General features: G+C 42.3%; 1 long non-coding RNA gene across 1 annotated transcript; it reads left to right on the forward strand.

The window, feature by feature from the left end:
- The first annotated feature begins 7,685 nt into the window (after positions 1–7,685).
- Positions 7,686–23,485, forward strand: LOC142058376 (uncharacterized). The gene is made up of 3 exons (XR_012660943.1): positions 7,686–7,914; positions 20,471–21,075; positions 22,927–23,485. It is a non-coding gene; the product is annotated as an uncharacterized LOC142058376 (long non-coding RNA).
- The last annotated feature ends 29,941 nt before the right edge of the window (positions 23,486–53,426 follow it).

Here is a 53,426-nt window from a genome sequence, read left to right on the forward strand (position 1 = left end):
CCCAGCTACACATCTTTTCAAAACCAAAGCAGAGCATTTCATGAAAAGCGCTGTTATCTTTTAACTGCCTAAGTTAATTTTGCTTTCTGAGGCTCTCCCAAAGTCTCAGCTCTCAGGAGAGTATGTCAGGAAGAATTTTCGGTTCTTCCTGTGGCAGGTGCTTTTGGTAGAGATTTTCTCTTTTTCTCTTGTGGAAAATAAGAAGCTCATTTCTGTATGGTGTAATTTGGGTCGTAGGGGTTGTGGTGGGAGGGAAAGAACTCCAAAGGAAATAACACCCTCTTAATAATAAGCATTAGCCAAATAGGCTCAGCTACCACTGGTACAAAGAATCTCAGCTGGTTAAACTGCCTACATTTTTCTCTTAAGTAAACAGTAGAATAGCCAAGTAGAAATCATTCCCCAGATGTTACAAGTGCTCTGAAATCTGTTTGAAACTATCTAAATACTTTACACTTATAAATTCATATCTTGATCCCAGAAGAGGATCCAGTGCGCTCACCATGGACTAATAAACATTTAGAAAAGTTAAATTACTTAGAGATATTTAAGTATCATACAAATATGTGTAAAGTGGAGACACTCCCCAGCATAAAACCCCACCTGGAGAGCTCTTTGTCTGTTTAATTGCATTTTGGTTCACCCATTTAATAAAGAGGATTATTTTTTAACCTCTTGAGTTCCAAACAGAACTTTGGGTTCTGTTGTAAGAATGGAGGAAGAGAAATCTTAAACCAGGGGCATTTAGTCACCTGCAGAGTGAGAGAGAGAGAAAAGGAAAATGGACTTACTGCCGTCCAGACCAGTTTGTAGAGGAATTCAAACAAATTGCTTTAAATCAATTTCTGCATCGTATTAGTGGTCTGAAATGATGCAAAATGGTGTTGGAAACCAGCCTCCTTTTGCAGCATGGAGAAATCCTCTCCCTGAGTCCTTGTTATTCTTAAAGTCATCTGTTTTCCCTTCATTTATTCTTTCATGTTGAGCTCTGCCTGCTGACCAGTGAAACATGAACAGGAAGTGGGAAGGAGCAAGCTTTGCCTCTCTGCTGCCAGTGTGCTTCATACGTTTGTGAAGAAGCAGACCCACATTGTAAAACCAACTGAAAGCCAAGGAGGTACCTCTCTAAAAAATGTAATGGACTGTACTGAAAGCCTAACTTTGACTGATGTGAGGTTTGGGACTTTATCCAGGTAAGAATTCATGCAGCAATGAGCACAGATAAGGCAGATGACCCAGAGTAGGGCCAAACTGTTTACCAGCAGATGTGTTTTTGAAAATCTTCCTTAACTGGTCATGGCAGCGGAAAATACCCTGCTGTTAAACGCATCTGCAATCCACTGCGCTCCCAATCCACCTACAAAAATTCTGACCTTTAAAGAAATGATGGAGAAGCTGGTGATTTTTTCCATGGCATTGAAGCTCAGTCTATTTTAGGCTCCAAGGCAATTGCAGCCCTTTTTGCTCCCTATTTCACATCACTTTTAAGTCTTGTTCTGGCCACTATGAACCCTTCAGCACTTCTCCCTGTGCAATCACTCGAGTCAAGATCTGTGATTTGTGATTTGCAGATGACATGTACATTTCTTGGCTGATGGCTGTTAAAGCAGTTTGCAAACCTAAGGCAATAAACTGCAGGGATGCAGTTGGAGCTCTGTGTTGCCACACTAAATTGCCATTCTCATGCAAATGAATAAGAAGTTTCTCATTATTAAGACGGAAAATAAACTGTTGTACATTTCCAAGGTTGTGAATTTCTGCATTAATAATTAATGAAATCTTTTTTGTCAATTTCCATTATATACCTTCTGTAGATGGGAATATCATATTTAACTAGTCTGTGTATCAAAAGCGGTGATGCAACTTGCTGTGTAGGAAAAAGAAAAAACCAAACGGTTTCTGCATTCACCAAATGTAAGTCCTTTAATCCCTTAGGTATGGAAATCTATTACTGAGCTGTAGAACACAATAACAGTTCCTAAAGTGTTAACACAATTATTTATACATTTCTGATCATCTTTCATTTAAATATTTATAAAATACATACTGGGAAGTGTGTACCTTTTAGAAAGCTCCCTTTCTATGTCATTTTCTTAAAATATTCGCTTCTGTTCCTCTTAAAAGATACCTAAAAAGAAAACCTGCTGGATTTTGTTTTAAGTGACACTATAAATGTACAAACAAAATGTAATCTTAAACAGAAAATAATATGATTACCATCAGAGGGATTACTGCGGTTCATTGTTCAGAAAGCAGGAAACACAAAATGATTGTTTCAAATACTCAGTCTTAGCTTGCAAAAACCCAAATGTATTGAAGTGCTTCAGTCTTAATGTGCAGCCTAAAGTCTACATATTGTATAAATTCCTAATCCTGTCAAAATGCAAGTCTGAAGATTAGCAGAATGTATAATAAATGTGTCTATGTCATTACACATAAAAATAGTATTGCTAAATCAAGTGTGGCCCTTTATAAATGTAAAAAAGCCCAACTTAAGCAGATTTGTGCTTTATAATTCTACAGCTCTGAGGAGAAAAAAGCAAGATTGACAAAAACAGATTCCCCATTTCTCTGATATAAATCAGTTTGTCTGCACACACACACACAAAAAAAGCCATTGGCATAGATTTCTTTAGCAAATAACTTAATATTTATTGAGATTTCTTGTACATTTAATTATTAATGTCAGCAGTGTTACAGTATTTCTTTGAGGTTGCTATTACTGCCCCTGTACCTGTTGGGTTTTTTCCCTCCTTCATATGATTTCCTCTACAACCATGAAAGCATAACACTTACCAATTATTTTGTGTGACAGAGCCAAAAAGACTTATGCTTTCGTTGTCTGTCGCTAGGTCTCTTATTTGTCAGCATTTCAGGGCTTGACTGACTGTTGTCCTAGAAAATATTGTTTAGTATAATCATTTTATAGTTGGTGCATTTGGTACATTAATGATAAACGTTCACAGAACTAGCATTTCTTAACATATTAAAATGAATCTTGTAGATACGTTCAGTGAAGCCAGAAGAAAATATAAACCACATATGCAGTTCTTTGTTCAGCAGTAGATATAACCTAGACACGGTAGTGCTACCCTTATAAGGTGTGGTGACTGGGACTGTTAAGGTAGAATATTACAGGCACCTTACTATACAAAGGATCTTGTTTTATATTAATCCTTTTCCCTAATGAGCTATAATAACAGAGAAAGGTCAAATTACAAACCTGCTCTGTTGTACGTATTATAAATATGAGGAATGTTAGGCATCATATATGAACCCGCACCTTTCACTGAGTCGTGACACTTTTGTGTGGTCTAAAATGGGAAATAAGTCAATAATCATCTTGGTGGTGGAAAAATTATTTTCAGTCTTTTTCTTCCCACACCTTTTAAATAAACCAGTCAACCAGAGAACTCAGAATGACTGAAGTCAGTAGAAAGCTGCAAGATGCAGCACTATTGAACTCGGTAGTAAAACTCTCACTGACTTCAATAGAGGCAAATTTCTCCCCAACATTTTCAAAGGTGCCTGGAGGGTGTGCGTCACCAACTTAAGGAATTTTAAGGAGGTATTTCACACTGCTTGAAAATCATATCTTTCAGACATGTCTTATCCAGACGCTGAGATGTAAAAATAGCTGGTATAACGAGCATTAAAATAGGGCAGCTCCTATTCCTTGATAATGAAAATAGCTCTGATGCACCTTTTGTGATCAGCTGGCACGTTGTACCAGTCTGGCACGTTCTTAAGTGTACTGATCCAGATTCTGAAGGTCTTATGTGCACAGCAACCCTGCAGTCATTGAGGGCAGCGGGAGCTCTGCTGGAGTTGAGCCCTCAGGACTAGGCATAGAATTTCCTCTTAGGCTCATTATTTCTTTCACTTGAAGAACTAAAAATGACCGAAAGAACTAACTGTATCATTTATAGCAGGAAATGAAATGTCCTGGTAATCTAAGTCTTCAGCTAGATCAGGAGCATCTCTAGCATTGAGTATCTTGGACAGGGACTATTAACACATTTATTGGGCAGGTCTCTGTCTGGGGCTGACACATATAGGCACTGGGAGAGGAAGTACTGAAGACAGAGTTTAAAAGCACAGCACTGTAATCTCTGTCATTATTTTCTCATTATAAATTCACTAGGAGATTCTCAGGAGTCAGGTCTCTCCCTTTGTGCATGCGAAGGAGCTTCTTCCTAATGCTTGTTGTTTGGGCAAGGAGCACATCTGCCTCTCATCTGCTGTCTGGGAACAGAGGCACTACCCATCCCAACACCCTCCCTCACACACACCTCTCCGAAGATCCCCAGACCCTTCATGCGCAGAGCAGCACTACTCCAGCAGTTCAGTGGACAGAAGGAGGGCGATCCCTAACTTGTAGAGATCCATTTTCAGCCCTTCTTCCACCCCGCTGCTGTACCAGAGAGGCAGTGGATACTGTACTGCACCAGTTCATGGAAGGAAGCGAAGCGGTGTAGATTGCCTCCTACAGTGCAGAGGGAGGCAAAGAGTAGGGTGTAGGACTGCGGTGGTGGGTAGCACAGTACTAGTCCATAATTCGTTATCGCAGGAATTCCTTGTGTTTCAAGCTGCAGTCAGGCTGTGGGAGCTGCATGGTGCTCATGAACAGTGTTCATCGAGAAAAGAAAGCCACGTGCGGTATCAACCTCTGCGCCGGGTCGGCTTCAGGCAGCTCCTTCTTTTTGTACCTCCAGTGAACAAGCTGTCAGGGCACTTAAATGACCTTATGAGAGAGATCCAGATCTTCAGGCAAATATATCATCTATGGTCTATCAGGGGAACAGGCAGAAGAACCCCCAGCCCTCCAATTTCTGTTCCTTTAAGGAAGTCTGTGGAAGAGGGTTTGATGGCTTCCTGAGCTCTGTGCTAAATCAAGGGAGACAGCTTTTTTGCCTGTACAATTTCTTTGGAAAATGGCAACCAAAACAAAATCTTCTATGGGAAAGGAAGAATGTGGATGAGCTTTCTACCTGGGTAAGGGTAATAATCAAAAAGTTTTGTTCCAATATTCTCGAAACTAAAAATTCCAGTGTTGGAAAGCTTTTTTTCTAAAAGTAGGACCTTTGCCAGTGACCCGGTGCCTCCTGGCATATGGGATTCAGAGCTTTAATATAAGAATACACATATATTATAAGCAAAGAAAACAGTTAAATCATTAAAAGGTGACAAATGCTTTGGCTTATCTACAGTTTTCTACAGTTCAAGCGTCTTCATTAATGACCACTGAAGCCAACAAAAATATTCCCTCTTGGGGTATATGTTCATATGTTCTGGATATGAATCTGAATATTTTTCTTTTGTTATAGGAAATGCTGCCATGTCACTAGTACCTCTGACGAGCAGAGTATAATAAGCAACAGATTCACTGGGAAAATATTTCCTATCTGTTAGAAAAAGTTGACAGTTTTCAAATAGATGATGCATGATTTAGGTTTGTTGGTGAGTTATGTACACTGGGTTTCACGTTAAATCTATCACTGAATACACATTTATCTTGGTAACAAGAGTGCATCATTTAATAGAGCTGTTAATATTCCCTCTCAGGGTATATAGTGGTAAACGTACTTTTTTTTTTTTTTTTTAATCTACAGTGCATCTTTAAGTGTGTTGTATTCGTTACAATATTCATTAAATGAGGAAATGAATAGCAATCAGAGAAAGCATGATGGATGAAGAAGGAACTGTAGCACTGAAGAATGATCTGGGGAATAGCTCTGATATGGTGATTGTTTTCTTCCAGCATGCTCTTCAGTGTTGCCTTTTACCCCAGAAAAGCTTTCAGATCACAGCTGCTTCTATATTGATGAGTATGGGGAACACGACAAACTCTAGCTGTGAATGTTCGATCAATCTTTGTATAGGTAAAATTGCCACTCTCCAGCTGATTTTAGTTTGTGGCAGGAAAGCCGTAACAGAAATCCACCCCTGTGCAATTAATAGTTTAAACCAAATAGACATCCTTGCTGCACGGGATACTTATGCCTAAATTTTGTAGGATATAACTATACTTCTTGAATAAGTTATGCAGAAACTGGTTCAAGTTTACTTTCTGTTATCCGGGGGCCATAGCTGCTTCTTGCCTTCTTCAAATGTAGTCTATTTAATCTCCTGTAGTGTGGGAAATTATGTTCAAAATCTCTGTGATCCTCTGTCCCTGGTAAGTTATGCAAGTAGTGACAAGTATACACCATAAAGTCTTGAGATTATATCTGTAATGTGTGGCTACAGACTGTTGATCAAGAGAGCCTGGAAGAAAAACATTATTTTCAGGTGTGAAAAACCATCACCTTTATCAAATAATTTCTCCTGCATCCCTCCCAAGGCATTGTAGCCTATTTAAACTTGGGAGGTTAAGTTTGTAGCATTCATTATGACTGAAAATCTAGTTCACACAATCATGATATTCTCTTTATTAAGTGTTACTGTTAAACAATATTAAAATAAACACAATGTGGTTGGCCTTTTGAAAGGTTCACGGGATATTTATTTCTTTGCCTTGTCTCTTAATTGTGTCTGCTTTTTAAGATTCTGATATGCAAGCTAATGTTGCTGCCGTGTGCCTTATTTGCCACATATTATCTGATTTATCTATGTATAACTTACAATTTACAGTTCTGTCTGGTGCGTATAATTGAAATGCTTAGGGGTAATGTAAACGTCGTTTGACAGAACTATGGCTTGAATCTTTGGTTGGTAGGTTTTCCTGAACCTCAAAACAAATCAGAAATAAATTCTGGCAGATAGCCTGGCAGTTTTACTGTACCTAGCAAAAATATGTTCTGTAACACTCTTCACCCATGTCATTATATGAATTATTAGATAGAACAAGAACAAGTTTCAGAAAGTCTAGCAAGAGATATTCCTGTATCGAGATACCCGTACCAAAAGTGGCTGTTTTACCCACTAGTCCTCTTCCAACCTGATCTCCTTTATTTAGTACCTTCGGCCCCAGTTCATCTCTACCCCTTAACAAATACTTAGTCTCCATCCTTCAGAATAACTGTTCTTTCGTTAAGAATTTGCAACATCTGCTGTCGTGGCATGTAAAGCATTGGGCAGGGTATTGATCCAGCCATGCTTGCTTGCTAACGGTGGGTTAGGAATCCTAAAGGGGCCCTTCAGTTAAACTTCGGGGAGACTCCTCAGGTAATCCCAAGTGCAGGAATTTCCACCTGCATGGGATATGTGTGCAATATGGGAAAGCTTTCCTACTACCCGTGGCCACAGAGTGAGAAGCACTTCACATGTAGGTGCCGGGATTTTTACTGGAGGAAGGCAGGTTCCTGCTGCATCCATGCAACCTTGCTGACCAGCAGAGATGGCGGTTACATGAAGAAAATTCTCTCTGCATCCCTCCAAAATGGGTAATTCTGAACACGTGTTCAGAAATGTTTTCCCATCCTCTTGCTAGGGGGCGGGTTGGCTCTGTTTCACTGTAGGCTGCAGCTACTGGGCCCAGTGCAGTCCTGAATTATCATCAGACAAGCAACTGTTACTGGTACAAGATCATTTACTTGGACAGAAAAATCTTCAGGAAGTGCCGTGGTCATTGTGCAAATTGCATTCTTCTGTCCAGCCAGCCGGGAAATAAGCTGGGCAGGAGCTGAGCAGCAGTTCAGGCAGGCACCATGACTCCACTTTTGGGTGATAGTTTCTATGTTTAGAAGGCAGTTTGTTAATCATTATTCCTTTCCTCTCCGCATGCAGGTTCTTTGCAAGGCACTGAGATATCAAGGCTTGGATTTTCAGAGGCCCTGATTTCAGCAAGAGCCGCACTTCTGAAGTTCAAGCCCCAGACTCGTTACGACAGACTAATCCAATGGAGGGGAAAAAAAAACCAAAACAAACCTGCAGAATGCGGGAGTCAGATCTTTCTGTGGAAAAAATGAAGAGGTCTGTGTCATTTGCTCCTCCACTCCATTGGTCACAAAGCCTGTTCTGGGTAGAGAGATGGAGATATGCTGACTTTTCTTTTCAGTAGAAGTGGGAGATGGATTTGAAACCTGAGCATCGAAAGGCTTTTATTTTTTTTTTATTATTATTTTTTTAGGAATGTCAAGTGCTTGGGGGAGAAGCAGACAGTCAGCAACATCAAAACCTGATGTGATTCTCCTGAAAGGCACTCTGATGCACTGGAAATGCCACATCTCCACTCCTGGGACCCAGTGCAATTATCTGGGGAAAACAGAATAATTTCCAAACTATTGACTTGCCAGTAGGGCTAGGTCAATGTGGCCTGATGCTTTTCAGCAAAAGGCTCCCAGTAGTCTTTAGAAAACTGACAAGTCATAGAGCTGTTTGCTGCTGCTCGTGAGCTCGGAGGGTATGGGACATCAGCTGTTGTGGAAGAAAGGGTTGTAGTTGACTTGAAAGTGAGTGGAAGTAGACTCTCCTTTGCTTGCAGAACTTCTCTGCTGAGGCGTGACAGCTATGGCAAAACCATTTACTGCCATCAGGAGGCAGCTATGAGAGACGAATATGAAATGTGCTGTTCCTTATCCAGGAAACATACAGAGTTTCCCGATGACCGATTTATTATTTTCACGCTGTCCAGCAATATGGAAGGGTGCATCAGGGATCTGCCTTTCTCTGCTCTGAATAACTTAAGTCAGGCTGCAACATGTGAAATGATCGAGCTGACCAGAATTTACAGCTCTAGGAGGAGCTTCTTCTTTCTGTTGGGTTTGTGAGTGATGACAATAAGAGTTACCACATGAACATGACGTAAAATATATGTGCTCATTTCTTTCTCATTTTTCATTTTCGTACTGTTTTATGACTCTGTTCAGCTCTAGCATTGTCGAGCTCTCTTAGGCAAGAGTCTCTACACTGATTAGGTATCATCTTTAAAAATTAGACAGATCGTGTGAGCCATGCTCTTTCATTTTTTACTCTGATCTCCACATTGTAAGTCCCGCATGGCTTTCAGAGAGGCCTGTCTTGTTTAATGTGGACTTTGTTGGGCTGTAATTTATTTTACTTAATTATTTATGGCTACATTATGTATATTAGCTGCACTTGTCTAAATAACAAGGGTTGCAGTGGAAGACTGCCTGTTCAGCTGATTAATTCCTGTTACTTTCTACATTTCTTAAGGTGATTTTGTGATGAGTTTAGATTGCTGTTTATTGTTCCTGGGCTTGTGTCTAGCAGGGACACTCTGGGACAACAGTAAGAACAGGCACAGGCAGAACTTAAATAAATGGACACATAATGCTGCATCTGTTTTGCACCTAAGGATGATTTCAGAAGGATAGGGAAATGTTCGATAACTGAATGGATAAAAGATCACTCCAAGGTAATGTTCTAGTAAAACGTGCATTTAAATCAAGCGCTTGCCATCACAGTTTTGAGACTCTTGCCATTTTTTGGATTCTGTTTTTCATTCATAAAAATACAACAGTGTATAACGTAGTAAATGGAAACATACCCAGAGAAGAGAAATAGATTGGAAGGTTGGTTTCTTGTCTGACACATTCTTTTGTCTGCTTCCTACTGCTTGCTAACAGCTCACAGCCGTGGCAGGCAGCTAGCAGACCAAGTGCAGGCTAGCCATTTTAATATTTATCATTAGGGAAAATACCCTGAGCACACTTTTAATATGGGTTCCTTGGACATAAGGGCATCCATGGCTCTATAAAATGTAAATACATTCTTAATTACCTCAAGTGTCCCTCCTGCCCAAGTGGCTCTTTTACGTGAAACACGTCTCACTGGTAACGAGCACAAATATTGCTAATGGACTGTGAAGAGCATAATGTGTAATCTTTTTTTTTTGTCCTGGGTACCACGCTGGCAATGTGTAGGGTTCGCTTGTTGTTCAGTTCAGGAAAGTTCTCAGGTTTTTTTTTCTCCCTAGTAAGGGAGCTCTTCCTAAATGAGGACCACCACAGTTTTATTCTGGCTGGTCCTATATTTCTTACAGTCTGTCTTGGGCTCTCAGTGTCTATAAGAGGAGAAAACAGCAGTTTGAAATGTGTTACATCTTCCGTTTCTTCCCCAAAGGAAATATTTTCCCAGAAATCCCTTTCCTTTTCCTGCTCCCCAGTTCTGTCTCAGGAACAAGCTCCATCCCTGCTCTTCAGCTTCTCTTGGCAGGACTGTCTCGCACTTCTCCGTGAAGCTCTGAGCTTGTTCATTCAGTTCTCACACTTTAAGGTGGATGCTACATCTTGAAAACTTCTAGCAGGAGAAGCCCAAACTCTGAGATGCCGGGAAGGAAATCACTGGATTTGGAACAGAGCCTGAATGAGGCCTGTGGTGGGGATACTGCCATGAAAGGAGCTGTAAGGAGTGAGAAATGGAGTCTGCAAAATTTTTTTCAGAGCAATGGGAGACTGCTTAGAGGCTGGAGAGTGAAAGATATATCATGGTCAGGGAAAAGAAAGGAGCCACAGTGCCTGATCTGAGAGTTGTAGATGGAGAGAAATTGGAAAAAAAAGACATTCTCTACCCCGCAGTGCTACAGACTGACTTAGAAAGCGTGCGCTGACACTTTAGAGTTGTGCAAGGCTTTCTTGAAAATCTGCATGAGGGTAAATGATGAAAAGCTCTGAAACCTGCTTGTTCTTGAGAGGCTGCTATCTAGGCCTGGCTCTGCTGCATTGCTGCCTGCAAAAATAGGCCATAGAATTTTAAGCCTTGTTGCCTTAGACTAAACAAAGCATGAATAAACGTAGGCTTGGAACGGGAAGGGTGCATCTGTCTGAGCAGTAGTGTTGGCTCTGGAACAGCCTCCAGTTGGGGCAGTGAGGGTAAGTACAGTTAATACATTTAAGGTGCAGCTTCAGTTCTTTGAGAGGGATTGTATGATGACTGCAATGACCCACTTAGAAAGGTCTTTGTGACCTTCTGTTTATCGATAGAGTAAGGGTACTGCCACTACTGGTAACTGTGGGAAGATGCGCTCGATAGCTGTGAAACCCACAAGTGGTGCAACCACAAGCAGCATGGAAATGTCTATGTGTAAGTGAAATTATGCATGCTGCTACCAAGAATTTGAGGGGAGTTGGAGATGTGAAGGTGTCTGGGCCTCATTCGTTGCTGCTGACATACCTTGATGTACCCCGTTCACTATGTGCTCTGTCAGAAGGATGTGGTTTCTGATAAATCACCACCCTTTTCTCCTTTTTCATTCCTGGCTCAGAAATCAGGCTGGAAAGTGGGCAGAGCAAGAGGGGGAAATGAATGAATCACAGAGTCAGTTGCTGAAGACTTTCTAAGCAGTTCTTCTGACACTTTCTCTCAAGCTCAAGAAGAGGAATATCATGGGAGAAATAACTTTACTCTATGATAGTCTTACAGTGACCCTTTTAATAAAAGAGGATTATGTCACCCTGTAGACTATGTTAGCCTAGACAGTGACCTTGTCTCCCCTGTTAGGGTCTCTTTCGCCTGTGGCAGCAGTGCTGTGGTTTGAAGTTCTGCGGTGCTTCTCCTGGGGTGTGGTGGGTGCGACTGGGTCACGCTGCTGTAGCCATGGCACTGGATGTGGATAGATGACTGTGGCAGTAGAAAAGAGTCAAAGCAAAGACAAAAGACCCGGGCAGGGAAAAACAGAGCATAAACTGGGGCAGAAAAGGAGCTGATCTAGAGAACTTGCAGAGTCCTTTGGTGCAGAGTTCATCCAGGGCTGGAGAACGTGAAGTGTTTCAAAGGGGAAGTAGATTTACTCTTTCTGCTGGTACGCTATAACCAGATACGTATCTCGTTTACTCTTCCCTCTTCTACCCCTCTCTGCAGATGTATAATCTCAGTAGTAGGAAGTTCATCATGCTCCACAAAATTAACACATCTGTAATTTATATGCCTTTTAACTTCTAGTTACATTTCGTAACAGAAGAGCCGAGGGTCCCAGCAAATCATTTATGGTACCAGAAAGCTCTGGGAGAAGATTGCTTACTTCCTAATTCAGTCTGACCCAAAGAAGTGAGAGAAATAACTCAGGCCTAAGTTGTTTCCTCTGGAGTGTTTTATACTGGAGTGGCCCACAGCAATAAGTGCTTAAGTGGCATAAGGGAATAGAGGAAGAGTATATAACCAGAGATGATATCTTTTCTAATAGCATTTTTAAGAATTAAAGAATATGACTTAGAAAATAGGATAACTGAAGCACAATGAGCTAGAAAAGGAGCTTTCTCGTTAGGGGACAGACTAATGAAAGACTAAAGTTATCAGCCATGATTTTTACTTAAAAGTGATTTTTTTACTTTCCTCAAACTTTTTTTTTGAGATTCACTAGCCTTTTCATGCTTCACATAAACTCAGAAACAGTCACCTTGTCACGTTTGACATGGGTATATACCACTCTGAGTTTAAAAATATATTTAAAAAATTGTATAGTGTGTAATGCACATCTAGTAAAGCCATATGGGGCAATTATCTCCCCTTGGACTGTGAATCTTGGGAAAGCATAAAGCAGTTCTTCAAGGCTCTCTGTATCTGGTATCATGTAAAATACCTGGAGGAACATTTGTGTCGTTACACAGATTCATTTTTCTAAACATAGAGAAATTTCTATAACAATTTTGGAAATGTGCTTTAGCACGTAGAATCATTATTGTAGGAAAACTTGATCTGTTGATTTTACTTCCATGGTGGACTCTTTACAGTCTGTATCATTTCCACTCCACTTCACTGATGGTGGAAAAGCTTTTTTCATGGTTTATTTAGCAGAAAGTCATTTTGATTAGCAAGATGAGTAATACTTTACAGCTGTTTGCAATTACTGCATCTGTTCTATCAGTGGATTCAAATATTGGAGGCTATATTGGCAGAAACGTGAAATGCAATAGAAATGGGTACAAGAAGGGACACACAGGCGCACATGCACGCTTCATGGATCTAGTCATGTTAAGAGAAATCAAACAGCATGTTAGTCTCAAATCTGTGCCACAAACTCAGAGCTGGTTTTAATAAATTTGAAAAGCAGAACTTCCCGTTTGCAGGTGTAGAGGTTTAGTAGAGGTTTTGCCCCAGACAACTTGGTATAAAAGCTACACACTAATTCTGCTCTGCTGAAATATAGTAAAAGTTTTGCCATTCACTCCAAAGAAGATCAAAACCCGACCCCACATAGATGGAAAAGCAGAACAAAGTATCTGAGAACATCTGGAGACTATGTACAGTCTATATACAAAAGGCTTTATGTCTGGAAGCTTAAAATAAGGGATAGGTTTTTTAATGCTTCTGACTTTATTCCTCCAAATACACAGCTCTCTTCTATGTTCTATCTTCTAAAGAAGGGCTTGCTTTATTTCAAAACTTCTGGTAAATTTTTGTGTTATACTTTCCCAAGTAAATCACTTTGCCATTCTTTTATTACACTTTAGTGGGAGTTTCATGCAGGGGAGAAGTAAAAGGGATACCAGGGAAGCTGGATGAAATAATACCCCTGTCATGGTCTACCACAGTGGGGCATGTCCTTCATTTAGTTGAAAAGGGGAAATGTTTTTATGTCTGGGTCACACTATGTTTATAAGTAAGCCCAGTAATTATTGCAGAAATAAAATTGAGTGGCAAACATCCAGTGTACTGTGGTACTCCCACCTCATGATTTTCTCATGGGAGCATAACATTTCTTTCCTGATTTTAATGTTTCTTTGTACTCCACAGACTACTTGAAACAAATCACTTTGGTCCAAGACTCTGTGATTGTTCTTTGTATGCAAACATCTCAGGTCGGGCAGGATCAGGCTTCTTGGCTCTGTGAAATTTCTGTGCTCTTAGTGATGTAGATGTTGCTGGGGGTTCTGAACTGATGTTTTATTTACCGGGATAAATAAGGGCCATGAGACAAAATCAGAGCTCCACTGGAGAATGTGAAGTTTGCCACCGGCTGTGGGGTGGAGGCTTTGCCCTGGGCACGGCTGAGGTGATCCTGTAGCAGCACTGGAGTCCAGCTCTGGGAACAGGCTCTGCTCACCCCCCCAAGCCCTGAGAGGCACTGCCTCTGACCCTCCCAGGTCAGCTGTCACCCCAAACTGTCTTCTTTTTCTCCAGACCGCCAGCACGCTCTCTCTTGCCAAATGCTGGTTGGTTGTATAAATGATGACTGTATTTCCTTTAGGGACCCTGGAAACAAAGGTGTTTATAAGAGTTTTGATTCCGCACTAAAACTGGGTTGGGATGGCTCTTCTATGTTATTAAGTACACATACTGTCTCCATCCTTGGATATGGTAATAATATTTTTGCCTCAGCCTTACCTTTAGAAAGATTGATGTTGTTTACAGTGCTTTCTATGGGTTTGTGTTATATCAGAGTCCTGACATTCATCAGCGAAATTTATGTGATGTATTAGCTTGTCCATTTCTTTAGGTTAGACAGAAATGAAGGGGGCAGATTTTGATATATCTCTATACATGAGACATCTTAATGCCACATTTCTTTCACCCATTACAGACTACTGAAGATAAGTGCATTCTTATAGCCAGGATTAACACCAATCCCTGTAAAGGATCTCACTGAAATTTGGTCTTTCTCATTTATAGGTGGAACCGTCTTTCTAGAATACTCTTCCCACATCTGAAGCAACAGCTACAAACTATAGAGAAATGAGTCTGCATTGTTTTCAAAGCAGAAAACTATGCGAGTGGTCACTGTAGTTCTCCCAAATACTTTGTGAAGTTATTAATGTGTCAGGACTTTGTGTCAGTCTCTCACTGCATATTTACAGATGATGGCAGAAACTTGTTCTCATCACAGAGAGTCACCTGAAGAGCTAAACTATTCCTCCTTACTTCCCCCAAACAGAATCACAGAATCATTAAGGTTGGAAAAGACCTCTAGGATCATCGAGTCCAACCATCAACACAACACCCCCAGGCCTCCTAAACCATGCCCTGAAGTGCCATGTCTGCATGTCTTTCAAATTCCTCCAGGGATGGAAACTTCTCTGGGCAGCCTGTGCCAATGCCTGACCACTCTCTTGGTAAAGAAATTCTTCCTAATATCCAATCTGAACCTCCCCTGATGCAGCTTGAAGCCGTTTCCTCTAACGAACTCTACTTATTGCGTTCCAGCCTTTAGCATATAGCTGTAATCGCTTGAGTATTTTGAAAGCTGCATAAATGAGAATAGATGAAAAAGAAGATGATTCATGATTATCAAATGAAAGAGAAGTACTGTCTGGGAGAATCAGACTGACTATTAACAGAATCGAGAAGGACAGACTAAATTACGAGATTTTATTTAGAGTAGATTGTAATGTGCCAAACTATTCTAAAAATCTGGCTGAAAATAGAGAGGTACCACTATAGTGGCAAAATTTAGATTCAGGTGCATTCGCAATCACGAACAGCAGCACCTACGCTGTACTGTTAAAGAGTCTTTTCCAGCTCAGCTTGATAGGCATGCTGATGCAAGTTTGACAAAGAAAACGTAATTCAATTTTGCCAGTGATGGAGATTTTAACACTTGCTTGAAATAAGTGATAACCTGGCACAAGAGGGTTAAAGGATTACTGCACAGTATTTCATGACTAATAACAAAACCTGTTTAAAAGCTCCGAGAACCATGTTTGAAGTACAGTGAAGAAGCATTGCTTTAATGAATTTCACAACAACTATAATCATTGTTTTTTCACTCATACCGTACTATTTTCTGTTCTCCACAACGAGAAACAGGAAAGATGACCGGATAACTTGTTTGTCCTCACTAATACTGTTCACACACAGGACGGGGAACAGGTGGTGAGAAGGATCTGCGTATAGCTGAGAAGGCCATAACTGAGATGATCAGAAATCTGCCATGGAGGCAAGTCTAAGAATGTCTAGATAGAATCCAGGGCAATACTTTTTCTTTCTTGCCCCTCAACTTGTTTTTATATCTACTTATATTCCCTCTTTCTTGCTGCTTTGTGACAGTAAAGGGATGTAACTGCCCTTTACTCATCTCATGTCATGTGTCACATATCGCCCTGCTTAGGAGCAAACCTCATGCGGGAGCACCGTCCAGCACATGTTCTCCTGTGAACCCTCCAGCATTTTAGCTGCCTTCGCAGTGCCAGGGTCAGACAGAAAAGAGGACTCAGAGGTCCCTAAGAGGGTGCAGTCATTTCCTGCCGCAGAGAGAAGGAATGTTAAAATGCTCTGAGCTCAGGCTGGGCTCAGGCTGCCCTTAGGGTTCGGTAGGGATGCCAGGGCTGTCCCACCAGTGCAGCGTACAGGCACCCACAGAGCACACTGGAAGGGCTTCTTGTAACATATATATGTGGCCACCTCAGCTGAGCTAATGTGCTTGGAGGAGTTTTACCTTTTGCCTATCAAGGCTCAAACCAGGTCACAGGCTGACACCAAGATGTGTCACCAGTATAATTTCTACTAGTGCTACCTACTACTGTAGCAAGTACTCAGTAAACTGCCCTGTGGTTTCAGCTGCCCCAGCAATTTCAGCCACTTATGCCCAGCATTGGAGAAGAGCAAGCAACCTCTGTGCTCCCCAGACGACTGGCAGCGTGGGGATTTGCAAATGTGCACTGGCCTTCAGCAGCAGCCGAAAAGAGATGGGGACTGCGCGGGTGGTGGAGCGAAGGGGCAGCACACCGTCTTGCTCTCAGCATGCCTGTTGCACGGTGGTGAATCCCTTAATGTCATATATTCCCGCGGGAATGTAAATAGATCTGGGAAAGTCAAAATGCAGGGGAACCTAACCTGCACTCACCATCGCTTCTTTCTGAATTCGGCATTACAGCTGGAGGCTGAGGCTCTGTGTTAGGAAGGGGGCAGAAAAGGTCTCACACTTGCCCTATCTAGACGCCTGCATAGGGTGGGAACAGGCCTCGTGCAAGATAGAACTCCCCCACCCAAGGTTAAGAAGTAATATCTCATGTTTCGTCTAGATTTTCTCCCTCTACTTTCTGCTTTGATTTTTTAATTTTCTTTCCTGCTGTTCTTGTAGATCTGGATGTCTGTGAAATAATATTCCGGCCAGTTCTGGGGAGCTGTACATGTTTGCTAATTAGTTCAGAGGTTGTGCTCTGAAAATAACAAAGTTTTATCAGTGTCAGGCAATGTGATTTTTACCATTTTGGAGATAGAGAAGTCATATCTATCTGCTCTGCTAGACAGCACTTGTGCCACATTGAACAGCTACAAAGGCACACTTTTTTACTAGAACTGCGATACGACATTATGATTAAAACTGAAACACATCAGGAATCATCAGATTTTGTTATATAAATATTAAATAGGATTTTTTTAAAAATAACCAAACCAGTCACATCTTAAGTGCTTAAAATGGGGCATCTGATTTTGAAGTGCTGAATGTTGATTAAAAAAAAGAAAGGGGAAAACATTTTTACACTGAGAAGTGGATTGGGTGCCCTCTCCAACATTAATTTTCAATTTTACATGCAAAGCAGATTAATATTTATTTCTGAGTGGGGTCTGCCTGTACCGTGTACGTTCTTCGTGCAATTTTGAGGTCATTCTTGTAATTCAGTATTTTCCATTCTGTCACACATTCATTTTTTTCATTTCTTGGTTGTTTTTTTTTACCAGTACATAAGTGAACACTTCTGAGCTGCACACCACAGGAGACATACAGTTCCAAAAAAGGGCAGAGACAGATGGAAAAAGCAGAGTTTCAACCTTTACAGATGAGAATGTGTGTCCATTTAATAATAATAAAAAACCCACCCAACTCAAAAATATTTTCAGAAAATTGAAGTCCCAACAATAGACTGCAGAAGCTATGGGGCAGCAGAGAATTAGTCTATGATCAGCAACAAAAGTAATGGGCCAAGAACCTCTGCTGCCACTTGATAGCTGTGTACACACAGAGGACCAGTTCAAGGCTTAGGTTTCTTTGACCTCTTCTTCATGATAAAAGAAATCACTGCATAATGGTAAAAACTATAAACTGGAATAAAACAGAGAAAAGAGTAAGAGGGAACAAGAAGGGAAAAAGAAAGACTGGGGAGATTAGGAAACTTAACTGTCTCTTCCACTAGAAAGATGTTTGGACAAATACAGATGACATTTCTATTGTCCCAGCTACCTATTTGCATTTCTCCCTTCCCTTTGCCCAGTAAATATAAACCTGAAGAGAGATGCCCTGACTTTGGTGTCTGTACCCTTCCTGTTCTGGGGTCGGTGCTGGTTGAGGCTATATTGTACCTGTTTCCCATAATTAAAATAGCACTGCCTTGAACTGGATTTGTTAGCTCAGAACACGAGAAAGAAGTGTGACTGGAAGAAAGGAGTCACTATTCTGTCTCTTGGCCTCTTCGCTATTGCCCGCTCCTGCTTCTCCATCCCCAGCGGCATGAAAGTCTCACCCAGCCTCAGTGACCTCCAGTGACAGGCTGCAGACCCCAGTGGTTTTCCCACTGCTGGGAGTTTTTCAAACCGGTGTCCCTCCAGACACATGGACCTACTTCAAGAAGACACAAAATGCTCACTGCCATCAGCCTGTAGAAGAAGAGCCAGCCCTGCAGCCCCAGTGTTTGCTGGGGCTTTGCCTCATCATGTGAACCATTGGAGTGGGCTCGCTGGCCAGGAGCTTCTACTGTCGTTTCTAAGAGACCTGTAATATCAGAGATGTCAGAGCTTGGAAGAGAATCAGTGCTCCCCTGGCCTGAGTCCTAAGGCCAAACTGTCAGCAAACAGCTGGGAGCAAGTTGAGGTTTTTTTAAGTAGAGGCATCTCTATGGGAACTGCTAGAAAGTTTTTCCTTGTGTCCAGTTCAACCACTTTGGATTTCCTGGGAATATGTTTCTTAAGAAGATCATAGAAAAGACCTATCCAGAACTATTTCTTGTCCATCAAACCAAAGGAGTGGATGTATTTTTCTCTTCCTTACCACTTCCCATCTCTCAGTAGATTTTTCCCTTACAATCTCCTGGTAGATCTCCTTTCCCTCACTGTGGCCTTTCCAGCAGGATCCCCTACAGTTTATCACCCAGAAAATGCTCTTCCTTCCGTAAGTCTCAGCTTGCCCTTTTCCTTTGCCACAATTCACTGTAACTCTCCTTATTAATGTAAAATAAAAAAGACCTAACTTGCATTACATGCTCACAGGAAGGCCTGCAAATTCTCTAAAAAACACAGAGTTGAAAAAAAGATGGGAAACAAAGAAAAGAATTGAAATGAGTTGCTTAAAAGGTTTGTGAAAGTGTGAAAAGACTTACTTTGGTTGTCCAATATTTGTCATTCGTTTAATCAATTAATTTACTTCTCACAGCCAAAACACTGCCATTAAAAAGGCTTACTCAGATGCTTTACCCTGTTCATATTGATTCATTTTCAGTGAAAATATCAATATCTTTGTATAGATCTAGACCTTAAAGTTACTTGATTATTGATTGAGAAACAGTTGCTCAGTCTGAGCAGGCATATTTCTGCTGTGTTCAACAATAATAAGAAACCAAGCTTTTGCATGGATAGACATTGTGTAGGACCATCTTTAGTCAGTGTATTACTTGTCAGAGGGGAGCAGAAGTCTACCAAAACGACTTTTCTGTGGCCTAGTGTGGTCAACACTTCCCATTTCATTCATCAACTATTGAAAACTAAATTAGAGAACTGTGTACCCTTTTCAGTAATTGTTTCTTCCTGTCACTCTGAAGGCAGAATGAACTTTCCTCATGAAAACCGTAATAGTAAATAATACATACAAATCATGTTGCTTTTCTGGCAGCCTCCAAGCATATTTGTGAAGCATGGGGAGTATTATACATTGAGATGTAACTGATTTAAACATCTGGTGGTTTTGGTGACCTGTGAGTTCTGCTGGAACAACTGGCCTTTGTAATCAGGAATTGGAGATGAACAGGGTTGGAGTTTCATCTCACATTCTGTAGCTAATTTCTTGGATTGTAGGAAAACTTGGTGTTTTGACGTTAACCAGAGAAAAAGAGGAGTAAAAAAGAAAACAGGAAAGGTTTTCTAATGACCATGATTGTAAGTGAGGAGCACAATGCTGGAGCCTAAGATTTTCTTGGGGTAAGAGGAAAACCTGCTGCTGTGAGTGCAGATGAGGTTGTTCTGTGCAGATGCCGAACAAAGGTATAAGTGAAGTCACCCAGTGCCTTTGTAGGACTTTCTAAATCTTAGCCTTTGGCGCTTCACCGCCGTGGGCTAAATGGCAGGTCGCAAACACTACGTGTGACAGCCAGAGCTGGCTCAAGCCTCCTCAGGGAGGGTAGCAAACCTGAATGGTGTCACCCCAAGAATGAGGGGTTGGGGCCAAGGTGGGAGCCCAGCCCTGCATCCCATAGCAAGGGGAGGAGGGTGAAGAAGGCGCAGAGCAGGGCTCTGCCCTCCAGCAGTATCTCCAACACCACACAGCTGAGCTTTTTTTTTTTCTTTGGTGGCAGCAGCACAATCCTGTATATCCAAGTGTCTCCTTTAGGGCAGTCGGGTACTGGCAAGGAGCAGTTTTAGTGTGTGACCACGGGTTTGCCAGTGTGGTGCCACAGGTGGTTGCCGTTTCTGTCCATGCCTGCAGGTGAGCTTGTGGCCAAAGCCTTAGAAATACAGAAGCAATCATCCTAAATCAGCCGTGTCTTATCTCTGACGTGGGCCAAGAGCAGATGTTTCAAAAGAGGTAAGAGGTCATAGCACAAACAATACAGAAGAGTCTGCCCATCATGATAGGAGTGGGAAATAAAAATCTGTAATTTGCGGGTACTAAATGTCAGTTCTGGAATTATTTCAGTTTGAATTATTAAGAAGTATGCTCTGTTCTTTTTATTATTTTTTTTTATTTTCCAAATAATTTATAAAAGACCACAATTGGTTGACTCAAAATGTGCAAACGCAGTTAATGGTTATGATACCACATTTACAAAATACCGTATCTGACATTAATCAGACTTTACAGTCTGTTCGTCAAGGTATCATTTTCAGTAGTTCTCTAGGTCAGATGGACCAGTTTGAAAACGCTCGGAGTTCTACAAGACTTCACTGCATCCAGGAAAACAGCAATGGAAAGTCGGGCTAGAAGAATGGAGTGATACGAACTGGTCATCGGTTGTATTGGTGATGACAACGTCAAGGTCAGTCTGTGTGTCTATCAAGATCCTTTGAGTCGGCTGGAGAACCCAGTCACTGGTAAGTAAAGGCCATATCAGCCTTATATGTTTTAGATCCTTGATTCTGCAAAAAATAAACGGGGTAATAAATGGAAGGCCCTTGATCTCACATGTAAACAAGAGCTTCTCACATGTAAACAAGAGCTGTCCAGTGTACAACTGGCTCAGATGAAGTCCTGAGCTGATGATGTTTCCAGAAGGAAAAAATACCGTCAGCATGGCTTTTCCCTGGATGCCCTGCAGTTTTAGGGGTTTGACAATATCGTGTTCAAAGGCATGACAATATGAATTTAGCGAAGAAAAATGTAGTTTAATAATGTTTAAAATAATTTGTTTGCCCTGCAGCGTATATAACTATTAAAGATAGTAACATAAAAAGAAAAACGTGCAAATAGGAGAGATTTATTCTGCTTTTACATATTCTACATCTCTTTATGAAAAACAGAACATTTAAAATGGAAAAGCTGCAGAGTTCTGAGGCTTATTGTGTCCACAGGACCTAATTTTGCATGAAATTATAATGTTTGCTGTTCAGTTGTTAGGGTGCTAATAAGGAATAAATCCTACTATGACAAAGTAAAGGCATCTGTGTAAAACTGGCATGTGATCAGAGTCACACCGGGTTACTCTCTACTGCAAATCGGCCAAGAAGATAGTAGATCATCCCTTTTCATATGTAAGGAGTGATAACTGGGCTACATTAAGAAATATTCCTTAAGACATAACCCGTATATATGAGCCTATTTACAGTATATCTTCAGAGCAAATCCTCCATTTTAAATGCCAGAATGAGAAACAGATAAATTTGTGCTTCAATTTGTTTTGGTTTTGTAATGTCGATTTTCTATTGACTTTAATTACATGTCATTGAATTCTGGGTTGCAAATCACTCTCTCTGTTCTATGTATGTTTGAAGGGTGCAAAGCATTCTTTTAGAAAGATCACATTCTTCCCCTGACTCTAGTCTTCACATGCACTTCTGCCTGCACGTGCCTCTTTCCCCCCTGGAGTTCACATGCGGAATGATGTGGTACTCTGGCCAGCCTGTGTTCAGCAAAAACATTACAAATACGACCTGTACGTGGGCATCTTACGTGGGTTTGGGGCAGATGCAAATGTCATTGACAGGGCACACACATTCTTTTTAATCATGCCGGGGAGCAACGCTCATTTTAATGAAGACCGTGCGCTTTATTTTACCCTATGCCATACATCAAAGAAGTCGTCTCCATGAGCATGTAGAGCACAGGAAGTAATTGGGTTTAGAGCAGTGAGAGGAAACTGCCTCAGCAAAATCTTCTCAGTCTTGACGACTTCTTTCTGTTGCTGGTGTCTCTGGAGAGTACATCGTTTTCTGTCTTTGCATGCAAAGATGAGAAAAACTGATTGGAGTCTTTAAAAGGAGGAACTAACTGCTAATGCTTATATTAGTGAACTCTCAGTTATTCAGAGCTGGGAGGTAGATGCAGAGCACAAAGACAGCTTCTTGCACAGACTCATTTTTCCATAATACTCTAAGAAGAGCAGACCTGAGGTGAATGGAAAGTTTAAATCAACTTACATTTTTCAACACTTGCCAGTTTGACAAAGATGGCCCGTTTCTGAAAGGAAACTGATTTCTTTATCATAGGCTTAAAAATCAGTTCGGTGTCTCCTTCTTGTGTAACATCCATGTACTCTGGTGACTCCCTGCGTTACCTAAAGAATAATTTAAGGAAAATCTATCCATGGAACAATCAATTTGATTTATTTATTTTTGCTTGGTCTTTATTTTGAAAATTCACTGAATGTATTAAATTCCCATATGGTTCTCTTTCTTTCACTGTCAATATGTTGATGACCCTGTGTCTTTCTTGGCTCTGCTCAACAGGTGAAGCAGAAGTGTCCGTATCACGACATTTTTCAGTACTGATCCAGAAGTGAGAAAGCCCTGCATGAATCACTATATTCTCCTAAAATCCTGCAGCAAGTAGAGTATATTAAAAAAAAAAAAATCACAAGTTTCTAAACACAGATTTTGCATACAACGAAATGGCAGGGCTATCTTCCATATATCTGGAAGGTGGTGTCTGCTTGGAAGCAGGATATTCTTAGGACCTGATTTCCAGATAAACTATGCATGGAAAACGTGAGTCTGTTGAGCATCTAACTTTTGTGTGACTTAGAATGATTATTTCTGTGTGCAGGTACCTGATGTTGCAACTGATAGTGTTCTAAGGCTGTATATAAATGACGAGCAAAGTTATGTGTCTGTACATAAACCTTTAACATGGTTTCTGTTCGTCGCTATGATGAAAATGTTTTGGCTAATGTGGTGGTTTTTGCCTCAGATAACTTTGTTATTGTTTTGGATATTTAAAAGCTCATTATTAAAACTTAAAGGTCCAATAACTGAACTGAGTAAAATAGCACAGGTCTCTGACTTCAGTAGAGAGAGCCTGATTTACACCAGCTGAGAATCTGATTGTTGCTTTTGAGCTATTGTAATTGCTTAAGTGAAACAGCCAAAGTAATTGGTGCAAACTAATACAACTGATGGAAGAAGATTCAGTGTTTGTCGATACCAACTATGCTATGGAGAACCCAATCAATGAATTAGTCTATCAATTAATTAGTCTAGGCAGAAAATTACTCCCTGTGTCGTTAGTCCATGAAAAGATCAATAAAGTCAAATGTCTAGTTTAATGTTTCTCACATAATGATTATATTATGAGAAGAAGAATAAAACCAATGTTTATACTGTTTCATTTACAGTTTTCAAGTGTGCAATTAGCAAAAAGATACCCAGATAGTCCTGTTGGAAAGATAAAAAGCACGAATTTCAGGATTTTAATACCGTAAAGTTATTTGTCCTCCTGTCTGTTTAAGCTGCACCTTCAAGGGAAGGATATTCCTACAAGGAAACGATAGCGTGGCCTAAGCGTTCACGTATGCGGAGCCACCATTTTGTCAGTGCTTCTCCGTGGGAAATTGTGGCAAGAATGCCTGGCTTTTAGGCCAAATCCTTTACTTTGGCAGGGGCTAGACTGAGCCACCTCTCTGGGATGACTTTGGCAGTTCACAGCTGTTGTGTCAGCATCAGAAACACACTGGGCGGAAAACTGAGAACTCAACCTTTTTCTGTTTTAATTGGCTGTAGTCTTATTATTTCTGCTCAGTGTGGCCTGGTCACCCACACTTTGAATTTTGCATATTTATAATTGACTTTACAGCAAAAATAAGCAAATACGTCTTCTGTTACAATCTGGTAAAGTCCCTAATTATGAAGCCTTTAAAGCCTGGCTGTTTGCCCTATGAAAGAGAAGTAGCCATTCTTGCTTTCATGCACACACCCATTTGGTGGTTATGAATTTTAAAAGTATGCATAGCACTATGGAAAAAAGAAGAGTTTTGGATATCACCTGTATAAAATGCAAGACATGAAAATCATGTGGAAACCGAAGTCACAGGTAATTAATCAGGCTTGGAGGCTGATGAAAGCAGATTTCGCAAAGGTGGACGAAAAAAAGTCCAAATTACCTGAAAATAAGATTTTACTGGAAGGAAAAATGTGTTGCGGTAATCCTGCGATAATCTGCTGTAATGAATACTAAACATACAGCAAATATCAAAATAAGGGTATCTACAGTCAGTGAATAATTACTGCTTTGAGATGATCTAGGCTTTGGCGAACATGTAGATTACTTTTAATGTTGGACATAAGCTTTTACGTTTTTAGTCCGTTTCTAGACTTTCTATCCGTACTGTCTTTAAAAGCTTAGTCTTTTGCTGAACAATAATGTGTTACTTCATGTTTCATATTCCAGTATCAATTTTTCTATTAAAAACAGATTAAATTTTAAATAACTAGCGATATGTTCAATAAAAGCTAGCTGGATGAAAAATTAATGTCTGCAGGCCTCCTGTTTTGCAGGGATTATCTGAACTAGCCAGAATAAAATTTAAATGTGCTTGCTTTTCTCAGTTTCAGTGTTTTCTACCTAAAACTTGTACATTGTACATGCTTTAAGGTATCAAAAATGAAATAATGGCTCGCTTCAGTGTGGAGAATTGTCACTTCCAAGCTGTTGCACAGGGAGTCATAGGAGATACGTGCCCAGGTCACTTTGTGTCCTCCAGAATATCTAGCTTTGAAGCAGAGGATCCCACCCGTATTGCCGCTGTGCTAACGTCGCGGTTGTGTTGCCTCTTTGCAGGAGGTGCCTGGAGCCTGCGGAACAGCTGCCCAGCAGATGAAGAATTGGCGATGGAGCAGATGTATTTCACCTATTTTCCATATGGACAACCATTCAGGGGTAGAGGAAGTAAACGTCACACAGACAATCCTTTCTTCCAAAATTCACAATGCTAATGTCATGTTCCTAAAATACAGCCTTGTCTCAAGGATTGACTGAATCAGAATAAGCCATTAAACTTCTCCTACTTACCTGGCCCACTTCCCAAGATGAATGTCCCTGAAAGGCCTCTTTTCAATGCAGACCCAACAGGGCATGCATGGCATGGGTTTCCTGCAAGTGAATATCTGCAGGTTAAGAAAAAGCCTTGACTGGTTTTAGGTGGTTTCAATATCCCACAAGAGTTGCTGTAAAAATATACTAAGGCTGCAACTTTTGGGGGCATGAAGGAATTGGCTCCTGCAAGTGAAAATTTGCACAACACTGTCAGCAGGACATTTTTAATGTGGATGTGTAAGATGTGCAGATCAGCCTCTTACAGTGGTCCTCTGTGAGAGTAACCAGTATTCATCGCTGCCAGATCTTTAATTCACAGTGTCACTAATCCTGATGTGGATTACCTGGATAAACTTTTAACTGGGTATTAAACCCCCTAAAGATAGATGAAGTAAAGACACAGCTGCATTGATTGTTTCTGCCGCTGGTGGTAGGTGACACCAGTCTTTACAGGGACACTTCTGGAGACACCAACACACATGCCTAAAGATAAGAGGCTATTTAAAAAATAATTTATCAACAATCAAGTGAGAAAGAGATAGTTTTTTCCAGGGTGTGGATCAGAGTGAGAAACGAACCAAATATACTTTAAAGCCAGCCAGGAAGGCGGGCAATCTGGCTGCAATCTGATCACCGCCAGCACATACACACATCTATTTGGCTTTTCAGAAGACAGAAATTCTCCTCATCTGTGGTTAAAGAGGTACCTTGAGAACTCATGCAGCACATTAACAGAAATCTAGTTTTCTCTATTAATGGTTGTTTTGCTTGGGTGGGAGACTTCCACTGCATAGAGCAACAGAGTGTGGCTCCACCAGACCTGAGCAAGTACGGAGGTGGTTTAGGGTGCAGTGCAAAGTGGTTTAGCTTCTTCGGGCTTTTGCATTTAAAGTCAGCCTGCAGCAGCCTCAAGGTTGGCAGCTGCGGGCAGATGTGTGTGATGCAAACACTGGCCATTGGCCCAGCTGCTTACCTGGGTCAGGATGACTGGCTGGTGTCACTGTGATGGGATTGCACTGGAAGAGACAGGGGTCCCACGCGTTGTCCTCCAAACGTTTCCGATCACTTTTCAGATTAACATAGCACTCGAGTCCCATTTATGGACAGGGACACCCTGCGCTTGGCACTGAGCACGAGAGGCTGTGCTCCAGAGTTTACACCTATCTGCCAGCACGTGGAGGGGGAGAGGAAATGCACTCAGCGCTGGTGGAACAAGAGAGAGCCCGATAGCCTGTAGTCTTAAACACACCACCTCTCTAAATATCTCTCTCAAATACGCAAAGGAGAGTTGTTTTTTTTTTAAGGAGGAATTTGAAGATCAGTGAAGTAACTTTGCTGCTGTTTGCAGAGAACCTTTCTGCAGCCTGAGTTACCAGCAGGGAGAAACCATGGAAGTGCTTGTTTAAAAATACCGCACAGAGTAATAATACCACAGACAGAGTAATTTCCTTGGTATTTATAATATTTTACTGGCGGGGGGGGGGGATTATGCTTGTGTTTAAATTTAAAAGGATTTAGAGAGTACAAAAATCAACAAGCACAACATAGTGTTTTTTCCCTTTAAATAATTTGCTCATTCAAGCTAAATGTGGAGAGAGAAACCCTTGGTGCTATTAACCGATCTCGTGTAATATCGTTATAATAAAGAACTGGAAAAAAATAAGTATGACAGAAGAATCAGGCCCCACGGGATTTACCCCAGGTGGCACCAAACCCCGCGGTCCCCGCAGCCAGGTCCCCACCAGGCAGGGGTCTGCATGCGTTCGGGTCCGCCTGGGAGCTGGCGAGGGGGCAGAGCCGGCTGCCGTGCGGGCAGCTGCCCTGCTGCCTGCCTGGCTGCGTGGGCAGCCACGTCTGGCCCAGGGGGAGCAGGGGGTGAATGACGCCTTCCAGATCCGACTGGGAGCAAAGAGGGCTAGTGCACACCAGCTGATACGGCTGGCACGGCTTTTCTCACTAGTATTGAGTAAATCCCCAAAGGCTGCGGATGCCAATGAGCGACTAAAGGTTCTAGTGCTCATCAGAGTCGTATTATCCCAATGATCCATGTCTGTTGGTTCAGCAAAATGGAGGCTAGAAATGTCATGAGAATAGGATCTCTCCAGAGAGCAGAGTAATTCTGCTTCCAGTCCCCTGGGGCAGCAGCAAGAACCGAGGTGAATAAAAATGGGAAATAGCGTTCACAAGGGTAGAAATTTCTCTCTGTGATCACAGAAGCTTTGCACAGAGTGTCATTCTTAACTTTGAATGTGTAAAGCATTTGCCTTACATTCGGTTTGGTTCTGGTTTGTATTTTGGACTGAGCTCTTTCCCCTACTCTAGTTCTTGCAAAAATAACAAGCTCTAAAGCTTGTCCAGCGTGCTTCAGCAAACCGAGCAGTAACACTCACTGCACTGGACCATGACCATATGTACGTGCAAGGCTGTCTTTTTATATTCCATTTCCACGGTCAGACGGTGTCACAATGTCTTTGATACAAATGATTTCATTGACTTAATAGCTGATTGTATGCCACAGAAGTTTGCAATAACCTCGGAGGTCATTTTTAGTAACGCTGTTTTGCAGAGCCCAGCCAGTGCTCTCAACCTCCGCAGCTATCCGTGTGGTTTCAGCTGTACCACCATCCTCTTCGTGCCCTAGATAGCCCCATAGCCTGCTGGGTGGGAGAAGCTTCACAAGGGAGTGCCCGCACAACCCCATGAAGGCAGGCAGCTTTCACGCAGGGCAGTGGGTACCTTTGCATTGCTTTGTGCAACTGGAGTTTTCGCATATTGTATTTCATCTTTTTCCTCGTTCCTGATGCCCAGATAAAGCAAGCACGATCTAACAGCTGCCACAGAAGCAATCCTCATGACCTATCTAGATAGGCAAAGAAGTGAACCCACTTTGTCCAGAGGCCTACGTATTCCAAACCTGATGTCTAATCTACTAAATCAGCTCCCTGAGTAGCCTATTACTGTAGGGAAAAATAGGCGATTTAATCGCTGATTTTTCATGTATTTCCTTGAATTAAGCTCTGTCTAGAACTTGGCAGTACTCATTGGGGAGGCATGGAAAGGAAATTTCTGTAAGGGGGAAAAGTTTGCTTTTAACTGGTCTGAAAATAGTCTGGTTAAAACTGTGTTTAGTGACTCATGCAAAAGAGTCTTGAAGAGTCAATTAGACACGCACAAACTAACGAACTGCAAAAAAAGGTTTTCCCTCCATTAAATGCCTCTCTGTAATCATCAATAGTCTTAAAAAGTGTAATGATTTCTTATCAGTGCTTGAATGAACCGTAAAACTACCTTTTGAAATATTGACATTTCCACAATTTTGAACACAAGAATATTTTCCCTTCTATATAGAAGCTGAAGGGCATTGTCTTGCAGTATGTTTTATTCCTGCTGGAGAACATACAGCATAATGCAAATAAGTACTCAATAGCCTGCATTTTTCCCCTAACAGGTTACATGAGGCTCCTCTGTTTCACATGCTTTAGCGTTTGAATTGTGGGTTAATCAAGGCATTCTCTGTGTGGGGTGTTTTGTGTGAGTAGAGAGATCACTATCTTGGTCTTTGAAACTGAAAGCAGAAACATTTCAGAAATGGTTTATGGTTGCATTTGTGGGGATGGTTTAGCAACATCACATCGAAGGAATGCTCTTCACCTGGGCAAATCATGGTAGCTCCGTTAATATCAATGAATTGCAGTGATCTACGTAGCCAAATGTCTGGCCCCTGCGACACACAGTATCACAAAGGAAACCATCATAAAAATAGAGAAAGCCACAGATAAAAACTGTGGTATGTATGTGATACTGAACTTTCTTATTCTACAGTGGATTATAAGCATGGTTTATTCCAGAACTAATATCTATAGCTAATTGCAGAAAAGTCAGTGGAACAATTTTTCCATCAGAAAATGCACTTCCGTCATATCTGAAACTCTGCAGAATGCCGGACTGACACCCCCAACAGCCCCTATCAGTCAGAAAGGAATATGGGGGTGGCAGAAACTCATGATTTGTCAAGCAGATTGGTATTTATGAAATAGAGTGTTTCAATTTTTGCTTTTGAAAGTACCCGTGTGTATGGTTTATTTATTTCTGTATTGTATTCTAGATGACGAGACAATTTAAAAATGTAAAATGTCAAAAGAAAGCATTTGAAGTGATTTGAGATGTCTTTCTTTTTCCAAAAATTTGCTTTCATTTTGGAAGGAAAGCAGATTTTGAAGCTTCCAAGTCCTCTCTCTGCAGTAGCTTTTTCCCTCTCCAGTCTGCTCTGCTAATGACACCACGTTGGCTCCCTGCGCGCTCTGGGTTTTTTAAGGAAGAAGGCATAATTAACAGATCTCCATTGAACAAAAGTCCCTAGTGATAGAAGCAAAGGAAGCTATGGCTGGGCAAAGCGCCGTCCATCCCTGGTGCCTCACGGTGGCTGTTTGGGAGAGCCAGGGCAGTAGGAATTTCCTGCCACCCTCACTACGTGGTCCTGCCCTCATGCTGCAGCCCATGGGCCCCTGGAAGGTGCCGCTGCAGCTGTCTGTGGAGCCACCTTGTAAAGTGAGTAACTGAAATGGCTGGATCTGAAGTCACCTTTCCTTTTGTGGCCTAGCACTGACAACGCTGTACCTCGCTCCACAGCAAGTCCCGCAGGGCTAAGGTAGAGTTTCTGGTGTTGCCACCTTTGTTGAACTTGCCCTACTATTAAAACCATTTTTGAGGAAAAAAGCCGGTGCAGGCACGCCTGTGTTTCTTATCCCAATCTGGACTGAGGAAATCTGCCAGTTATCCAGAATACTCATTTAACTGTAGACATACCTTTATCTCTAGTCTGCCTATAACTACATGACAGGAAAATGCAAATCCTTCACTATGCCACAGTTTAACAGCAGGACTCACCGACGCCTTACAATATTTATTAGGTCTTTTATTTATTGTCAGTTGCCTCCTTTTAAATATGGCACGGACACACACCGACACCTACACTGTATTTTACTTATAACAGTAGGTGTGGATCATTTTCATAAACTAGTAAAAAGGATTTTAAAAGGTGCCTGTCAGCTGCAAAGCTTTTTATTATCCAGTGTCAGCCACTGGAAATTATGTACAAACTAAAGTCAATGGAACAAAAGTTAATTATCTAGTACGGCTATTGTTATTATGTAGAGGAGCCAGCTCCTATTGATTAATGAGTCAGTGCCATGTTTGCTCACAGGAATATTAATATCTTGTGCACAAGAGAAGTCATTAAAATGAGCAAGGAAGACCTTGACTTTAAACTTAAAGTGCACATTGCTCTAGTTATCTGAATGATTTTGTCAGGTATAGCATCATAGTTATAAATTATTGAAACAAGTAGTTATTGTAAAGACAGTTCACATAGCCTGTTTTAAATTAAACAAGTCGATACACTTTTCCCATTATGTTCTGCACTGTTACAATTAGGAGACTTTAGGTGGGCAGAAAAAGAGTTAGGAAATAGGATAAGACTCTGGTGCGTGAGCCTTTGCCTCACCTAACCCCTCACAGCATGAGAAGACTGAGAATAACACCGCGTCCATGCCGAGCTGACGGAAAGTGTGGGTGTAGCGGGCAAGTGCGGGATGGGTCAGGAGAGATCTCTCATAGACTGACCGCATAGCGTTGCAGATGGCCTGATAATAATTAGCAAGTAGGTATTAAGGCATATTTCAGAATCCAAGTCCAACACTTTACCTCTTCTAATGTTCCCAAAGCCACCACATTATGCCCTGAAAAACCTACATTACTATTTTATGAAAATGTATGTTATGGCATTATGAATATAATAACACTTTACTGGCAATACAATTACACTTGCTTTTAGATCATGTTAAGACCTGAAACTTAGAAAGCCAACGTGGAGCTACAAAGTCGAGGTCCAGCATTCATTTACGCTAATGCTGTGTTACATCACCCTGACAGAGTACAGGGATATTTAAGTGGGAGTATATTTTATGGCATCCCATTTACATACTATTACTTATCAAGAGCAAGCCAAAAGCAGTCCTGGTATAAATGAGAATCAGGTGTCGTGTAACTTACCAGGAGAAAATACAAAAAAGGAATATAGTTTAATTATATTACAGTATAAGTAGGACTAGGCAAAAAGGTTAAAACTTGAAATTATTGGAATTATTAAGCAGTATTTTGAGGACTTGTTTGTTTGCTTGTTTTAAATATATTGTACGTAGTGCATGCTCCTCTAAAGATTCAGACATAAGCTTGAGTCTACTCATTGTGTCTCCTTAACTGTAATGAATTACTCCCATACTTCATGGTAAGCGTGTGTTTTGGGGTCTTGCCAGAGAGTATTGATCCTTCCTTAAACCTTAAATCCTTAAACCCCATGTTTGGTAATATGGATCTGTGGGACCAAACCTGTATCATCTTTCCTATGAGGCTCTGCCAACCTCAGTGAACAGTAAACCTCTGTCTTTCATCCACATAACTCACTTCCAGGGCCAACTGTTACCTTGCTTGCCTTGTTGTGACGGCAGAATAAGAGGCGAATCTCCAGAAGAGGCTGATCAATTAGAAACTGGCCAGAGGATAACAACAGATACAGGCAGTGGTCTGGAAAACATAATTTACTGTGGAAGAGAGACGGTGAGGGGGTGTAACAGACTCCAACAAATATGACAAGATTATGGCAAGGAAGGAGGGAATAATCTGTGCTTTGTGTTCAATTCACATAAATAATCTGTTCTCAAGGGTAGAAGGACCAAAGGGTAATCAGTTTAAATTATAGCAAGGAAGATGTCAATTAAGAATAATTGGAGGTGGACTGCGTGGCGAGGTTGGGGCGGTGCGGGGGTGGGATTCATCCCCTTTTTCCTTTTGTGTTCCTTCATTTTGAAGCTTTTTCCTCATGCTGGTCCCACAACAGAGGATGTTGAATGGGTTGTAGGAGGAATATAGTCTGTCTAGAGAGTTGCAAGGTGGAGGGAATTTGGCCTCTTCATCCCAGTTCCCTCTCTGTTCCAGCAACCTCTTTAGCGGGGCCCGGGGCAACGTACAACGTTGCTGCTGCTGTGCCACGAGTCTGGATGTGGCTGACCCAGAGAGCCTTGCAGGATACAAGAATTCAGCAGTGGAACATGCAGGTGAGAGCAGGAGTGATTTTTTTTTAACCATTTGGAGTCTCAACCAAACGTCGACAGAATTTCGAGTAAGGCAGCAAAGCTGCGTCTGGCCGAGAGGATACCCGGCAGTGCAAGAAAACTCCCAGCTGCAAACAGTGGAAAATTGAGAACATCTCAAAGTAGAAATTACAGAAATCTTCTATAATGGAGCCTAAATCCAGAGTATTTGTATTCCTGCTGGTCTGGACCATGCTGGCACGGAGAGCTAGCTCTTCATCCTGGGTCTAGGATGTGTGAGCACGTGTGCGTGTACACAACACCCAGGAGAGCCCCGCTCTTCACGGGCCCCAGGCTGGGCCGGACCTGAGTTCACTGAATGAGACAGTAGTCTCAAGGAGCAAATTCTGCTCTTAATTAGTCTGGCCCACCTTCTTGATGTCAGTTTTTTCTAGCATTTCCCTGGCTGTTGATGAGCTGCCATCCAAAGAATCGCAAAACAAGTGTTTCAATGCCAGTCACAATGCCATAAAAAATGACGGCTTCTCGGAGGACACCTTTAATGTTCTTCAACTGCATTACAGATTTGATAATCCAGTGAATAAATATTTTGGGTCAAATTTAGTCTATTTCTAGCTCTTTTAGTCATGGGTGGGCTTTTGTTCCCACACTGCTAACTTGCAAGGAGAAAAATAAATCAGGACAGACCTAATGATTTCAATTATGCATCTTATATTTTTGCAATTTTTTTTAATCCGTTAAATTTGCACTGAGATGTTTTCAGGTTAATAGATTACCTCTGAACCCCAAGGAAATCAAGCTTCCTGTGCCTGCCTGTCATTTACTAGAGTGGTTACTTATCTGTCAATATTTCTTCCTTTTTTTCAAGTCCCAGGCCTACTTGATCTTGTCCATTTGGCACTGCTGGAGGAATAACAAGTTTCTTCCCGTCATGCACCGTTCTGGGATACATCATGACAGAGAAATCTCAAAGCCCAGGTCAATTATAACAGAAGATGTGTAGCACCTCTGCCCCCACAGCGTCTTCTGGGGATCCACTTGGCAAAATGATATAAAACTATTTCCGAAGACTTCCCATGATCTGGCGCTGCTTAGAACTAAGGCACCGGCAAAATGTAAGGAAATATGCGTATGCACCGCTGCTCGCCTTCCCCCTTGTTTGCCAGAGAGTCACCTAACCTTACGTGTGTGGGGAGGGGGCTGGGGCTGAGGCTGGCAGATTCCTCTCCGTTCGGTAATTACTTTTTAATTAGAATTCATTGGATGCAGATGGATTCCTTCCGTACTTTCTCCCACTGATGGTTTTAATATTCCCCTGTCAGGTATTATGAGGCAGTAGCTGACAGTGAGTTACATGAAGTAATCCTGTAGCTGGTAGCGACTTACATAAAGTAACCAACTTAACCATTTGTCTTAGATAAAATATGATCTCCGTCCTCACTTCTTTCCGTGGAGTCTGTCACCGGCGTGTTGATGTAGTGTTTGTTTACTCTCATTCCTGCAGGAGGAAATATCATAGTTCATGTATCAAATTACTGTAACTGACTGGAGCATTTTTATTTAAAATAATGTACAGTGATATGTTTTCATAGTGTCGTTGATGGATTTTCAGGACTTCTAATTTTTACAAGTATATAATCTGAATATCATCTGAGCGTGCAGCTGTAAAATCTGTGGTAATATCTGATCTCATTATAAAAATCAGCACTTAAGAACGGAATAGAGTAACTAAATCTGAAACTGACTGGATATTTGCGGTATTTTGATAGAAATAAGAAAGAATTCCAGTTTTTTTCTTTCTGCTGCAGGGCCTCTAAACACAATCTGACATGTGATGTATTTTTGAAGTCAAAGTTAATAATTCTCTTTACATAAAAAATAAATACCCCCTATTGAATACACGCTCTAAAATTAGAATTGCATATTTCTAAGTAATATACCTAAGGAAAGTGATTTATTCTAATGCAATAATGGCATAGATTTACAAAGCTTGAGTGATACAATGTTTCTCGTTATGGTTGTAAAATATTTGTTGCCACTGTGGGATTTTCTAGATCATTATTTTAAAAAAGGAAAAACCCACTTTGACAGATGAACTGGGGCCATTCTGAGCAAATCACAGATACTTCATATAACAAGGCCTCCAAAGAGGGGAGCACAGACTTATTACTATGGCAACCCAGATCAAAACACTATTTTAGTGGAGAGTTTCCAGTTTTACAATGCAATGATGATTGTTTATAGTACCATTGAAACCAGATTCAGCAAAGGTTCAAGAAATGAGCTGACAAGAGGAAAATCATTATAGATAAACTGGGGATACTTGAATGACATATTGTGGAATCTGCTATTATTTGATCAAATGATGAAATTGTTACACAAACACAGATAAATAATGGTAGATGATACAGGCTGACAGGCCATATTTTGTTAGTTTTTATTATATTCTCTATCTGGGAGATAATTATTGGCTCAAAGTTGCAAAACACAAAAGCAGATTTAATAATAGAAATTACTTGAAAAATCCCTGTCTATTAATTCTTCCTAATAATTTATAGGATCTAAATTTTACAAATGCTTTCCTTCCCAAATCATTTAGTAACACCTCCATGATAACAATCATCACCTACACTTGGCGTTTAGACAGCACCTCTGGTGGGGTGCTTTTTTTCTGAAAGTGCATCAGATGGCACATGGGCTGGATAATACATGCTTAATCCCATAATAACTTTGATATCAGCTAATCAGTGCTTAAAGACTGCTAATCCTACAGCAATGAACCTCTTCAAACCTCTCTCATATCTACAGTGGCAGGACAAGGGGATTTTTTTCTGTGGCAATAGCCTAGGAGCAGCTCTGGGCTCCCTCCAGCTGGTTTCTGCCTCATATCTGCTGGCCCAGGGAAGTGAGTTGTTTATTAACCTCCTTCCTTGCTGTAATGGTGCTACTGGTTTCAGTGTAGGAGCCACAGGAGTCTGGGGACACTGGTCTGTTTTCTGCTTAGGGTTATTTCTCAGCACAAGAGTCACGGATGAGGTTATTTGTTCTGGCTTCCTGCCAAGTTCATGCCATCCTTCACCTCAAGATCTTGAGCAAATCATGACCATTCCCCTTACCAACCTTCTTGTTTGCCCCACTTCTCCTCAACTTTATCACGTTAATGCTTAAAAATCTGAGCTCACCTGTCCATGTAACTGGGGCATTGTGGTTAAAGCCTCTGTTCCCACAGCATGAACAGAGAAGGCTCCTAGTGACGTCTTTAGAGGCTGTAGAAGCAGCCTCTGCGCAGGCAGAGAAGAGACAGAAAAGTTCCCAGTCTGAGAACCCAAGTTGGAAAGAAAGAAAGGTGGATGAAGACTGACCCCAGCAAATTTCCGATACCTGGAAAAAGCCTGATCATGCCTGAGCTCATCCCAGAGGTCTTCCCTCTGCGGGAAGACGCTTACTTTGATGTTTCTCTCGGTGGGACTGGCTGATGGGACAGCTCTGAGAGCAGCAGGGCCCTAGGACCGCCTGGGACGTGGTCTTACCTCTCCATCCCCAGAAGTTTTCTCTATGGGATCCTCAAGGTGAAAGTGTCTGTGAGCTCAGGGCAGTTTTATTCCCTGAAAGAAATGAGAGATTTACTTACAGAAGCCTTTAAACATTGGACTGAAAGTATAAGGTGGATGAAATGTTTTCAGAGGGGTGATTTACTATGTAGTTTGTAGATTATTGTGGGTGGAGAGAATTTGGCTCTTCATGGAAGTTTGAAGCAAAATTTTGCCTTACATTTGGTATTTCAGATGATGCAGGGAAAACATTTTCTGGTGTAGTCATACTTGGACCAGAATACAAAACACATCCTTTAGTAAACTGTGAAGCTTTAACTTGTTCAAATGACACTTACCCAAGAAATCATTTTGAACTTGGAAGCATTAGAGAGGTCACATTTTTACACAGCCGATCTGCTGCTGAACTATCTTTTTTTAGGCGTTAAGAACACCCAGGCTTTTTTTCAACACCAGATATCATGCCTCATCCGTGAATTACATTTTCCTGAGTTTATTATGACCATTTCAAGGAAAATTAAGCCACTCCATTAACATCTGAGACAGGGGTACCCTTCAAAAATCCAATCCAGCAGAGCAGTTGATGGTATTTATTGTGCTTCCCTAATGCACTTGTATTTCCTCTGCCATGAGAGGACTATTTAGACATCATCATACAAGCATCAGGAGTGTGTTCCTTGTCTCAAGTCCTAAGAGATGAGACTGGCACATACTTAATCATGGAGCAATTATAATCTAAAAGACTTCCCCGAATTCAGATTGAAGTCCCGCGTAAGTATAAGGAAGCAGCGAGTGTTTTCCACTGACTCCAGTATGCCCGTACACTCTTGCCCTTTCCACCTAACCTCACAAATGTCTGTCTTCAGCCAAGAAACAGTAACAAAGACGCCAGCATCTGTTCTGTTCGGCCAAGTACAGTACTGATCTTAAAGGGTCTCAGAAATAATAATTCTGATGACAGTTTATAAAATACGTCTCCTGCCTTCACCAGTCACGTAGCGTGGGGCATGGATGAAGGCTGCTGGGCTGAGATTCAACTGGTGAGGACTGTGCTAGTCACCTGGAGGTCATAAGAAGCATCTGACAGAAATGGCCAAGGTAACAAGGTAACTGCAGGTCCCTCGTTGCCCCTTGGTTTCGGCACGGTTGCATTTATTCTCGAATGTCCCCATTTAACATGAGTCTCCAGGAGTTCCTGTAACAATAATGGCAAAGAACATATCTTCCCTTTATTCATCCTTGCTCACCAATATTTGCTTCTGGTTATCCACCTTAGCTGGTGGCCCTGTGCGGTGGGTGTCCTGTGTGGCCAATGGTAGGCAACATCTGAAGACTGTGGTCACCTCTTTCCTCAATGTTACTTCTGATAGTGCGTCCCATACCTCTGCTCTACAGAGGTTATGGGTTATGCTGAGGTTAAGGATACCAGAGAGATGGTTTCTGTCTTCCTGAGAGAATTCTTGATGGCTGAAATAGCCGAGACAGTAAAGATACCAGTCTTCTCATTTAATAATATGCTATACACTAGCACAGACTCTTTTTTACCTCAGGCCCTGCTCAGTCTGACACTTCCATTCTCTTGGTCTTCAAGCTCCCTATGAGATCACTGTCTGAGGCCTCTGGTGGGTGTGGGATGGTAAAAATGATCTGAGCCTGATTTTTTCCAAATCAGTTTAAAAAAATCTGAAAATATGAGTGGAGCTCATCATTTTCATGTTAAATAGGCACAATGTTCAAGGGGAAAAAAAAAGCATCCAACACCTCAGTGATGACCATTGCATAAAACCCCTCATAGGCTGGGCAAAGAAGCAATATGAAAATGGTGAATATGAAAATAAGTGTATGAGAGAGAAACAGAATAACCCTCTGGCTCAGAAATTTCTCTATTCTCCTCTTGGTCATTTTCTTCAGCTCTATCTCTCAACAACGACTTGTAGCAGTCAGAATGTCTTTAGCATTTTATCTCCGGCCCACAGAGCAAATAAGACCTTCGTTTAACAGCAGCTTTGAGATACAAAATAACTTATAAATTTGAAATGCAAAACAGCTCCTAAATTTCAGAGAGCTGCCAAGTGAAAATGCCTCCGTGAGGCACAACGGTGGCTCTGGGGAAGACTGTCTCCAAGGAAGAGCAGCACAGAGCAAGGCTTGCGTGGGTCTCTGCTCTCCATCGCTCACATATGTGTTAGTTAAGAAATAATTGCATAACTTGATCATCTCCCTGCTTAGAAGTCAGCACAACTTTAGTCCTACCCAGTTCCCCTGCCACAGGATAAATCCTCTCCATCTATCTCATCTACCAGCTTTGTGTAAGTGCTCCATCCAGCTCTCTGTTCTGTTTTTATCAACAAGCACTGTCAGGTTAAAAAGTGGATGACTTACTTCCCCAAGCGATCTGAAGAATTCAGTACCACAGAAACATGTTTAATGCTGGATAACCATCCAGCTTTCCCAAGTGGATTTTTAATGGCTGGGGCTGCCTTCCATAGTGCGCCGACCAGAAGGAGCTGTGATTAAGCCCCACACTCCATGATTTCCATCCAAAATTTTCCGCTCGGTGGTGACGAAATCTTCTGTAGTTTTCACTAAACTCTCCTCCAATTTCCCACTGGCTTTTAGTATGTGCGGATAATTCAGAATAAAGCCCCTTGTCACAGTAATATGTATTCTAGCGTAGCACGGAGGAGCTGTTTCGCTGTAAAAAGCCATATTGTGAAGCTGTATTATGCTTTACCTGTCACCATGCCAGGAACCATTTAACAAGGAAGGAAAACAGGGAGAGTGCATGTGTTGCCAGCTATTCAATTTAGGCCATTTACTATTAAACCGTGGAAAGGTGCTGGAGTTTAAATGCACCTTCTTTTTCTTCTGTTACGGGTAACAAAAAGCTGAAAGGTTTTGCACTGTTGACCTACTGTTCAGTGCTGCTAATTTGGACCTGGACTATCTCACTAGGTCTTTATGGTTCACTGGTCTTTTCTGAGCCTCAAGGGGGTTTTTTGTTTGTTTGTTTTCAAAAGGTTTATACCACCCCAGAAAGTGAGGGTTTGGCCGAGTGACCAGTTTCGGTTTCTGTGAGAAAGGGTGGCTCAGACTGCCTGAGTCTACCGATTGCCTGGGTGAGCGGGGACAAGGCTGAGACTCATGCGGAAGCTAGGCACAACCTCTTAGGTTCAAGTATCTTGCCATTGTAATGCCTTCATCACCCTGCCAGCCCAAAGCCCTGAGGTTCCTACTGGTGCTCCCCATGCAACAAGCGGTGCCTTTGGACAGCGCAAACACTCACCAACAGAGAAATGCTGGAAAATAAAGGGTAGTCTAACTCTTCCCTTTTGGGAGATGCCCGACAGTGTCACCCTTCAGTTCTGCTCCCTGCCGCAGGGGCTGTCTGTGCAGTTCACGTGAAGCACTGGTTCGGTGGCAGCCGCGGAGCTGGGTCTGCAGGACATTGTCCTCCCTTTAGGTAAGTGGCAAAAACAGCAGGCTGCAGGGTACATAGTCGGGCCATCTGGTGAATCAAACTTTCTCTTCCTTTCCAGAAAGGGGAGAGGCTTCAGTGGAAAGGTCCGGGCACGCCTTCTGCGCAGCCCCGCTGCGGACAGCCCGCGGTCTGCAGAAGGGCAGAGGTCTGCCTTCGAGTTCCCACGGGCGGAAGAGGGGACAGGCTCACAATTCCTGCCTTTCAGCAAGAAGAGCCGGTGTAAAGCACCAGCCGGTAAGTCCTAGTAAGTAGCTGTGTAGTTAAGCTGTGACATTATGGGTATTTTCAGTTTGTACGACTCAATGCTTTTATTGTTTGGTTTCTATATGGTTGCTCTGGGCTGTTGTTGGAGTGCTGGCACGTACTGGCACAGCGTGCTTTTGGAATAAAAATTCGTATCGTGGATGCAGAGTAGTGAAAGAGCAGCTCGTGGAGAGGACCTCTGCCAGGCTTTGTCTTCTTGAAGCACGGAGCTGTGCCTCACTTCAAAATGTCCTGGAGCCTGACCTAAGTACTGCGCTGAAATCCCAGAGAGACAAATGATTGTCGCAAAAAAAATGAGGTTGATGAGCGTTGTGCAACAGCCTTGTTATAACGTGATCTACTGCAATCAGGTGTGTTATTCTGTCACTTGAGCGCGTGTCAGCGTAATACAGTTTGAATCCAGGGCACAAGGGGATAGAGGTGCCCTCCATTTACAGTTGTTTCCGTGTAGGAACCTTGAGCTACAGGGAGGAAAACCTGAGCTAGGCAAGGTATTATACTCTGAGCAAGACCCCATGAGGACCTTATAGTGCTTAAAATGTGGGTGAACTTTGCAAAGCGTGGCTATGCAGCAACTCTAGGCCTTTCTGCAGAGGCTTCGTTGGGGATCGGGGGAGAATAACGCTGTTCTGAACCTCACGAGCTGCGAGAGAAGATGGCAAGGCTGGTGCTGATGGCTGCCCCTGTAAGGGCACCTCAAGCCACAGATTTGACTGATCCTTCCTTCCTCTTTAAGTGTTTTGAAAATACTATTTCAAAGTGGAAACAGAGGGCACAACAGATGCAATGAGCAGACCTGTCACCCCTCCTTCCCCAACAATGGTGCTGTCTGGCTGACCCTGGCCTCTATTTTATTGGTCCCCTCTTGACTGGCCTCTAAGTCTCCCCACCTGGTGCTCCAGTGCTAATTGGTGCAATTAGCCTCTCCCTCCCTGGGCTAATTGCTAATGACTGTCTCACCATCCTCATGGGGACCAGAAGAAACTTGCACAAGGGGGAGGGCTGCAACCACCGAGACACCAAGGGGAGCTGGGACAGGCTGGTTTGCTGCTCTCCATTCCCCTCACGTTCACTCGCACGAAGCACGTAACTCTTTCTCTGAACAACATATAGCATTTCTCTGGATCGTACTACCGATAAAGTAACAGGGCTCTTCAGCACCAGGGAGCCAGTCCTAGGATCTGTAGGGCCCTTCGCGGCATTCGAGCGCTTGGGCTGCTAATATGCACAAGGTAAAACTCCTTAGCTGTCTGCCCAAGGTCTTTGTAAGACACATTTTATGCAAACACCTGTCTGGAGAATATTGCTGGAAGTTGCTCAGAGGCTTGTGGCAGTAGAAAAGTTAATATCCAGATTGTTTAAAAGGAGCTGGGAACAAAAGCCCTGTTGGCTCTTCAAAAGAATAGTGTGCTCTCTATACAAAAAATACCTGCTCTTGAAACTGCTACATGTTTAATATTAATACAAGTATTTATTTGTGACTGTATTTGAAATGGCTTCAGATGGCAGGTTGTCCTCTGTTGTCCTCAGCAGATAGGGAGCCTTGGTGAGAAGAATCTGATTAAAATTAGAGAATGGATTTATAAAAGGAAATATTGAAACGGTCTTTTCATACTGGGACCTGGCAGTATTTAATAGTACCATTGCTTTTTAAAAAATACATTAATTAGATGTATAAATTGCACTCATAATAAATAGCTTTCTCATCACCTGGCATTAATGTAACCGGGACGAGCATCTGATAGCTGACTGAAGCTGACCACCAGACCTGCAACCACATGTGCAGCATCCCCAGCTCTCAGCAGAGGGCTCGGGGCTGTAAACTGAACTCTTGGGACGCAGGCAAGATCTGCACACTGGTGCCAGGGTAGCTGCGGGGCTTCTGTCACTGTAGTTGTTGGGATCTTATGAGACACAGTGAGCTGCCTCCAAAGAGTGCTTGTTGCACATGCAGGTGCAAGGTGGCAATCTACGAGCAAACCTGCCACAGCAGAGCTCAGTTATTTTCTCTCCAGTGTAAGTAACATTTATGCAGTGAAGTGCCAGAGTCCAGATTTAAAGACAACTCTATGGCCAGACTCAGGGGGAAGAAGAGGAGTAGATAACAATCATCTTCCTATGGGTAAATCATGTGTTAGTTAACCTGGCTGAAACCGGTGGGTGGGGATTGAGGGGATGTGCTCAGGGATATGACTTTCCAAATACACAGATCCATACAAGGGCTGGGGAGCTTTCCTCTGTGTGTGTGTAGCTCTTGCCATGTTGACGAGTGAACCCAGCTGAGCAGAAGAACAGAATCAGCTCAGTGGAAGATCAAGCTAAACCCGAGTGGGCACCAGAGCCGGTGTCATGTACTCAAAGAGCTTTGCCTGCATGGAAATGATTTTGTGTTGGTTTGACCTACAATATAACACCCTGCCCCACGGCTTAGCCGGGGAAAGGGGGGAGTAGAGAGGGAGTCCCTGAGAGTTTGAACTTGTCAACCTCAAGATCAAACCTCTGTAGGCAGTGCCACGCAGGACTGTAAACAGGTACTCTGTTATTGTGTAGATACTCAGCATATCACTTGGCAGGCAAATGGAAAGCTGTTTGGGGCAGAAACATTGGGTTTGTTGGTTTAAATTCTCAAAAAATACTGCCTAACATAACCTCTTTACATTCAGGTAAGAAAAGCTATGGGAATTAGACAGAAAAGAAATTACTTTGATTTTATGGACTGAGCCTGAAAGAAAAAATGCCTGTGGTTGGGGGCAGCATGAAGGTATTTGCTGTTGTTAAGACCACATATATGAATGGGCAGAAGCCAAGCCTCTGTCAAGCCTGATACGTGGCTAGTGTTTTCCAAGAGGTATTGCATTTTCCTAATGAAATGACCTCTTTGAGATGAGGCGGTGTTTATTTCCAGCTATATGATGTCTTGCACTATCCCAGTGTCTTCAATGTTCTTCAGGTTTGAGCTCAGTTTTTCCAAGCTGTGTTCATCTTGTAAAGTTATGCATATATCCAGGCACGGGGATGTACATCAAGATATAAATTGTGGATAGACACTGACATTTAGGAAAAAAATCAGACCAGGAAAACATCTGCCATGAACAAAGGTTTAAGGAACTATTCTTATCTCATGAAGTAGATGGATGGATGGTGCAGGGCACTTCACTAGCTTTCCTGTGAACTTTACACTGTGCTGCTTGTGTGGGGAAGGCTTTGTGGTGAGGGGGGCAGAGGTTGGCGCAAACAACCTGAAGCAAGAGGGAGGTAGGTTGGGCCACTGAAGCACTCAGTGCCCTTGAGTAAGTGGCTTGACTTGCCCGTTCCTTAGGGTGACCTTGGACAAGGCTCTTAAATTCCTTTTCTTCAGTCAACCCAGCTGGCAAATTTGTTTGGGGGTGAAGAAACACCAAAATGACACTGAAAAGCAAGCTGTGCCCCTGCATTGCCCTTTCCAGGGTAAACAAATCATACCCCAACATCCCCCCCAGCCCGCCATCGGGGGTTTTCAGCGTGTCCTTTGTGGAGCCCCGTGGAAAAGCCTGGATGCAACATGAACTACACAAATGGTACAGTTGCATATTCAGATATAGTATAATGTTTGTTCATCTCTCAAAATGTGTGTACAGTACTGACCACTGTATTATCTGTGTGCTTTCCGCTAATTAGCAATGCAAATATGGAAAGATTCTCCTCCTTCCCTCCTTTTCCATAAGCAGCCAAAAATGCTTTACTTTTTTCCTCCGTTACCTCTTCCATGATAAAAAAAAAAAAAAGATGCTAGGCATAATAAACCAGTGTATTCAGCATCTAGTGGAAAGATAATATTATAAGTGTGAAAGATGGTTTTCCTGAAAAAGGACAGTTTTATTCATTGGCTAACAGAAAGCATTAGTTTTACAGTTCAGGGTAGAAACTGCCATAATTCTGGTCGTATTGTTTCTTCTGGCAGGGAATAAACTCTCTCTCTTTTTTTATACCTAGAGGTGAGTTTTTACTCTTTCTCTTTGAATTACACTGGTGGTCATCAGAGTGGTGGTGGAACAAGAGTGTGATGTTGCTGGAGTACTTCAGATGTAGTTGCTCAAAGCACTGCCACTATAATTCAAAGTGAAGAGAGTAAAACTTACAGCAGGCGCTCCAAAATGGAGGACACCGAGGTCTTTGTTTACTGTCCTCGTCCTCCTTCCCTTTGGGCAAGAGCCAGCATCTGACATCTGCGTTGCTAGGTACATGGAGTCACCCAGCCAGTTACGCACCGCTGCAGCACGCGAGCCGGCGGCACGCACAGGACGAGCCAGGGGAGTGGTGAGGAGAGGACCAGGCAAGGAGAGGCGCCCCCGGTGCCGTCTGGGGACGCACAGAGGCACCGGCCGGCGCAGGGTGCAGGGACTGCTCCCTGCTAATGATAGCTCTCATCAAGACCAGCGGTCTGATTTAGGAAATAAAAAAGGTTCGAAGGCACCTGGTATAAACGAAGAGTTGCACAGCTGTAGTCAGCAGTGCTTCACTGCCAGAAAGCTAGTTGAGGTGAAAAGAAAAAGTGAGTTTCCGTGGGTTTTTTTCACCCCTTACCTCAAGTTTTGCACCTTCTGCAAAATATTTAAGCAGACTTATCTTTTTATAAACCTTACCGTAAGTCACAAAACTGCACTGTGCCTATATTCATAGCAGGATGTATATGATGGATCTGGGTCAAAATCAGGGATAAAACCCCCCAGTTTTCAAGAAATGTGAACATTTGCTATACGGTCATTTGCCACTCCCCTTTGTGTTTGGCTCTGGAAGGGATTCTGTGGAGGGTCATACGATTTATTCTGACCATTCCAAAATACACCATTATTCCAGAAAATTACTCAGTCCTTTTTCTTTATCCACCAGATAAAGTGTGGACATCCTCCCCGCGGAGCTGAATGCATGCACTTGGGATAGAGATATCCCAACACGTAAAAAAGGTGACCTGATCATGCACAGAGCTCTTTCGAACAGCTGAGCACAGCACCCCCTTCTACCACTTCTCTTGAAATGCAACCAGATCCAATTGCTGGCCTAAGCCATGCTGTGGGACACCTGAGCGGAGACAGGAGAAGTGTTCCTCTACCTTATGCCTCCCATGGCTCCTGTCTGAGCAGTGAACGACGCCAATTCTGTCCTCAGTGATAACCCCCATAGATGAATCTATTCCTAATTTAAGAGAATTACCTCTCCGGATGCATGTTAATCCAGTGGCCCTTAGCACATAGCATTGACAGTGTGCATGCGTATGCAGAACTTCCTTCCAGTCAGATGTTCCCCTTGGTTTTTTTAAAAGGCACTTTTTAAGGGGAAAAAAACCAAACTTTTCTTTAAGGATTACCTGTATCTCTCTGTAATTTATGGCAGCCCCTTGACACTGGAAGAAATTGCATCACATCCACATGAAAAAAAACAACCTAGTGGAAAGAGTGAGATTAGACATAAACTTGCAAGCTCTGCGTATAATGTGGAGCAACAATACATGAACATACTGTTCTTCTGCTGCTACTCTGGAGAAGGAATGAGGGTAAAACGTGTGAGAGAGCCACAGTTAAATTACTCACTATTAGCCCCTACAGTGTGCTTCCAACCTGCGTTGATATATATATACAGAGAGAGCGAGAATGTCACAGTTAAATTTTTTTTACTAGTATAATGAGGAAAGAGACCAACAGAAGAAGTTCCCTTGGCTAATTTTCTAGCCAGCAGCCACTGCAATGTTCCCACTAGGAGAGACTGAAGAAGTGAGAGAGTGATATAATAAATAATGACTGGCTCTGCTGGTAAGGAGAAATTATCACTGTGCTTGGGGGATCTAAGTATGTGCTCACCCAAGATACGAGGAGGGGGCCGGGAGCACTCTGTCGTGTCTCGAGAAGAACATTCAGCGATGTTTGAATTAAAAAGGATTTCAGCCACCGCTTTGTCTGCTAAACCGGGGATGGGAAAGGCTGGATGAGATGGAGCAGCTCTGGATGAGGTGTATGAAAAGATGTCAGAGGAGTTTCCAGTCTAAGCTATTGGTTTAAATCTGCTCCCTAAAATGGAGGGGTAAAGCAGAGGTGGGCTCACAGCTGGGCCCGAGGACCGACTTCGCCAGGAAGCGCGCTCCTGTGCCGTGGGCACAGCCGGTGGTAGGTCCTGCCCTCGGTGGGCTGCTCGCCCTCCGGCACGGGGCTGAGCAGGCTCAGGCCTTGGAGAAGTCACCTCCTGGAGGAGGTCCAAGGCAGAGGCCACGGAGGCTGCGTTCAGCTTGGGATCTCGCCGCGGCCAGGGCTAAGGCTGCGCTGCTGGGATCTGCGGGCTGTTCTTGTGAGAAATAACTCTGAAATGGTTCAACTCTGGCTGAAATATCTCCTCAGGCATAAAAATTAGCTACCTATTTTAAAATCCGAAAGGCTTTTTTTCTTTAGCGTAGACTAAAAGGGGGAGCAAACCAAGATAAAGTCACATCAGTAGAGCCGAGCGCTGTGTGCATGTGTCTGTGTGTTTCTATTCAAAGCCCTCTCTTGCAACGTGCACTTGCCCCTGCAGGCAGGCATAGTCCTTAGAAACAGAAAGGTGCAGTTCGGAGAAAAGGTCTCTCACAGGAAAGAAAAGAAGTGTTATGGCTTAGCTAAACACGAGTTATTAGGCTTGGTGCAGGGCAGCTGGGTAGGATGGTCTGATGCAGAAGATGTCAGTTCAGATGGTCAAATGGTTCTGCCTACCCTTAGGTTCTATTAATTAAACTACATGGAAAAAGTCGTAGGAGTTGTGTTTGCTAAAATCTCTTGACCTTCAATGGTGAAAGGGTGAGATCAACTATTCTTGTGAGATTTGTGTTATTTCAGAAAAAAAAAATCTTCTTAGCAAGCTTGGAGAATTTTGGAGCCATCTAACCTGATTTAGATTCCCGGCTCAGGCTTCAATTGCAGACACTAGTTTAAACCCCATAGCTAAACAGGGCCTCCTTTCCCATTTCCAAAAATAGTATGTGACTTCCTACATTTTGCCACATGTGCTGTTTCATATACAGAAGTAAATAATCTGGGATTTAGCAAGATTTAGTTGATATAAATGAAAGCAACTTTCACGTAAAGACTTGAATACTCTGCTTCCTAGACTACATTTCAAGCTTTTTCACAAAAGAAAAGCAGCACCCTTTTTATTTTTGTGCTCCAGCATCAGGAAAATTTGCATGGTGAGATGCATTTCTCACCACATGCCGACTGCAAATTGTATTTGAAATGGAAAGTATCAATTAAATAAGCCTTTCTGAACTGCCTGGTGACAGCTGCCATGCTGCTGAATGTTGATGACACTTGCAATATCAACAGATTTGGGCCCTTGCGCTGGAGATTATAAAACACTTCCTAGCCATTTAAATACTGGTTTCACAAGCAGATTAAGGTCATCATTTCAATCGTTAAAGACAAGACGTCCGCCGGGGAAGCCTTTTCTCCATGAGCACACCCAGTAGCATCTACACGGGTGCTGGTTTTGTTCAGTGGTTTCAAAACCCTGCACAAGCTAATGGAGGGGCAAAGCGAAGCCGGTGTGCTAGGCCAGCGGGAGGCTGGGCTGACTGCTCAGATAGGCAAAGTCACCCTGGGAAGCCAGGGGTGGTTTGAGGGTCCGAAGACTGAGGAGGATTGCCCTGGAAGAGCCCCTCGGCCTGCCCTGGCTGGGGGGGACAGGGCTGCTCCCCATCAGCACAACGGGCATCAGGAGGCAAGGCTGGACTTACGGAGAATTTGAATGTCTTTTAAAACTGAGCCAGTTTTCTTTACTAAACACCCATTTGCTTAAGCCATTTTTTGTTTTGAGTGAATGTGGTGGGTTTGAGTGAAGCTGCCTTTTTTTCCAGGATGCCGTTCCTGAGCTGAAGTGAAAGACCACAGACATGCCAGGGGACAGAATTCAGCTGGGGCCCTCAGCACCCCTGATAGATCCCTGCTGGCTGTTGTGCAGTAGGGGTTTTGACCTGTGGGGATCTTTTTTGCTACATTTATAAAATCATGTATTCAGTCCAAATGAAAAGATTTTTTTTTTTTTTAATTCTTTAAAATCTTCAGAAAATAGGTAGAGGCATTCTTGTTTCCAGGGAAGCTGCAACCCGCAGTGAAGGGGAGGTGTTGTTAGAATGAATGGTACATGGAAAAAGAAATAATTTAACAAAACCAAAAATTCCTCCTCTAACAACCGAACCATCACCTTAACAACGTCCCCATTCCTCTAGCACAAACTTTCATTTTCCACAGGCCTTTGCAATCCTTGCATGAAAAAAAACCCCAGGTAGACGTGAGGCACGGGCTGGCGTGCCTGTGCCGGCACAGGAATGCGGGCGATCCAGCTCCTGCGAAGTCTCGGGGAAGACATGACCTGGGTATTGCTTTTACGACTAGCGGATGCACTGCATTTTTAATACGAGCAGTGCGCCTTATCATGTCTAGTGTACAGTACTTAGGTTAACAATATAAACTAGACCCTGAGAAATACAGCTATTGTAATCTTTTCATTATTTATCCATTTTAATCTCTCTCTATTAGGAGACTATGTATAATTTATTTTTATTTCTGCAATGAATAATATAACTAAGATCTCTTCATATTTTTTAATTTGAAAATTCTCTTTTAAAGCACTCGGTTGAATAGCATTAGCTGTATTTTCCTTTTTTTGATAATAAAAGTGAAAATAATATGCTAAGCTTTTGTACGGGAATGCATATTAGAAGGCCCTTAATGCAGTGCTGAGCCTGGCACTCCAGAGACTCGAGAACTGCTTCAGCTGTGCACTGAGACCTTGGAGTTGTATGGCCCCGCACCAAAGACCTGAATATTCAGGCTAAATTGTTGGCTTTCTGTGTTTTTAAAATCCTGTTTTAAATTCCTTCTCCTCTTCGATCCTATCCAGATTCTGCCCCTGAGAACTGTTGTTGCTGTCATCAGAGCCGCTCGTGTTGCTGAAAGAGTTTAAATGACATCTGGGCACGGACCTCAACACTGCAATCTGGAATCGGCTAAATCCCTGGTGGAGATGGGGTGAGTAAGAGGTGTTCTGGTCAGAGAAATGTGTTCCAGGAGCCACGGCTTCTGCAAGCATCTCCCTTGGTAGTCTTGAGCCCCTTTCTTGAGCCACGGAGAGCTTCCCAAAACGTCCAGTGTTCAGGGCGTTGCTCCCCAGAGAGGGTGAAAGTGGCTGGATGCAGGTGGCCTTCCAAATTAGACCTTCCCTCCAAAGATCCAAATTGCTAAATATTAATAATCCTAGTCTGAGGGTCTCCTAAAACAAAATCCAAAATAATTTTGTGGCATGACAGATGAAAATAAAAAGAACTGCCTCCATCAGTTTGTTTCTTAAAGGGGAGTGGGTATGAGGGGCAAGGCAGAAAGACAAGGGCAGAAAAATGTCACCCAAGTCTCAGTGTTGAGAGATATACTCCTCGAGCGGCCTCCTTCTGGCAGGCCTGCGCTAAAATCCTGGCTGCCGCGGCGCAGACGGGCCCCTGCGCTGCCCACTGCACTGAGCTGCCATCAGCCTGCGCCCTCCAGCAAAGCTGGGCTCCCCACCAGCGGTGGCAGGCAGAGAGTCCGCTCCAAATCTTGTCCTTGAGATTTTTAATGGGTGCCATCATTCCAAAAGGTATTTGTCCATCTGAGAAAATAGGGCCAAGTAAAAGAAATAGGGTAATTCTGGTCCTATGGGATTTATTTACTGAATTAAAGGATTGGTGCAACCTATTAAATATGAGTCTTGTCGGTCTGGATACACACGCTTGACAAATTAATTTGGTGCACAGTAAGGCTTGCTCCCTGCCTTCCAAAATTTCCTGCATGACTGTGAAAAGCCAGCATCGCTCCATCTTAATTCAGGATTAAAATTCTTCAGGAGGTAATGGTTTAACTCCTCTGTGGTCTCCCTGCTGCCCTCCCTCCCTTGCAATTCATAGCAGTAGCAGCATCTACGGTAATGGAGAACAGCTGTATAGTTTAAGCAAAAGCCAAGAGGTTTGGACACCAAGCAAGCAACCCTCCCCACTCCCTGCCTCATGGAAGGGAAGACATCGTGCCCATGGATGTAGGGCCCTAGGGTGATTTTAAATTAGCTGAAGACTCTACTTCTGCGTGAAGTTTGGCTGCAAGAACAGTGTGGTAAAACACATATTACCACTTTCCTACATTATACTTAATCACTATTTTCTAGAATAGTTAAACTGCCATCCCCTCCCAGAGAATAATTACTGCTATTTAATTGTATTTATAATTTAGTATACACCTGAAAAATATGCTATAAAATATCAGGGGGGTTCCCTTTAATACTGGTGTTCCATTTACAAACTGTCACATTTATAATGCGTCTTTAATCTTCTGTGGTCTGCTAGAATTTTATATTAAAGTCTGCTTTGTGCTTTAAATATTAAAGATTCTGCAGTACTTCAAAAGGTGATAATGCCTGATGCTCTGGTGGTGCTTAAATCTCAACAGCTAAATATATTGAGGAATGTTCGGTGGCCCTGGCTTAATTAAACATGTATGTGTATTTTCAAATGCAATCTTTTTCTGCTTGTTAGGTTTTTGTCAAACCTCCAAACAGGTCCAGGTGGAACAAAGCATGTAAACAAGCTTGTGAATGCAAGCTTAAAACACTCAAATTAGCACCTTCTTACAATTAATATGCAAACCCTGGGATCTCTGTTATTGATAATGCCATTTAATATTATTTGCAGCTGAGCCTTATATTCTAGCCTTTTCATTTTTCTAAACCGTGTCCACTTTAATTATGTGAAAATTTACTGTTAGAGACCAGCCATCCAATGAGACCCTATTTACCACGAGAAACTTATTCTGCCCTGCGTAACACGGTATAAATTACAAGGCTGTGATAGCATTTCAGTGCACCATTTGCTTTTCAGTGTTTAATGGTCTAATTTAGCACATATGGCTAAATCTGGAACCATCGAGGTATGCACATAGGTTAACGCATAGTCTTTTTGCTGTTTACATTGCTTGTTCCCCACCCCCTATGGATTAATAAATTCACTTATTGCATCTTCTCCTAGATTGGATTGCGAGTGCTACAGGGGAGGCAAACTCTCTCCGGTAGGAACAGGCACGATGCCCACTGATGGGGCTCTGTTCGGGGCCAGGGCAGGATGGGAGCCCCTCTCAGCACCCTCCTTCCAAGCGATACATTTATTAGGAGCAGACTTTTTTTTTTTATGTGAGTAAAATTGTTCTGACTGCAGCACCGGATCCTGCAGGATTCTAGCAGCAGAAGAACGTTTCAGAAGGGTTTTGTTCTTTCCAAAATAACGGGAAGGCAAAGCTCGGCAGCCCCACGGCTGGGCCACTCACGCAGCTGGTTTCACTGGCGGTCCTGCTTACCTGACTACTCTTGCCCAGTTAGAGAATTGGTGCAGTCACAAGTAGCGTGTGTAATTAGGGTCTTGTGTTAATGACACGCTGCTTTTGCTACCTTAAAATTAGTCCGTATCCAAATGACCTGACCTGTCATTTCTTTTTAAATTTTGCACTGTAAACTGTAGGTTTTCTATTGAATTTAAATGCTTTGGAAATGCTGCGTATTTAAAAAAAAACCAGACATGTATGAACACAGACAGATTCATGCATATGATATGATACATATAGCAACAAGCCAAATAGATCTGCATGTATGTGGGAGCATTGCCTTCGAATTCTGCTTAAAGAGAGATTGGCCATAATTTGAACAGAGAAGGAAATATTCCATACATGAAGAGACGCAGGCAATTGTTCCATTTGTTTTAGTGCAAATATGCAGCAATTGTCCAAATGCATTTGAAATATGATGAAAATACCTATGAATGCACCCGAGAAATGTTCTTTTATTCTACTGTAATAGGTAAGGTGATGGCAGAAGCTGGGGAAGCTGAAATAGAGCTACTGCAGTTTTACAGGTGAGGCAACGTTAGCAGGAAATGACAAGCTGGCTGTAGTTATTATAATACCTAGGGCAAAGCAGCAAGCAGGCACAGTGATAGACAAATCTAAATTAATGATAGCAAGGGTGGTGTAATTTTAATGTAAACTTACTCTACTGTAGGGAAACTTGTAACATTATTGTAAAATAGGTGAAATACCAATCACCATATGTGACTAACACTATGTTTTGTATAGCAAATATAAATGCAAGCTGGGTTACTGCAGTTGCCTATTATTAAGGGAAGTAACTTTCTTTTTTATTTTAGCAACACCTTAAAAGCCTAATGATTGCTTCCGGCAAATATAGGACTACTATAATTTTAAATCTGTCGAACAAACACCTTGAGAAACCAAACCCCCCATTTTATCTTGCATTTATTATTCTCTTGTTCAGAGAGAAGAGGACTGGTTAGTTAGTCATCATTAAGTCCTTATGAGTGAAAGCTGTTTGTTTCCCTGTTGGTTTCAGCTTGTTTTCTCAGTCTGTAACCACCACCTATAATTAAAATGTCATCCTAACAACATCAAGGTGCAGAGAGTAAAGGAGTCAGTTCACCTCTGGAACTGCACGCTTTATGGAGCTCCACAACCCCTCAGAAATGGAAGCTCGGAGAAACTGTCTCTGTGATCTTTAATGGATTTTTAAAGATGACAAGAAAGGAAATGGGAAACTAAAGGAATGGAAGACATAAATTCCCTAAAGGTGCATTCTGAAGTAAATCAGAGCAACTGAAAAAGTGAACTCTTTGAGCCCTGGGATATCTCCCAGGTTTTTCAGCTGGACACTTACGGCTTGTCGGGTCCCTGAACACCTCTGCTCTGGGCATGCTTTGACACAGCGAGTCACAGAAAGATGAACAACATCACCTGAAGTGCTGTTTGAGGGGCAGAAAATTGCTCCCATTGCACACTGTGCTGCCTTTACTCTAAATCACATGACTTATTACAACCTTCCCTTTATAAAAGAAGTGCCATTTAGGTATGTTAACTTCTCCCACTGTAATAGGCATGTTTTCCTCCTTATTTCCACAACAGCTAAATGCAGTCAAAGGAAGAGGTGAAGATCAGGTTTTATAAAATCAAACTCGGATTGTTCTCAAGGCTACAGCTGCATGAAAGCTAAATAACAATAGGCAAGAACAAGAAGCTTAAAAAAGCTCTGTGTTACCCAATATGTGTTATTTAGATACGTCTGTTTCTATAAACTGGTAGGGGAAAAAAGAAAATCAGTTTCCCTTCCAAAGATATCTGACTACAGTTGTGCTTTGTAGTTCTCAGTGTGTAATACAGGCTGAGGCTGAACACGGTTAAACTCTCTGGAAGAAAAAAAGACTTTATTTTTAAGCAGTTTATTTATTCAATTTATGAAATCATGTAACATATATTCATCTAGTCAAACAGAGTTTGGAGATAGGGTTTGCAGCCAAAATTACAGCGTTAGTCTCGTGTCTAAATAATGCAAATATTTTAACATATACACAAACTGTATATATTTGAGTGGGAAGGGACTTTGTACAGACCTGGTTTAATCCCTTTCTGATATGCGGTTGTCCAACAGCAAACGCACCA

The sequence above is a fragment of the Phalacrocorax aristotelis genome, chromosome 6 (assembly GCF_949628215.1).
Source record: "Phalacrocorax aristotelis chromosome 6, bGulAri2.1, whole genome shotgun sequence".
In the NCBI taxonomy this organism is placed as follows: Eukaryota; Metazoa; Chordata; class Aves; order Suliformes; family Phalacrocoracidae; genus Phalacrocorax; species Phalacrocorax aristotelis.